This window comes from Vipera ursinii, assembly GCF_947247035.1.
Source record: "Vipera ursinii genome assembly, chromosome: 1".
NCBI classification, from domain to species: domain Eukaryota; kingdom Metazoa; phylum Chordata; class Lepidosauria; order Squamata; family Viperidae; genus Vipera; species Vipera ursinii.
In genome coordinates, this window is record NC_139512.1 from 153,415,854 (window position 1) to 153,487,942 (window position 72,089).

The window sequence follows — 72,089 nt, forward strand, 5'->3', positions numbered from 1 at the left end:
CTTGAGTTTTATAAGAGAGAAATAAAAATTTCTGTCTGCTTTATCCACCTAGTCCATCATTCTGAAAAGATCTTTTAATTCCCTCCTCAGTTGTTTTGTTTCCAGCTCTAAGATTCCTCAGATCTAGGAGAGCTGGTCTTAGGGGGTTTCAGGAGATGGGTCAATGGAGACAAATGGTCTCTGACATGTCCCCTTTCCATTGGCAGGAACCTGAGGAGAACTGTACTCAGAAGATGCTACTGGTAGAAAATGCTAGATCCCCTTGTCTGACTTTCACGTTTTTGTTTTGTATTTGCCCATTTGGAATTATCTTTTAGAACAGGGGTCCCCAACCCCTGGTCCATGGTTCAGTACTGGGCCGTGGCATGCCAGCAACTGGTCCACACAAACAAGCAAAAGCCCCATCCACGGGATGCAGTTAGCACACAAAACCATGCACCCTCCAGTCTGTGGAAAAATCTTTCTCCACAGAACCTGTCCTTGGTGCCCCAAAGGTTGGGGACCTCTGGTTTAGAATGGAGTTTCTCAACCTTGGGACAGCTGGCTGGAGAATTCTGGGAGCTGAAGTCCACACATCTTAAAGTTGTCAAGGTTGAGAAACACTGCTTTAAGATTAGAATGTCTTCACATTCCTCTTCATATTCTTCTTGTTTGTACATGTCGGTTGTTGTTGTTTTAATGTACCTATTTTTTTGCTTATCCTTGACTGTGGATCGCCTAGTAATTTGCCTATGGTACTCCCAAAATGGACTCATAAAGGAATTCCACTTACTTTCCCCCATTATAAAATCTATTTTTATGCATATTGTCTCTCACTTCTTTTTAGCCAATTTCTGACTCAAGGCACATAACTTATCATTGTTTAGTTTATCTTCAATGAGTTTGTATCAGCCTTTCCAAACAGAGCAGTCTAAGAAACCAATGTCATGTAGATCAATACTATTTGTATCAGAAAGCTTCTTTGGTGTAGTGCAGGGGTAGGCAATCTTAGCTCTTTTATGACTCGTGGATTTCAACTCCCAGAATTCCTGAGCCAGCCATGCTGAGGGGAAAGGGAGAGGTTTTCAAGCTGAGCCATGCTGGCTCAGGAATTCTGGGAGTTGAAGTCCACAAGTCATAAAAGAGCCAGGGTTGCCTACCCCTGGTGTAGTGGTTAAGCTGTTGGCTTAGAAACAAGGAGATTGAGAGTTCTACTCCTGCTTTAGGCATAAAAGCCAGCTGGGTGACTTTCAGCAGGTCCCTCTCAGCCCAGCCCCCCTAACATGGTTGTTGTTGGGAGGAAAACAGGAGCAGGAAGGAGTATTATGTAAAGTCACTCCCTGGAGTTACTTATAAAGTAATAAGGGTTGGATGAGGGGAAAAAAATCAAATAAATGAATAAACAGGATCTTGCAAGTCTGCATGTACTTCCCCTATCTTTCCATTTATCTTCATGTGAACTAGGGAAGGCTTGTCTGACATGTTTACTTGGGTTACATTCTTGTCCCTTACTTAATCATCTTTAGGATTAGGTTTTCTTTTTCTGACTAATTCCAAAAGAGAATTTCTTGCCATTGGGAAAACACTGCAGTATCTTGAATTTAACTACAATTTGCAGTTCAAGACAATGATGACCTTGTGTAAGTTGGACCATAGTACTGTATACATTTTTCTTGGACCATATTTCACTGCTAGGTCATTTAGGTTTTCTTGATTTTATAAATAGAAGACATATTAGAAATTAAGTTTTATTAAGTTATTTGAGAGACCTATCCATCCACTCATCCAATACTCAATTCTTTTTACCCAGGATGCTGAGATGACATGTTTACTTCTTGTTCTCATTTTTAGCATCTTTCTACATTTGCTACACATTTGTTTTGCAGCTACTTCTGTATGTAGTATCCAATGACATCATCCATCTTTAAAAATATTAATGGCAGCTAAAGAAGCTCTTCATAAACAAGTTAAAATTTATCTTGGTTTTTCTCATTAACACAGAAAGCTTCATTAATCTCTGCCCTTATAGATACTCACCATGAACCAGCTGCTCAGAGTCATGGTATATATTCATCAGCAGGGTAGAAATTAAACCAATTAGTACCTAAAATAAAAGTATAAAATAAATGCTAATTAGAATTGGAATGTAGAGCAAATTTGTCAACAGATTGATTTACTTCTGTTGCTCAGAGAATTAAGGAACTCAGATATTTTCCAGATAAAATTTAGTCAGAGGTTTTGTGATATATAATTATTAAAAGGGAGAATCTTTTTAATGATAGCCTTTTAAATATTTTCCTTTATAATAGAAACATGAATATAATCCTTAGCATAAGTTTATTTATCTCATGGCAGGCCTACTCACATTATTCAGTTGTGCCATGATGGACTTCAAAACTGCATTTCCAATGGCCACCTTTACTAAAGTCCAATCTTGAATGAATTGAGGTCAGTAGTATGCTTTCTAGCAAGTACACTGGCAAACAATGATCTGTCAATTATTTATGCTAATAAGTTAACCATTGAAAGGTATAAGAAAAGTTTTTTTGCTGTTATTAAGTAAATGACTTAAGCCTAGGTCCTTTATCTGCTTTTAAAATTCAATTATTTTCAATTATTCTAAATACCTTAATGCAAACGAATCCAATTTTGCAGATAGGAAAATACATTTTGTTGGCAGCATGTTGACATTTATAATTCCTCCAAGTACTGTGAAGAATTAGGGGTTTCAGATTTTCTGTGAAAACATGATTTTTTTTTGCTTTTTCTCAAGATGATGTCATATTTCCAAATTTGTTCTGTCACATTTTCTTTTGAGGAGTGTTTGTCAGTTATGGTCCTCCAAACAAATAACAAATGTATCTATAACATAATTTTTAAAAACTTGAAACAACGTACTTCTTTACTTCTGAATCTTAAAAACAAAATTTACAGAAACTTCATTTCTATAATTCATATATACAATGGGAAAATACTTATTGATGTATGACTGCTAGATAAGCAAATTAAATTTTACTTTTAATATTTTTTGTAAAGTCAAGTACTGGGATTTAGTTCAGCCAAAGTATTACCATAACAACAAAAAATATGGGGAAACTGTGACTATTTTGAGTTAGGAAGTAAGGTTTCCCGTAATGTTTTTGTCTAATTATGTTTATGCAACCTTAAGTCCCTCTGATTACTTCTGAGAAAAGCCTGCTTCCTGAATCTTTCTCCAATATCTGCAATTTAAATGTGTACCCTAAGAAGTTCATTGGTGAGGATCTTTATTTTCTCTTCTTGAATAGCAAAAATAATTGGAGATTTCCTCCAGCATAAAGATAATATACTGTGATAGGGTCATTAGCCTTGACAAAGCAAGCATTAATCACATTCTCAAATCTCTAATGAATCTGTGCTTTTTAAGGGATGTTGCAAAGGTTTGTAATGGGCAGAGACAGTGGTTGGGAAAGAATTTCCCTAATTTGTGAGGCTTAAATGTCTTCAAGCAGCTGTATCATTTGTTGTTCTTTCCTCCTAGAAGATCTTAGCTGATTAGAAGGGGGGGGGGAGAGAAAACAGGGGATTCATTTGTATGCCCAGATTTATCAGGCAAAAGTCCCATGTGATCAAACCAGCAGCGTCAGAGAGGCTGAAGCCGAGAGGCGAGCACTAGGTAATGAGGCTTTGTGCAAAGCGGTGGCTCTTGTCGCTGAACAATAAAGCATATGGTACCAGCAATAAAACGCCAGACTGGGAAATTTAAGAAGATTCCTCTGGAAACAGGAGAGCAGGTAACACGTCACGCCCTTGCAACATGACAGCCCATTGGGGTGCATAATTATTAGCCAAAAAGTGCATGGATTGGGAACGCAACTACTTGAACAGGTCAGTCTTTAAAAATAATAATAATCTTGTTCCAATTATTTGGCAATGTGAATGTTTGGACTGTAATTCGATATTTGGGTTTGCAGCATTGTGAGCTATTAGCATTTTCTCAATTCAGCAAGGTGTGGCTTTTTGGAGTTGAATGGCTAGCCAAATAAATTGTGGTAAGTGTAGCAATGTCTTAATGGGGGAGAATATTAAAAACAAAACACTCCTGTGGCCAGGAGAATTACAGATCCAGAGTTATTCATTATAACAAATCTTTTAACTCATCTGTAGCCAATCTGAAACACCCAATTATTTTAACATAGGAAAAAAAAACCTAATATGCTGGTGTCTTGTCAGGCTCGTTATTTTGAGTAGGTGGCATGTGGTTTCCATGACTGGATGTTCTTTTTTTATTTTACATGAGAAATGGAATGCCCTGGAATGTTAATTAGGTTGCCCAGATTTTTTTCTGAAACACCCTCTTTTGTGAAATATTTCCCAAGGGGTGATGGAAAGGTTAGATATACCAGTTAATGAAACTATATTCAATACATCCCAGAGGCCTTTCAAAAGAACCTGTGCCTCTATTTCCTCCTTCATATTTTTCTTTTGCTTAAGCGCTCAATTCCTCTTAACTTTGAGAAAGGAAGACCCCCACAACATATTTTCAGTGAAACGATCCCTCTATTTTTTTTAAAAAAAAATATAAATAAATATTTCTTGTGGAAAGATTAGCCTTCTCAAAACAAAAGTTTAGCAGATTAGAGACTCTGGCAGCTGGCCTCTTCAGAATATCTTTTTCCCGATTTTAATAAGTAAAATGGTTCGTTTTTTTTAAACGTCTACTCGAGTAGGCGAGCAGAATCTTTGAACAGGGCTGATATTCCTCGCCGGAAGCAAAATGGGAGAGAAGGCAGGGAAATAAGCGACCTCCCTTACCGCTCCCCCACCCTCAGCCCCCAAGAAAGTACCCAGTTCCAGATGCCCCATTTTAAGACACACAATTAATCAGAAACATATTCGGTGCTTCTTCCTCTCCGGGGCATCCTGTTGCATCCATGCAGGAGGTTCACACGAGGTTTGCTGTCTTATTAATAGCCCGAATCTCTCTGAACGTGAAAATATAAAGGAGACACGCGTTTTCCTTTGCATCCCGACTGCTCCCGCTCCTTCCCCAACCCCCCCCCCCGCCACGCCAGCCGATGCCAGGGAGATCCTACCGAACGCAAAGGCGTTTGAAAGGAAACCATCCAAAGAGCTGCTTATTTGGCGGGGAGGGGGGGGGGAGAGAGGAAAAAAAGGGGAAAAAAGGAGGAGAAAAAAATAAAAGACTCCCGGGCTTAAGCTTAAGAGCGAGGGATCGTGGCTGGGTGCCCCATCTCTGCCCTCCCTGGAGGTGAATATAAAAGGTTTGGACTCTGCGGATGGGTCACCTTGGAAACCACTCAGGGGGGGGACCCGACTTGGCGTAGGTCAGGGGTAGGCAACCTCGGCTCTTTTATGACTCATGGACTTCAACTCCCAGAATTCCTGAGTCAGCAGAGCTGACTCAGGAATTCTGGGTGTTGAAGTCCATGAGTCATAAAAGAGCCGAGGTTGCCTACCCCTGCACCAAGACAAAAGGTGGTTCCAACAGCTGTGTTTCACAGCACGCCTGCCCACCATTTATTGAATTCATCGACACTAACCTCCTGGACTAGTTCATACGTGCTAGGTCTAGGACAGGGGTCGGCAACCTCGGCTCTTTTATGACTCGTGGACTTCAACTCCCAGAATTCCTGAGCCAGCTATGCTGAGGGAAAAGGGAAAGGTTTCCATGCTGAGCTATGCTGGCTCAGGAATTCTGGGAGTTGAAGTCCACGAGTCATAAAAGAGCCGAGGTTGCCGACCCCTGGCGTAGGTTGCTGCCCTGCCGGACGGTGGGGGAAGCCCGCGGGCCTTTCCCCCTTCTCCTGCGGGCCTGCGGCTCCTTCGCCTGGCGGGAGAGCCGCAAAATGCCAAGCCGGAACGGCAGCCCCTCGGCGCTTCCTCCCTCGGCGCGCCTGCCAGGCCTTTCGCCAGCCTTATGCAAATCAAGACGGGCAGAGCGGCTTCGCCTGCAGAGGGACGGCGAGGCGAGGAGAAACCAGTTCAAAGGTCGCCCAGCCAGTGGGAGGCTGGAACAGTTGAGGAGGGGGGGGAGAGAGGGAGAGGGAAGCGTGGAGGGGGGGGGAAATACACCCAGGCTACTGCAGTGAGAACGACGCGGTTTTGTTCCCTATTGTAGGAAGAGAGTGCAGCAAGCCGGCGCAGGACTTTCATAATAGGTACGGGGCCAGGGACCTTCTTCTGCTTTATTGCAAAAAAATAAAAATAAAAAAAAATGCTGGGTGATATAGGCATATGTGTTGTGTGTGTGTTTGTGCGTGTGTGTGTGTGTGGTGTGCCCTTTATTCCTTCTTCCAGTTGAGGTATGGCTGCTTCCCTCTGCAAATCGCAGCCGCGCCGTGAAGGGTGCTTTTGCAACGAGGGGGGCTGCTTCTGTCCCGCTGCTTCTAAGTGGGGGGTGGGGGTGGCTTTCTTGCCATTTTGCCAAATTTATTTATTTATTTTATTTTATTTTAATGCCATTTATATCCCGCCCTTCTCCGAAGACTCAGGGCGGCTTACAAGCTTAGCAGTAGCCTTCATTCTATGTATATGCCTGCTTATTAGGGCTTTCACACAACCCCCCCCCCCAAGCGGCATTATTACAAAGTCAGCTTAATTGCCCCCAACAATCTGGGTCCTCATTTTACCTACCTCGGAAGGATGGAAGGCTGAGTCAACCTTGAGCCTGGTGGGACTCGAACCTGCACTAATTGCAGGCAGCTGGTGTTACTTAAGGAGGCATTAGCCCACTGCTCCACCAAGGCTCTTAGGAAGATTTTTTCCCCAACGTCTTCGTGAAAGGGCTGGCGCTGCCTTCGGAGAGCAGCAGGGTGGAGGGGCTTATTGGAAGTGGTGGGTTTTTCCAAACGATCAACAGACGGGAAAAAAAAAATAGGGGAGTGCGTCGAGCTGACTCGGTACGGGATTTGTTGCCCGCAGCTGGCAAGGCTTCCTGTGAAGCGTTGGGGCTTGAGATGTAAACTTCATAATGGGCAGGTTTTGTTTTTTTTTACCGGAGCGATCACCTGTCCGCCTACATTGTCGAGGTAAAAAGGATGTATGCGTGAACGACAAGGCATTCAGATTCGTTTCTACTCTTGCAGGCTAGCTGGTAACCTTGTACCATCCACATTATCCTTTGAAAGGAAAAGCCAGGAGCATCCATCATCAATCGGGTTACTTTGTAAGCTATGTTCTAGCTTTACAAGGTTACAATCTTAAGTAATAATTGGGAGTAGTGAGTAAATCGGTCATGTATTGTTTACATTTCTATTTGGTTGGTATTGACACTTTCTAATAATCTCACAGAAGTTTTCAATAATGTTTAGGACATCACAGCTACAAGTGTTGGAGTAAAATTTTGTTCTCAGTGTGATATTGTATGTTACTCTTGATTAATTAGGGGTTTTTAAGGTACCATTACTGGAATTCACAAGAATAATTTAGAAGTCCATAGGTTATTTGTCTATTCAAAGTTTTTCCTTCCACAAAAGCCACTTTGCTGAGATTCAGAGTAAATCCCATATTCATCCCTCAAAATCAGAGATTGGAACGAGAAATCAAGAATATAATTGATATAGTAATACGTTAATGCAACCATTTATAGTAGGGGTCAATTATTTGTACTAAAACTGATCAGCTGTCAGTAGTCATCTACCAAATGTTTTGAACATATTTGGTGTTTTTTGGAATACTTAGCCTGTCATTCTGTAGAGTTACCACGATGTGCTGTAGATTAGAATACATTAATTATATTCCTTGGGACAAATTGTTTTGAGATAAAGAATAGAGATGTAAATAAATAACATTCATTTACATATTGCCTAGTCTTACTGGGTGATTACATTTGCCCCCTGAGCCTTTCCATGCCATGGAAAGTATTATTGTTATGCAATCAGTTATAACTTCAAAGAAATATTTCTTTGAAATCTGAATGGCATTTGCCTAAAATTTTGCAAATCGGTTGCTTGGGGAGTTATTCACATTATTTCCATTGGAACTTCTCTGGGGAAAGTGTGAACAAGGACTATGTCTCTAGAAAATTTATATTTTGAATGAAATGTGAAAATTATATAATAATTTTGCAAAGTACTGTTTAGGGAGTGAATGACATTCCATTACCCATTTCGATAACCAAGTTGTTGGAGAATGTAAAAGGAAAATTGAAAACCACAGGTGGATAAGAATGGTGGATAAGATTGTTAAAATATTGTAGGAGAATGTCCTTTCGTTATTATTCATTGTCTCAGAATTGGCTTCTCTTTATTTTAAAACTTGTAGTTACATTTACTGGTTTAAGACCATAAATAAAGACATCCAGTCTAGGGGAAAGGAAATTAGTATGACAAAAACTGATAACTGAGGAACATACAAATCCATTTTTAAAGTTTAGTAGCCATTGGGTGCAGATTTTCACCCTGTTATTCATTATAGGAGATTCAGGAACACCCATTCACACACACCCCACAAATATAATCAAAGCCTCTAAAGAGTATGTGATGAACCCCACTTAATATAGGTGAGCTGTACATTAGTGCTTCCATTTTAAACTGGAAAAAAAATCATTTCAAAAGTCAACAAAGCTAATTTCCCATTCACTAAATGGATCTTTTTTTTCTTTCTTTCCCCTGCCTGTCATCCAGGTGACAAAAACTGGCAGACTTCCTATACTTTCATCTAGTTTAGTTAATGTTTAGCTAATAATTAGAGTCTCAGAAAGATTTTAGCAGGGGTTGGACAAGTTTTCTGGCATCAAGTGCTCTTTGGTTGCTTGGTTATATGCCAAGGATGACACATATATGACACATATATATATATATGGTGCCGGAACTCACACATGTCATACAACCCGCCTTGCCTACCCTACAAGGTTCCATCCAAAAAAGGTGCCGGAACTCCATTCTGAGCGTTCTATGAGAAAAAAAGCTCTGTATATAGCTACCCTTGTGTGAATACACTATATACCTATTCGGACTCAAACATATTACACGCTATCCTTCCCTAGCAATTCTGCTCTATAGTGTTGAGTATCACTGGTTAATGGCAGTGAGAATCCAGCGATCTTGATTCGTGATCAGTGAGCCCATCCCTTCCTCCTAAGCCTGACGCAGATCATACAGATCACTGGTTTCATGGAGCCATTAGGAATGGGCAACGGACAGTGAGTAGACATTGAGAGTAAGAGGAAGCAAGGCAGCTTCCTTCTATTTCACAGGGACTCCTCTGCAGTTACTATTTTCGTGCACCCATTAGCAGCCAATAACTTATGTCTTTTTCCTGCAAGCGAATCACATTGATCCCTCAATCATTAAGGAGGTCGGCGAGTGACTCCGTGACTTTGAATTGCAGACAATCCACCATATTTCAGTAGTATTCCCAGCTCGCATCTCTCCTTAACAAAAGGATTAACAAATGTTTAATTCCAATAAAGCTTCACTGCAATTAGGAGCAGTAATCTCAGAATACACTTTTTCTGATTTGGCTTTTCATAATTTCTACCCTGAACCATCTTTTGTAAGGCGATCTGTCTACATCAGGAGGGAGGGAATATAGATGCACTTTACTCAATTCCAGAGGTTGAATTTTTGAAAACAAGGAAGGAGGATGGGAAGATGTTTCCAATATATCTTTTCTAGTTTGTTTTTTTTATTTAAATGACATTTTGGATTAACCCCAAATTGGTACTGATCTTGAACCACAGCCATCTTGGAAACTAAAATGATCTGAACAAGACGTTTGAGCAAATGGATCAATAAATCTGGTAAGTCCATCTTTGCACTACCACAGGGCAACACACACACACACACACACACACACACACACACACCGGTATCTGAAGGAATTTATTTTTCTTGTTACCTTTTCCATTGCGTATGATTTCTTACAAATACATATTTTTTTAATCTAGTGGAGTAAATTGCTTCTCAGTTTGAATTCTGAGTACACTACTATAAAAAATATGGTTTGGTTTTATCTGAGTAATTCAGGCAGCACTCATGCCTAAAGGGATAAAAGAAAGATATAGCCAGAGCCATTCCAGTGATGGTGATTGCGGTTCTTAATATTTCCAACTAGGGAAATTTTAGTTTATGTGAGGCTGGTAGAAACCTGTATTTCATCCAGACTTTTCTTCAGAAACATTTTCTCTGTACTTCACCTTCTTGTCTTTAACTGGCTCTAATCTCTGTAGTGAAACTCTGAGCGGCATCAGTGCTGCTATTTTTGTATGCAGGAGAATCAGCTGTGAAAGATAGATTTGATTTGCAAGATGCTTTGGGAATCAAGAAAGAGGTAGTAAAGTAGACGGGCCATTCATGCTAGACCAGGGGTGTCAAACTCAATTTCATTGAGGGCCGCATCAGCATTGCGGTTGCCCTCAGGGGGCCGGGTGGGTGTGGCCTGGGTGGGTGTGGCTTACTGGGTGGGCGTGGCTAGAGTGCGTATGGCCTACTGGGTGGGCGTGGCCAGCTCTACATCGTTCGCATCAAGGGTGCCTATGGGGGCCTGGGCAGGAGTGGGACAGATCTGAGGGTCTCTGGCAGAAGGAGGGTCTCTGGGCCAGGGCCAAGGCAGTGGGGGCTGTTCCCTCACTGTTTCCAGGATGGCTTCGCGGGCCACATGAAACCACTTCGTGGGCCAGATCCGGCCCCCGGGCCTTGTTTTGACATGTCTGTGCTAGAAGCTTTCTGTAAGCCAGCAGCCTGGTTTCTCTTCCTCCTCCCAATCTGCAACTTTCCTTCTCTCTAAAATTGGCTGATAGGATTATTGGACTTGTAGAGTGATCTAGTGCAATCTCCATTAACCTGTACTGGGTCCTTTAAAAGCTGTTACACCTTATATCCTGAACAGCTGTTGGTATTGTGTACAGAAGCTGATTCTAAAATGATGTACTGTATTTTGTAATTTTTTCAAGAAATCCATTATTTACATTTTTGGAATACAGGATCTAATAGTTGGCTAAATCAGTTGCATTTAAAACAGAAGTAAAAACTATCTATCTATTATATAATTTAGTATATGGATTTTGCTGTTTACATTTTATATTTCGTTAAACTTACCCTATTTGTAATGAAAAATCTGGAGCAATCTAGCCTAAATAATACAAATACCAAAGATTTCCCCAGGTTTGCTGCCATCTAGTGGTCATATGGAGTTTTGCAGCCTAGAAAGAATAGCTGTGATTTTTGCAGTAATTTGTAAGTCAGCAAATTATGAACTTTCATATTTGATCTGGGTAGAAGAAGGTGTTACCTCAATTTCCTGTTTTAGTAAAATTATATTCCCACTTTTGTCCAGGTGCTCAGAGTGATTATCATGAGCTCCCTTTTTCTGTTTATCTTAACAATGCTGTATGGTAGGTTGGCCTCAGAATGGACTTGAATTTGAGTATTCCCAGGCCTAATCCAATACTTTAATCTCTACATCACACTAGATCTTGAATGAAAGTCTTTAACAGCCATTGTCCTAGCAGTTCAAACAAGTTTTCTGAAACCTATTGTTAGAATCAACTCTAGTATCCAAAAATAGTTGCTGTGTCTTTTCAGTAAACATCCATATAAAATCAGTAAGATGTGTGAAGTTATCACTGCACCAATTTTGAATCTTCTGGTCTAGATGATGTGAAAAGAGTTTTAAAGGGGGAAAAGCTATACAGTTCCTTATTATTTTACAATTAGATCCAACTGCATTGTCTTCAGAAATTCTTTTTCACAGAACTAAAATCACAAGAGGCAACCCTCTGCATAGCTAGTACTTATTTAATTAGCATTTTTTGTAAAAGAAAGATTGTAGATTTCAGCCTAAAATATATATAAGCTTTAGTGGTCCTACTGTTAGAAGAGGGGCTACATGTTGCTATCACAGTGTAGCATATTAAGAGTTAAGACTCAAAAGCATAGGGTTTGTGGGAGCGAATGAAAAATGTGATAGAAAATTGACTCTTAGATATAAAGCTTATTTCGCCACAGATTGCTTTTAGAATTTGTAAGTGAAAAGTTGAATGATATTTGACAAAATGGGGAAGAATGGCTGATGCAAAACCATATTAATTCTGCCTTCTGTTTTATGTTCATCTAGTTGCAAAATGAATGGCGCCTCGTATGCTACCCAGCTAAAATAAAAAAGATTCATTCTGATTCAGGGACACATCTATTTGCTGACAATAACAACGTTCTGCTCTCAATAGATATGTAGAGGAGCCAGCTCTTTTGAAGGCCTCTCCCAAGGAAGGAGCAGATGGCTGCATGTAGTTCATGAGACAGGTGTAATCTGGAGATCAAGACAGGTCTTTGGAAAAAGAGATTTGTTTGCTGTTTGTTCACTTTTAGTCTTTGTCTTTGCTCAAACCCAATTATAGAGCAGAGACAAATTACATTATAAGGATGATACTAAATCAGGCTGAGGAAATACATACATTTCATGTAGATTGTTTAGTATTTCCCATATAGGTGGCTTAGTTTTTTTTTAAAGATATCTGGGAACCATGATTGGTTCCAAGATGTAGGCAAATTATCAACCAAATAATAATTTCCTTTTTTGTTAGCCATCATGTACTGTCTTTGCAATTTAATCTGACTGTGATATCCTGATATTTCTTTTGCTGACCCTAACTGAATATAGCTGCAGTCTACTAATTATGTTGATATTTTTTTATATTAAAACTTTTTAATCAACAGTTTTATTTTTGGCTTTTTATATACATTCCACGGGATATGTTTTTATATTCTTAACCCTTTTGTTTTTGTTTTGTTGATTTCCCCCATTTTTTTAAAAAATGGAACTCTACAAATAGTAAAATAGGAACAAAAAACGTAATAATATCCCTTCTTTTCCTTCTTGGTATATCCAGACATGAGAGCCAGTTTGGTCTAGTGGTTAAGGCATCAGGTTGAAAACTGGGAGGCAGTGAGTTCTAGTCTCAACTAGGGCACAAAGCCAGTTGGGTGACTTTGGACCAGGGGTAGGCAACCTTGGCTCTTTTATGACTCGTGGACTTCAACTCCCAGAATTCCTGAGACAGCATGGCTGGAGTTTACCATTGCCTGCTTTCTAGGGCTGAGAAAAAGGGATTGGTCCAAAGCAGGGGTAGGGAACCTTGGCTCTTTTATGACTCGTTGACTGCAGCTCAGGAATTCTGGGAGTTGAAGTCCACGAGTCATAAAAGAGCCAAGGTTCCATACCCCTGCTTTTGACCAATCCTTTTTTCTTAGCCCTAGAAAGCAGGCAATGGTAAACTACTCCTGAAAAACCTACAGCCCAACTCCTGAAACACTCTGCCAACAAAACTACATGGACTTGTCCCAGTACTTTCTGAAAATCAGACATGATTGAACAGAAGAAAAAAAATGGACACATAGTTTACTGCCTTGTCCCATATTTGCACAAAAATTGTCTGAATTGGCAAGTTAACTTAGGTGGCTCAGGTTATATTATGAAACAGCCTCTGGTTTGTTATCCACTACAAAGCCAGCTTAGGGGCAGGGGAATGGCTATTTATTATATGTGCTCTTTAGTTTCTGCCATCTGAGGCACCTGCTTTAGCAAATAATTAATACCAGGAAAAGCCCCTAAGTTTTCAGAGCTATCACTATAATTATCATAATCCATGGATCTGGATAAGGATCTGCACTACTGGGAATCAAAAGAGATCAAATTTTCAAATGAACATAGGGGCTCAGATTCAGAGAAGGTGGAGCTCTAATGTAATCAGATTGAAGAATTAGTTGTCAGTCATGAGGAAAAGATTAAATAAATCACTTGTATTCCATGATGGTTCTTGGTTGGATCCAGGTATAAATCCATTCCATAGAATTGCTATATCCAGGGGTCTTCAAACTTGGCCCTTTTCTGATTTGTGGACTTCAGCTCCCAGAATTCCTCAGGCACACTGGCTGAGGAATTCTGGGAGTTAAAATCCACAAGTCAGAAAAGGGCCATGTTTAAAGACACCTGGCTATAGCAATTGGCCATTGGAAAAAAATACCCTGTTTCAGATACTCCTCTGGAGAATTTGACATATCTTTAGCCTTAAAGGCATTTCCAGTTATGAAGGCACATTGAAGATGACCCTTGCAGCCATTCTTGGTGCTGCCTTAAGATTTTGGAGTGTATGGAGTTAATTCAATCTCAAATTGTCTTCCAGCAGTATTACAGATTTATCCTATTGGATTGGGGAACTGTAATAAAGTGTAAATAGAGAGGTTGGTAGGAAGTTGAGGAATTGTACATAAAATATTCATGTTCTACCAGAAACTTGCAATATATAGTTATTATATAAAATGTTTTCCTCGCTGCAATTAACTTTTCCATTGGGTAAATATTTAGAGCAGGGATCTTCAAATTTGGCCCTTTTATGACTTGTGGACTTCCAACTCCCAGAATTCCTCAACCAAGCATGCTGGCTGAGGAATTCTGGGAGTTGAAGTCCACAAGTCATAAAAGGGCCACGTTTGAAGAGCCCTGATTTAGAGAAAGATAGAGTTGAGCATAATGGGAAACTTGAGATAAACTGGAAGGAAAACAGAGAGTGTGAAGGCCAAATTCTCCAGCACTAATAAACTTTTACCTGAGATAATATTAATTCATGCTTTACCCTTGTCCTCCTTCTCTTTTGATTTTCTCTCTTGTTCCTACCCATATTTTCCTCACATTTTCAACTTTGAAATAAACCATCCTGAAAACTATTCAGTTCAACTTTATGGAAATACATCATGACGACTTTTCAGTCCTTTTAACTCACATAATTCAGTTCCTCTTGATAAACAACTTATGGTTTTGCTTTATTTGTCCCTCTGTTTTAATTTTACCACTGGTCAAATAACTTCCAATGATGGCTATAAGTTGCTGAGGTATAATACCTATTAAATACATCTTTATTTGTAAAGGTAAAGGTTCAGGTTCCCCTGCACATGCGTGCTAGTCGTTTCCAACTCTAGGGGCCGGTGCTCATCTCCGTTTCAAAGCCGAAGAGCCAGCGCTTGTCTGAGGACGTCTCCGTGGTCATGTGGCCAGCATGACTAGACACCAAAGGTGCACAGAATGCTGTTACCTTCCCACCGTAGTGCTCCCTATTTTTCTACTTGCATTTTTACGTGCTTTCGAACTGCTGGGTTGGCAGAAGCTGGGACGAGTAACAGGCACTCACTCTGTTACGCAGCACTCGGGATTCGACCCGCCAAACTGCCGACCATCTGATCAACAAGCTCAGCGTCCTAACCCACTGAGCCACCGCATCCCTTATCTTTATTTGAGAATCTGTTAAATATAAGTCTTCATTAAGTTGTTAGAGAGGTTTTGTTTCAACCTATTTAACATATATGATTGCAAATGTATTTTGGTTAAACTAAAATTATCGATATAAATGAACTGTAAATGAACCATATAGAAGTGTTAGAAATCAAACAGTATTTCTCAAAATATATAGTTGATTAGCTGGTGCTTGTAATATCCGTTTTGTAAATGAGTGCCATTCTGGTACTTAAAAAGGATACAGATGGTTGCTGGTCCACCAGGGTATACAATAGGGCAGAACCAGTCCTGTTGAATTAAGGTAGCCACCTCAGACAGCAAAGAACAATGGCCAGAACCCCAGCACTCGGTAGTTCGTCCTACCTAGCATCCCTTCCATCGTTGAAAGGGATGTCTGCCTTGTATCTCTTAAATGAATGGGTGGCTTTCAGGAATGTTGGAAGCCGCTACCAAAGGATAAGTAGAATCAGTTGGCAGTCCTGTCACGTTCTGAGGAGAGACCACATTTTGCTCTATCTTTCAAGCTGTAAAGTGTTCAGAGGCAGCCCTGAAAACAAGGAAGCTGAACATTTTGGAATGGTGTTCAGCTCCAGTGGTTGCCATTGTAAGTGCTTAACGCGAGCTGACTTGGAAGTTGCGTAATAGTACGAGTGCAAAATAGGGGGCAAAGGCCTGTATTTAAGCAGTCCTCCCTCCTCCTGAGTGTAACCTGAAGAGCAGCCCGTGTCTGAGCAGAGGATTTCTGAACCTGTCGTCCCTCACTGCCATCCTTTGTTGAATAATTTTACATAAATAATTTTACTGTCCCAGGGGATCTCCTGTCAGCATGCTTCCTTAAACTAATAAATGTTAATGTAGGTGATATATTAATAGTGATACTAATTGATTGGCAGGGCCTTGGAAAAGCAAAAGGAGAAAGCAATTCTTTAAAAAGTCTGAGCTTGGAAAAGCCAACAAAGTATGGAAATTTAATTCTTTCAGGGCAGTCTTGGCTTGTGAAGCCTTCCTTGTCACCTTCTTTGTCTTTTTTTCCCTGTGCTATGAATCACAGGGGTGCATGAAGGTTCAATGGTTAAAGACGCTGAGCTTGTCAGCTTGCCTGGGTGCAACATTTGAGCGCTGCATGATGGGTTGAGCTCCCGTTACTTGCCCCAGCTCCTGCCCACCTAGCAGTTCGAAAGCATGCAAAAACGAGTAGATAAATAGGTACTACTTTGGTAGGAAAGTAGCAGCATTCCATGCACCTTGATGTACAGACATAACCACAGAAAATGTCTTTGGACAACACTGACTCCCTTGGCTAAGAAACGGAGATGAGCACCGCCTCCCAGTTGGAAACAACTGGACAGGGGGGAAAATATTTTTTACCTTTATGAATCACAGTTTCTTCTCTCTCACACAATCTATTTCTCCTCATATACTACCTGTCCCACTGTATCCCACACCACCATTCTAGCAGGAGGATACATTTTTATATTTAGAGAAACTCGGAAAGAATATTAGGGTTCATGGCAAAAATAGTGTTTAATGCTTGACCATGGATTGAGATTTGTGGGTATTGATTTGCAAAGCCATCTTGACTTATGCACGAGGAATCTTGAGTATTGCTACAGAGAAGCATTGCATTGCCATCGTGATCTGCAGATGATGGTGATGGGAGGGTAAGGAAGACCAGTGATAAAATTTGCATTTTGAAATTGAAATGCAATTCTGTGCTCTTTTGTACTTAATAGTGCATGCACATATGGGAGGGAGCTTGTGTCATGATGTCACAATAGGTGTTTCATCATTTTGATGAGACGCTGGTCGCTGTGGGCACCCAATGGGTTGCTGTGTGTATTTAGAACAGTAAACAGCAAATGCTGTGAACAGAGTTAAAGGAAAGAGGTGCTGGAAAAGATGGAACCAGCAGATTTTAAATTTAAACATAGGTGTTTAAGTCACACTTCACAGTTTGTTACTGTTTTCCAAAGTAATCAGTGCTGATAATAAAAATAATGGTTTTAGATATTATCCATATATAATAATCCAAATATTATATATGTGTTGATAGTTTAATAGATCCCATATCCCCCCACCTCAATTCTACTCCCTCCCTCACCATCTTTTAATTGGGACCCAGTATTTGGACCCTTACAATATTTTATTTATGTCTTTTCACTTTTGCATAGTTTTTTTTAATCTTTTTAAGACTGTAAGCCACCCAGTTACCCTGTGGTAAGATGGGTGGCCAATTAATTTTACAAATAAATAAATCTATAATGTCAGAAGAAAAACACTGTTAAAACATTATTTTTCCTCTTACATATAATTTTAACCATATACACAGAATCATATATTTTAATACTTCCGTGCCATGTTTTGATTTGGAGCCACTGGGTTTTGATGTTCCTGGATGATATTGACAATTACATGGATGAATAAATTTTTGAGCTCTTATCTTTTAAATGTGAAATGGATTTTTAAATGACAGTGCTCATCTAGTGTTTATCATAGAGCATCCTGAGCTTACAATGTATTTTATACCTTCTGCAAAATACCAGAACAAAAGATGAACTATCTAACAAAATAACCTTTCTCTTTTTCCCATAGAATTTTAGCAGCTAATAATGCTAGTAGTAATATTGAATAAGCTGCAATAGGATAATGAAGAATTCTTTTAATTCTGTGAAATCCAGACACAAAGCAGCTAATGACTTTAAAATGTCCTCTCGTCTCTCATCCTTCTGTTTATAATTTACTACATAAAGATTTCCTCTCAATATTTGACTAGAAAGGATTAGATTATTCCAAATTCATTATTACAGAATGTTCATCATCAGAAATAAAGGGAAAATATTGCCTATAAGCAAATGCATTATATAAGGTTTAGGTTAGTTATTGTTATTGCATATTTATGGACAACTATTGGGGAAGGAGTAGCAGAAACGGGACAGAATTAAAAGAGGGAACAGCCTAGAATCTCTATGTAGCCACAAGCAAATTAAGTCCTCCACCACCCTTAAATTCCATTGACCCATATCTAACTCCTAACTGTTAGTTGAGATTACCGTATTTTCCGGTGTATAAGATGACTTTTTAACCCATGAAAATTTTCTCAAAAGTTGGGGGGTCGTCTTATACGCCCAGTCGTCTTATACGCCGGAAAAAAACCATAAATCAATCGAGTGTCCCCGTTCTTCCAAAGCAACTTCAAGCCTCCTTAGTCCAGTCCCCCCTCCAACGTGACTCTCCCTTCCCACCCCCAAGAGCCTCTAAGCCCCTTCCCCTCCCCCTTGCAAACGCCACACCCTGGGAGTGGCAGGAAGCCCCTCACCCTCACCCAAGCGGCATCTGAGCATAAGCAGAGCACGCCCTGCTACCCGCTATCTCTCCCGGCAGTCTGGACAGCGGTACTTGGCAGCCTGGCGCCCCTCTCGCCCGCAGACCACCCAGCGGCCCTCGCCAGCTGGCCTCGGCATGGCCGCCCCAAGCCCGGCTCTCCAGCACGTCTTCCAGGCCCGCCTGGCTGACCGCCTGCTGGGCGGGGCTTGGCTCCAGACACGCGGCTGCTCCGTCTGCAAATCGGTATTCCTCTGCCTAGCAATAAATCAGTTTAATTGGATTTTCACATGTGACCTGATCTTCCACACTTGACAAAACCCAGTATTATTAAAATTCAAAATTTCTTCCTTGATTGCCTGGACAATCATAAAGAAATAGGACTGGCCCATAGAAGACTTAGAATTTAGTCATGAACTTAAGATGAGAGAGCGAGAAAGAGAAATAAAAATGTACAATACTTATTTCATTCAGTCACAACAAAGTTCAATGCCACTTAGTGGATATGCAGTAAAATGTTGTTATCCACCCAGATTGTGCATTCATGTTGGTAATGTGGTTGGCCACTCATGATTTACACACAATGTATTAAAAGAGCTGCAATTCTGCCACAGTGCATTGTTTTCTTTAAATTTAGAAGCCTGACATCCCTTATCAAGCACAATAACTTTTATTCATGTGGAAACATGGCCCAACCATGGTCCAGACAATAATAACCTGGATTGGATTCAGTGTTATAATATATCAATTATATTCACATCTACTGACATATATGTTAAAGATAATATTTTTATAATGGCACAGTCATATCCATGTAGTTTTTTTTGGCAACAGAATGGAATTTTGCCTTCTGTGTATTTGATTAGATCATATGATGCAATTATACGAGTTGATAAGAGAAAGACAATAATTTGCCGATATCATGCCCTAACAGTTTTTTATCTTGCCAGCAATCCACCTGCTTATGTTTTATCTCTATGGAAATAAATACATATTTTTTTCTGAAGAAGCTGATCTAGTCATGGTCAAATATGCAATTTAAGGACAATGATCTATGACCATAATGCATTCTGGGTAAAATTACCTTCACAGAACCTCTGCATCAACTTTGAATGCAAAGTAATGCCAAGAATGTATTTGCTACCAGTTCATTTCCAGATACAATTTAAAATGCTTGAGGTTACCTTTAAAATCTATAAAAGACAACCTATCTTGGTCAGGGGAAGGCCTTTGGCCTGATCCACTAGCATTTTGAACCTGAAAAGAATGAGTGAAAAGAAGAGCCTAATATGTATAGTCCCAGAATTTGGAACTCTGGTTTCATCATCCAGTTTGTTTCTTTGTTACGGAGATTTTAGGGCTGGGATCCTTTAATTTTCAAGATATTTCACCCATTCTCTATAATTGATTGTTGTTGTTTTTGGCTGTTTGGGAAGGAAAGACTTGCTTATAATCATGGCAAAAGGAATCCTTTTTTCTGGGCTTGTCCATGGACTGGCTGAATATAGAGTGAAGGATATCTCTACAGTAGGCTGCCTGTCAAGATGATGGCCCAGATGGCTGACTTCTAAGGATGTTCTGCTGGGAACTCACTAGTCCTTTCACAACCTCAAGATTCACTACCTACATTGCAGGCTCTCTCTAGGTATCATTAAATCAAACTACTAGCAAGCAGCTGGCCTATAATAGACCTATTTGGCTTCCTGAGAGCTTGTTGGCTAGCTAGTTCACAATTTCTTTTCATTCCTAAGCAGTGCTTTTTTTGTAAAAGAAAAAGGTGCCGGAATTCACACATGTCATACAACCCGCCTTGCCTACCCTACAAGGTTCCATCCAAAAAAGGTGCCGGAACTCCGTTCTGAGCGTTCTATGAGAAAAAATGCCCTGTTCCTAAGTATAAAGAGGGGAGGGATCTAGTGAAAACTCACTTGGACATAGCATAGAATTTTCTTGCAAGTTCATTTCTCCCCTCTCTACCCATAACAAATATAAAGCAATTCCTGTATTGAACTCTGAAAATTAGGGAAATGCTACTATTTGCAGTTCTCACTTTTGGAGACATGACATCTCCGTGCATGCCCGTTTTAAGGCACTATCGTTTTATTTCGTTTTCAAACAACTAAAGAATTTAGAGATTACTTAGGCTGTCTGTTATCTGCATGCTTCCTGTGCATCATCCCTCATTTGCTTCTACTTTGCATGTTGCCCAGAACATTTTGATTATGAATTGTCGATGTGCAGAAACTCTCCTGCCCTAATAACAAGGGTGATCCAGTGAGCTCCAGTTTTTTTACTGTCTTTTCTGTGGTTTAACATCTTTCAAATATGTTTGGAACGTGGGGTTTGAGGACTGATCCTATCATATCAATTGTGGGGGAATGTAGACTTTATTCCCAGGAGGGAGGGGCTGTATTCCAGACAGCAAAGAGGTAGGAGGGTTGAGATAGTTTGGCTGGAAAAAAGAGAAATAAGAGGTTCCTCTCTAACAATTCCCGGAGTATATTTATAGTTGTACAAATAGTTGCGCAAATGGTTGCTTTAGCTTGGCAAGATTCTTTTCTACAGATAAGGAACAATAAAAGAAACTCATCAGAAGTAATTCCTGATGTCTTGCTTGGCCCTTGGGGAACGGGCTGATCAACTTTCTATGTGAGTAAATGAAGAAATATCTTAGTTTTATTAGCCATTATTGTTTGTTCAAAATTGCATTCCTCACCATATGGCAGAGACTTTTTTCAGGAAAAATTATTCAAAGACAAGTAAAATGAAATCCATGTGGCCAGTGCTTTTTTTTATAAAAGAAAAAGGTGCCAGAACTCACACATGTCATACAACCCACCTTGCCTTACCCTACAAGGTTCCATCCAAAAAAGGTGCCGGAACTCCGTTCTATGACAAATAAAGCCCTGCGTGTGGCAGTGTATTTTTATCTGGCACGTCACTGCTTGCTTAAGCAACGTTCAAGCCATTTTAGATGAAGTCAAATTGCCATTGATTAAACCTAAGTCGGGAAACAGACGCCTTAGCTTCCAAGTTCAGATGAGTCAAGGATTCTTCTCAGAAAAAATTACGATTGCTTTGCTTTCATACTCATATTGTTTATAAATGGTTGAATAGAAATGGATGTCAGAATGGAAAAGCTCCTGCTTGAGAATAAATATGCTCACCCAATTATGACCTGAGCCATCTTCTTGTGACATCATAATGTTGCCTGTATTGATGGGGCTCATTTTTCACTTTTGACTACAAACTTTGCCTGTGTACTGTATAGTATTGAGCATACAGGAGCATCATGGGTAAGGCTACAATTGGACAAGCGAGGTAAGGGAATAGGGCAAGGGATTCCAAAAGCTGCCTGCTGGAAGGAATAAAAAGGGATTCATAGCAATGAAAATAAATTAATAAAGCAGAAGAGATTTTTTTATATATATAAAATGTGTTTCTATCAAAATCATTAAGGGCTGAATAAGAGGCATCCCCTTGCCAAAAATATTCATTTAATCCTATCTCAATGTGTTTTTTATTCCTGCAAATGGCTTGCCTTTGTACTGTAGAATTCTCTGTAAGTCAAGTTTTTTTTTCCAAGAGGCTATTTGATTATCTGCATTAAAGGATGAGAGAGAGACAGAGAGAGAGAGAGAGAATGTGCACTAGCCTCTGTCCTGTTCAGCGTTTTGTTTTTATTGTTCCTTGCTCCCTCAGCAATTATTGAATTCAAATTCCTGCTCTGTCACTGATTTGATTTGACCTTGGAAAACCCTGCAGTTGCCTTTTGAGACATGTTCGGTGGCTATGGCATGAACAGATTGATTTGATTGTTTCTCACTGGATTGAAAAAAGAGACAGTTTAATGAATATTTATAACTTTTACTTCTAAACATAGAGGTATAACCCAACAACCCCCAGACCACAAGAGCTGTAGTTTAATTCATCACAAGTAAAAGGTCAACTTCCCACAATGAACACAGTAATGTGTAAGCACATAGAAATGTGGGCTGGGAAATGTAGACTAGGGGAGCAAATTTACTGCCATAATTTTCCGCAGAGAGAAAAAAAAAGGGGAGGAAGCCATAGATACAGCGCAGAAGGAGTGGGAAGGAAGAAGCATTAAAATTGCCTGCCCTTTCTGATAATACGTGTCTCTTCCAAAATTAAACACAAATGAAAACAAAGTCAAAACAGATGCTTAAGTGTCTTTAATTTCTCTTAAAGAATATGTGTGTGTGTGTGTGTGTGTACACACACATATATATATATATACACACATACACACACACACACACACACATATATATACACACATATACATGAATAATCAGAGAAGCCATTGAGATAGAAAAACGCCCCCACAGCATGAATACACGAGATGATACCTCTCGTCTACCAGCCATTTGGAAACCCGCCTTGATTGACAGACGAGGCCCAACCACCAAGAATGATACCAGACCCAAACTCATGATAACATCACATGACATCACCACCACACAACCATTCAAAAAGCAAATCCGAACCCACAACGATAAAGACACACAACCACAAAACAGAAACCTAACTACAGCTGCAACATCAGCCACTTTAAACCCCTCCAAACCACACAATAAGCAAACTGACACCCACTATAAAAACATGGCACCACCACAAACACGAAGCCGAACAAAAGCAGCACAACTCACCAGCTCAGTTCTGGAGCTGGCAGCTGAGACCAGCCCATCCACTCAGAACACCCCCCCACCCAATCAGAACACACCCACCATTCAAAACACACTCCCACCCAATCAGAACACACTTGGTCCCCTACCCAATCAGAGCACACCTCCACAGAACACACCCCCTCTGGCAGTTTAAAAAAGAGGAACAAACAGCCACATGCTTCTCCCAGAAGAAGGAAGCTAAAGCCTGATGATGACGGATGGGATTCCGTCGAAACGTTGCGCCTATACCTTTAGTTCTACGCGGGGAAAAACCCGAAAAACCAAGGATCCACATACATATATATATATATATATATATATATACACACATACATACACACACACATGCATGCATACATACATACATACAGTCTTTTAACCACATGAGAGAAACAATTGCATGGATCTGAAGCTGTATGGAGAGGATGATATTTTGATCCTCTGAAGTCTGAAAGAGATCTTGGAACTTAGTGAGAAATCTGACATGACTGTTAACTACCTGGTTGTGTTTCAGTTCCCAAAACTGAATCTTTCCAATATTGAGAATCTCTGAATATTTTAGAACCATTGTGACAAAAGGTTAATTTAGCTTAACTATTAAACAGAATTAAATTAATTACCTCCCATTGTGACAGAATGTGTCTTTTTCTTTTATGCAACCCCCCCCCCGAGTACAAGAAGAACGCAGCAGCTTTTTCTCTTCTAGGTTGCAATAGACTGTTCTGATAATTCAGAAGTATTTTATTCCAGAACTCTTTGAAACAATCAACACAGCCTGTTTTGAACATGAAAAAAGATTATCTGAATTCAAACCAGAGAATTTCAAATTTAAACTATTGGGACATACCCACAAACATCAACACTGACTCAAGGATTTGTTTTGTGTGAGGCTAAACCTTAGTGAGAAGGGACGCGGTGGCTCAGTGGGTTAGGATGCTGAGCTTGTCAATCAGAAGGTCGGCAGTTTGGAGGGTCGAATCCCAAGTGCCACGTAACAGAGTGAGCACCTGTTACTCATCCCAGCTTCTGCCAACCTAGCAGTTCGAAAGCACGTAAAAATGCAAGTAGAAAAATAGGGACCACTACGGTGGGAACAGCGTTCCGTGCGCCTTTGGTGTCTAGTCATGCCGGCCACATGACCACGGAGACGTCCTTGGACAAGCACTGGCTCTTCGGCTTTGAAACGGAGATGAGCACCGGCCCCTAGAGTTGCGTGCTAGTCTCTAGGAGCACCGGCCCCTAGAGACTAGCACGCAAGTGCAGGGGAACCTTTACCTTTACCTTAAACAGTGAACCACCATGTGAATGGCACTGGGTATTTTAATGCAGATATACATACAGTCTTTCTGCTTAAAATGTACCTTTTACAGCAATTATTTCAGCTGTCAGGGTTTACTTTTTTTAATTAAAAGGAGGGGAAATTACAGCTAGTTTTCTTGGTCCAAATATTAGCGCTTGAAGCTTAGGTGTTTTAAATTAAAATAAAAGGTGGGAGGAGGAAAGCGCAGTAAGTTTCCTTAGTCCACCTATTAATGCTATTTCTATTGACAATTAATTCACGGAGGATAAATCCAACAATCTTAATTGTTTAGTCTACAACCAGATGTTCCTTGGCTTCATTGTATCTGTTTCCCCTTGTAGGTACATGTGACAGTAGCGCAGCTATGAGTGGAATTTTAAAGAGGAAGTTTGAAGAAGTTGACGGCTCCTCACCTTGTTCCTCTGTGCGGGAATCTGATGATGACATCTCTAGCAGTGAAAGTGCTGAGAGTGGGGATAGTGTCAACCCTTCCACTTCAAATCATTTTACCCGTAAGTACTACAGTTACATTGCAAGGGGCCTTTCCTCATTATAGACAGTGAAAGTCCGTGCCTACGATTTCCTCCGTATGCACCAAATTTTCTGCTCAGTGGAAACAGTGTGAGTACCATCTCACCACTGGAGCAGTTGGAAGGTGTTCTCTGCGTGCTTCCCATCATATGGAGCAGATGGTTTGGAACTAAAAATATGAACTGGGTTTTAGGTTGGAATTTTTAGATTGCAAGAGTCAGAGCCGTACATGTGAAGACGTGAACTCGTCAGATCATCAAGGAGGTATGATCTCCAATGTCCATCAAATTTGTGGCAGGCAGACCTGAGCAACAGGTTTGTTTTATAATATTTACACTAATGCATGTACCGTGTTTCCCCAAAAATAAGACCCAGCCAGAAAATAAGCCCTAGCGTGATTTTTCAGGATGCTTGTAATATAAGCCCCATCCCAAAAATAAGCCCCAGTTAAGATCGTCAGCCAGATGGACGCATTTAGTACCATATTTCCCTGAAAATAAAATCTAACCAGAAAAGCAGCCTAATGCGCCTTTTGGAGCAAAAATTAATATAAGACCCGGTCTTATTTTTGGGGAAGCACCGTATTTGGAATTTTGAAACGATGCAATGGATGCTCTTTAAATGTTTGTCGTGGTGGACATAGTCAATCTCAAAACACCCATTCCCAGAAGGCAAACTGATAAGAGTGTTCCACACAATTCATCTAACATCCTAGCATGTTTCCAAGACTTCAGCTGACTTTGCCTTTTTTTTCCGGACAACTGGGTGCACCTTCAAATAAGATACAAGCCTCCATCCCTCCAACCATTTTTAGTTACGAAAAATGCTTCTAGGATCTGTGTTAGCGCCAAGAGACATTGGGAAATAAGGAAGAACATAATGCGCTGAGTTATACAAGGAGGAACAGAATTTATAAACATATTTAGCTATGTTCAGCTATAGATTATGACGTCAGTTGAATTGGGGCTGCAGTTGAGTCGAGTGGTTGAGCTGAGTTGAGTTGAGCTGCAGAAAAATCCTCAACTTGGCAACTACAGTAGGTAGCACTATTTGTAAGTTGCCACATAAGGTTCCATTGAGATTCGTACTGAAATTACAGTATATTATAAATGGTGCCATCCCTGGTGTACATTGACAGTTGCTTGTTATCTTGCCAACTTTCCTCCTTGTTTAGGTATTGAGGCTGTTGTTTTCATTTGCAACATGTTTACTTCCAATTTTTTTAAAAAATAATTTTGGTCAAGGATTCTGGCAGACAATAAGGAAAGTGATGGCAGGCATATTGATACCCACTGAGGTCAAAACTGGTGAAACAAGGTCTAGAATATAAAACACCCTCGAAGGGTGGTTTTTGTCAAGTTGTGTCAAAGCTGGCTTTTCGGATAATGGTTCAGCTGTTTCATTTGTCATTTGTCAGTTGTCTGATTCACAGAAAGCATGATCTGCAAAGAATATTGTGGGATGCTCTTCTTAAAGTGTTATGTACGCTTTAATGTTAATCTCACGGACATTATTAGTTTAAGTCATTTGTATTTTAGATTGTCCTGTCTCACTAGCTGATATGAATATTCCGTACAAAAAAACAGGGGCAGAATTCATGGAATTTTAAATAACTAAATAAGGTTAGTAGAAGACCTTGGAGCCAGATGCAGCAACCTAGCAATAATTTATATTAGTTATGGTAAAATGGTTAATTTGCTTATTCACTATTTTCATCAGTGTTTATAATTTAAACAATAACTTTTAATAATCCAAACCTATATTATTGTATAACAGTTTAATGGGAAGAGTGGGGGCGAGAGGTCTGTCCTTCTATAGCAGGGGTGTGAAACTCAAATTTCATTGAGGGCTGCATCAGCATTGCGGTTGCCCTCAGGGGGCCGGGTGGGTATGGCCAGGGTGGGCATGGCCTACTGGGTGGGCGTGGCTAGAGTGCGTGGCCAGCTCTACATTGTTCGTATCAAGGGTGCCTATGGGGGCCTGGGCAGGAGTGGGACAGATCTGAGGGTCTCTGGCAGAAGGAGGGTCTCTGGGCCAGGGCCAAGGCAGTGGGGGGCCGTTCCCTCACTGTTTCCAGGATGGCTTCACGGGCCACATGAAACCACTTCGTGGGCCGGATCCGGCCCCCGGGCCTTGTGTTTGACATGTCTGTTCTATAGCCTTTGCATTATAAATTGTAAGTAATCAAATGCTAAGCACAAAGTTTGTACAAATGAACTCGGCTCTGTAAAATCTAAGAAAGCCAACTTAGTCCAATCATCTGAATCCTATTCATGTGATCTCACCTCTGTAAATCATGTTTATGGTTTCTGCTTTTGAGACTAATCAAATAATTAAAGATTGATTGAACCAGATACACTTAAGTATGAAAGCACCGAAGACCAAATATCATTTCTGGTGGCTTCCTGGCAAGACAAAAAAAAAGACAAAATATTCTAGTATATGAATATAAACGAGAAAAGGATGAGAGGGAGACAGTGGTAGAGCAGCTGTTTTGTGCGGAATTTGCTCTTACTTCCTGGCAAGGCAGGAATAGAGCCCTGTGTGAAATCCTAGAGAGACACTACCAGCAGGGTAGAGTCTTTCTGGCCTTCCAGAGAGTGTTATAATTTACAATCCATTGTCCTCGGCCATCTAATATGTTGAGTAAGGTGCTTAGGTTTGAGAGACAGTGTGACTACCCCTTGCCTAAGCAGGACGGCAGAAGAGGAACCATATGATTGTTTCTTCTGTTCTTTTTATTGGGGGTAGAAAGGAATAACCATCCACATAAAGGTAGGGATAAGTGGGATATTTTTTTGGTAAGAAGTGAAATGTACCAGCAAAACCCACTGGGAAATAAGGAAGGAGACAATGCGCTGAGTTATACAAGGAGGAACAGAATTTATAAGCATATTTCGCTATGTTCAGCTATAGATTATGACGTCAGTTGAATTGGGGCTGCAGCTGAGTCGAGTGGTTGAGCTGAGTTGAGTTGAGCTGCAGAAAAATCCTCAACTTGGCAACTACAGTAGGTAGCACTATTTGTAAGTTGCCACATAAGGTTCCATTGAGATTTGTACTGAAATTACAGTATATTACAAATGGTGCCATCCCTGGTGTACATTGACAGTTGCTTGTTATCTTGCCAACTTTCCTCCTTGGGTCAGCGATAGTTCTCTTATTACAACGGTGATAAATTATGGCTGTAAAAGGCTGCATTCCAGTAGCATGAAGGGCAGGTTTAAAGTGATTAATTTAATCGGCTGAAGAGTCTGTTTTATATTTCACAGTTACATGCATTGAATCTAATTCTTTTGACTCATACATAAATTGGCATTTCTCTGCCTTTCTTTCTCACACAACACATGCACCCAGACCTATTTTCAAAACAAACCTTATATGGTGTTCTTCCCCCTTCCTCATGCCACAAGCATCTCATTAAGAGGCCACTGTGGTAACATTACTAAGTTAGTTCCTAACTAATCAGGTCTAGCTGTTCATTAGCCAGAAAAAAGAGACATTTTCCAAGTGGAAGTCATCTCTCTATTCCAGACTCTGCCTCATTTTCAGAAGTTAACCAGTAAAGTTCCTTCCAGTCCATGTGTATCCTCAGTTATAGTTTACATCTCATTGTAGATGTTTTTTTCTTTATTATTATTGTTTTTGTCTGTCTAACAAGTAAATAAATAAATAAGGTCGCTGACGCCCTTCAGAATTAAACTCCATCATAAGTAAACTCCACTGAGTGTGACAGTTATGTGAACGTATAATTTCAGCTCTAAAAGATAAGTCAGAAGGGAAGGAAGCCAAATACAGACATTTCTGCGTGCTAGTATATGTAGCTAACTGTGGCTGCTTTTCTAAATCTTTGTAAATATCACTTGGATTTGCGAACAGCAAAATTGATGGACATTGTGACACAGCAAATTTTTCCAGTCTGGTCCCTTCTAGTAAGTGTTGGACTGTAAGTGTTGTGATTCACGTGAGATACATGAAATGCTTTGTCCAAATTAATGTTGTATCAAAATCTGCTTTACAATTTCTCTGATAAAAGGAACTCTTTTTTTCTATCTTTGTTCGCCAGACAATTGGGAATTTCTTCTAATTTCTCTTGGTGATATTTTCAACATTATTGTTGGAGATGGTGGACATTGTGCCACTGGAATTTTGCTATTTTGTGACTCTGAAGCTTCCTTGGCTGTCCAAGCTTCCAACTCTGGGAGGAAAAACAAAACCCCAAACCAGGAGAGAATATCTTCCATTGATACTGAATTAAAATATGAGAATTTAAGAAGACAGCAGACCACTAACTACAGTGGAGGGGGACTGGGTGCAAATAAAGAAATGTACGTGTTGGTGTTAGCATACTAACGCTATGACATATGTACTTGGGTCAGGTATCAGGATGCAAGCACAGGTAGTCCTTGACTTACAACCACAATTGAACCCCAAATGTATGTTTATTAAGTGTGTTTTACCTCATTTTATGACTTTTCTTGCCACTGCTGTTAAGTGAATCACTGCAGTTGTTAAGGTAGTAACCTGGTAGTTAAGTGAATTTGGCTTCCCCATTGACTTTCCTTGTCAGAAGGTCACAAAAAGTGATCACGTGACCCTGGGACACCGCCACTGTCATAAATATGAATCAGTTGCCAAGCATCTGAATTTTGATCAGGTGAACTATGTCACATAACTATGAAAAACAGTCATAAGTCAAATTTTTCAGTGCTGTTGTAACTTTAAATGGTCACTAAACGAACTGTTTTACGTCGACCACCTGCAGTATGCATGCGATATAGTACCATATGCATTTTACCAGTTGAGAGTAACATGTGTAGAATGTATCACAGATCGCACTGCTTCTCTAGATTTTGTATTTCTACTCATCCAACATGCTGTCGTGAAGGCTTAAGCTAGGGAAAACACAGGGAGCCCAACATTTCTGTTGCTAAATTCTTAAGTGAATTTTGCCTCATTTCACAACCTTTCTTATCACAGTTGTTAAGTTAGTCACAGGGCTATTAAGTGAATCTGGCTTCCCCATTGACTCTCCTTGTCAGAAGGTTTGTTGTTGTTAGCTGCGAAGTCGTGTCCGACCCATCGCGACCCTATGGACAACATTCCTCCAGGCCTTCCTGTCCTCTACCATCTTCTGGAGTCCATTTAAGCTCACGCCTACTGCTTCAGTGACTCCATCCAGCCACCTCATTCTTTGTCGTCCCCTTCTTCTCTTGCCCTCAATCTTTCCCAGCATTAGTCTCTTCTCCAGTGAGTCCTTCCTTCTCATTAGGTGGCCAAAGTATTTGAGTTTCAACTTCGGGATCTGGACTTCTAAAGAGCAGTCAGGGTTGATCTCCTCTAGGACTGACCGGTTTGATCGCCTTGCAGTCCAAGGAACTCGCAGGAGTCTTCTCCAGCACCAGAGTTCAAAGGCCTCAATTCTTTGGTGCTCGGCCTTTCTTATGGTCCAGCTTTCACTGCCATACATTGCAACTGGGAAGACCATAGCCTTGACTATACGCACTTTTGTTGACAGGGTGATGTCTCTGCTTTTTAGTGTGCTGTCTAGATTTGCCATGGCTTTCCTCCCCAGGAGCAAGCGTCTTTTAATTTCTTGGCTACAGTCCCCATCTGCAGTGATCTTGGAGCCCAGGAAAATAAAATCTGTCACTACCTCCATTTCTTCCCCATCTATTTGCCAGGAATTGAGAGGGCCAGATGCCATGATCTTGGTTTTCTTAATGTTAAGTTTCAACCCAAGTTTTGCACTCTCCTTCTTCACCCGCAACAAGAGGCTCTGTCAGAAGGTTAAAAAAAGGTAATCACATGAGTCCAGGACACTGCAACCGTCATAAATATGAGTCAGTTGCCAAGCGTCTGAAATTTGATTACGTGACCATAGGGGTGCTGCAACGGTTGTTAAGAGTAAAAAAAGGTCATGTAAGCCATTTTTTCAGTGGTTTTGTAACTTCAAATGGCCGCTAAAGAAACCGTTGTAAGTCAAGGATTACCTGCACCTCCTGCTTGAAAATAATGCTGTATAAACTTGAGGCCAGGGATCTTTCTCACACCAAGTTATTGTTACATAGAGATGTGTGATGAACCCTTTTCGTCTGTCCACAGTTCTTACACAACTCTCCATCCGTGCGCGGGGATACAGAGGGTAGAAGGAGGGCCTGGCAGTGATATGTGCATCCAAATGGCATGACATGTTTGATGCGGCTTACATGCTTATATCAGATGCTGTGGTGCACATTGCCTAAACATGTCATTTGTGCAAAGATGTCAGTGTTTAGACGTTGTCATGATTTCCTATGGTTGCTTCTGAGCAGGGAGGTAATCATTTGTCATGATTATGCTGTTAAAAAAAATTGCAAGAAATTTTGTCTAGGTTGGGTACCAATTTAGATATTTTAAGGAACTGTCTAGGAGCCACAACATCATATGCACAGACCTGGAGTATTTCTGTACCTGCATAATTTCCCTCTTGCTGAGTTTCTCTTACATCTCATTTCACCACTTAAAAACCTCTGAATAAGAAAGAAAGAAAGAAAGAAAGAAAGAAAGAAAGAAAGAAAGAAAGAAAGAAAGAAAGAAAGAAAGAAAGAAAGGTAGTGGAATTGGGGTGAGAATGGTGCCAGCTGCGAGGCTTTGCAGAGCCCTGCCAATTAGGCAGGAAGATGGGGAGCTCCGGCAGCTGCCATGGGTCTGGGGGCAGGGCATGGCTCGGAGGGGGGAAGAAAAAGGAGGAGGAAGCTGATAGAAGGGAGGAAGAGAGAAGGCTTGGTGGAGCTTGCCATTCTGAGCCAGCTGATGGAAGAGAGAGTAAGAAGCTGGGGTTTTCGCGTTTGCTTTTTTTTACTTTGTTACAGGCAAGCTGGATGAAAGGGGGAGGGATAGAGAATGACAGTAGTTGCTGGAGCCATTTTCTGGAAGCAGGCAGAGAGAGAGAGAGAGAGAGAGAGAGAGGTAAGGAAAGGTGAAGTTTTATTGTTTCTTTCTCTTTTGTTGCAGGCAGGCCAGATGAAGAGAGGGAGCGAGAGAGGGTAGTTTGGGGAGTTTTAATTCCTTTCCCACCTTGGAGTAAGTTAGGCAGAGTTAGGGAAGAGTTTGACATATGTCTTTTAATGGGAGGTAAGGAGTTTTTTTCTTTATAGGATCAGCTGGGGAAGATAAAAAGGGATTACATGGAGTGAGATCAAAGAGAGGCAAGGAGAGCAGACAAGGGAGGCAGTGCCAGAGATTGTTGCCATCATTCTAGGCAAGTTGTTGTCATCAAAGATGGATTAATATCATCCTGGGCAAGTTGTTGCCACCAGAGACTGGCTGCCATTGTTTTAGGCAAGTTGCTGTCACCAGAGACTGACTGTCATCATTCTAGCAAAGTTGCCATCACCAGAGGCTGATTAACATCATTCTGGGCAACTTGTTGTAATTAAAGAATGACTACCACCTTCCCTGTAAGTTCTTATTGCCTGGGATCAACCACCATCATCCCACGTGAGTCACCGCAGAGAGAGAGCGACCATCACCACCCCATGTGCATGGCTGTCGATCGTGACTGAATACCACCATGTTACGTGCCCTGTTAGGTAGAGTGCCAGTGTGACAGACCTCTTTGGGTTGGTGGCCTCTTGGAGGGGAGGTCATGAGGGCCCGGACTTAAGTGGTCCCTACAGCAGGGGTGGCACTACAGAAGGAAGGATGGAAGGAAGGAAGGAAGGAAGGAAGGAAGGAAGGAAGGAAGGAAGGAAGGAAGGAAGGAAGGAAGGAAAGAAAGAAAAGAACTTGGGCAATTAGGTGGCAAAATGGCTACCTTAATCTGATTTTAAGTTTTAAATTTTCCTTCCAAACCTGATCCCTCCAAAAAAGGCTATGCTGATTCTTTGATATCATAATACCACCAGCTACATACCATGTTCCCCTGAAAATAAGACCGTGTCATATTATTTTTTGGTTCAAAAGATGCATTAGGTCTTATTTTCCAGTTAGGTCTTATTTTCAGGAAACATGGTGTCATGTAACTCTGAGGTTGAACTAATTAAAATGTAACCCATCGCTACAAGTTACAAACTACTGCTCTCTAATTTACTCTGGATTTTATACGAGCATGAATTTCTACTGTAACTTATTTATGACTAAAAATAGCTTCTTCACCAGCCTGGATGGATGAAATGCATTTGCTGCCATATTTACCATTTGAGCATCTAAAATAAGAGTTTAGTGTAATGGCAGTCTATCATGTTCGTTCAAAAGGAAACTAAATCATATTGAGATATCCCCAAACACTTAATTGCCAACTAATAAAAATTGTCCTTTCTCTGAATGAAATTTCCCTGCATTTCACTCAAGCCTCTTAGTGATTCCAGGCATCATTTTGGGATTTATTTATTTCTTTATTTGATTTTAAGGCTGCCCATTTGCTGTCGCAGGGAAAAAGCGCTGTCTGTCATCAGAATTCTGATGCCTCTGTAGTTCAGCATTCTGAATGGCAGCTAATAATTTCATGGAGATATATAATAAGATAAGGGACAAATGCCTTCCTGTTTGAATACATTTCCCTGCCCCATCAGCTGGAATCTGTCAACTAAGCAAGAATGTCACTGTTGTAAAAAAATGGTCTTATATCCCTTGTCTGGATAGACAAACCAGCAGAATCCTGTAATCAAGTGATATTAGATGCTGTTCAGAGAGTTGGACAGCCTTCTCCCCTTCTCTGCTTCTCCTTGATTTGCACTGCTTATTTACATAAAACCTGTACAATACGAATCTTATTTAAATCCAGTGTTGTTTATGAATCTCGTGTGTTAACCAAGTCCAAAATGCGCTTAATCTTAAGAAATGACCCTGTCTAGTATATGATATTAACAAATTCATGGTAAGGGAATATGAAATTGATTGAGACACAGATTATAAAGCTCAGCACGGAGAAAATAATGTCTATAGAATTAAAATCAATCCAGCTAGGATTACTTTTGGGAACAAGCCTCTACGATGCCAGTACAGTTTCTGAATAAAATGTTAATGCTTGGCCATCCTCAGAAGCATAGATAAAGGCTACAATTGTGAAACAACTAGAATTAACTATGAGTACCAAGGTACCACTGTAAATATCAGGAATATGTTTACAGTGGTATCTCAGTATTCATTGTTAATTAGTTCTGGGAGGCATGATGAGTACCAAAAATGATGAGTACCAAATAAATGTTTCCTGTAAGGAATAATGTAGTAAGTTGCAAACCAGCCAACACTCACAATTTCTAGCTTGTGTGTTGAATACGAAACAAATGATGAATACAAGGACAAAATTTTCGCATCAAAATACATTGAGTACCAAATTTGATGAGTTTCAAAGCAGTTGAGTACCAAGGTACCACCGTACCTGATGATAAAAATATTTAATTAAGGCTACCATATCTGGGCTACAAAAATTGGGAGGATCTGAGTGGCAACAATTACTTTGGTCATATGCACCCTTTTTTTTCTTAATCCAATCTGTTTTGTCCTGCTCTCCTGCAGATATTTTGGGATTATGACTCCAAAAATTCTTTGCTAATCTGTTGACTGGGAAATCTGGGAATTTATTATTTATTTGTGCACGTGTTTAACATTTTGCCCTGGAACACTCTGAGTGGCTTGCAGACTACAAAGCTGCATAGATTAAAGTATGAAAAATTAATAACAAACAACAGATAGATTTTGTTCCCAAAGGACTCTCCAGAGAACCATGTTTTTACAACATTTTGCAAATACAACATGGAATGTTCCAAATGCTGAAGCGGGTGTGGGGTGGAGGTCATAATTGAGAACACTCAGTCACAAGATCCCTGTGTGTGACATTCATACAGACTTGGGACTCTTGTGGTGTTTAGTGGATGGGCATATTCCCTAGTGGTGTCTCTGGATGGGCATATTCACCTTGGAGAAAGGCACCTTAGAGATATATCTAAGTCCTAAGGCATGCAGGTAGTCTTCAACTCAACTAACAAACATTTGTTTACTGACCATTTGAGATTGCAACAGCATTGAAAAAAGTGACTTACAGCCAGCCCTCACACTTATTGATGATCGCGCCATCCCTGGGATCATGTGATCAAAATTCAGTTGCTCGTATTTATATGGCAGTTGCAGCATCCTGGGGTTATTGCCATTTGAAACCTTCCCAGCTGGCTTCTGACTAGCAAAGTCAGTGGAGGAAGCCAGAATCACTTAATGAGCACAAGATTCACTTAACAACCACAGTGATTTGCTTAACAACCATGGCAAAAAAGTCATAAACATTCATTTAACAACTGCTAAGCTTGTAAGCCGCCCTGAGTCTTCGGAGAAGGGCGGGATATAAATGGGATTAAAATAAAATAAAAAAAATAAAATAAAACTGCTTTGCTTAGTAATGGAAATTCTGATCCCTACTGTAGTCATGAGTGTATATTTCCTGTATAAGGCTTTAAGCATAACCAGCACCTTGAATTGCACTGGAAGCTGACTGGCAGCCAATGCAGCATCTGCATTAATGGTGTTATATAGGCAGTTATAAGTACTCTGTAATAATTAAAAGTTAAGCCAGATGATGTATCCAAAAGATCTTCAAGGACTGACCCATGTAGAGTTATAGTAATGTATCCAAGGAGGATAAGAGCATGTGTGACTTAAAGCAAAGCTTCCTGTTCCAGAACTGGCATACACGAAGTAATGATGGAAAGCCCTTTATTGTTCAACTCTTCTGGAGTGCACCAAGTTGAGGAAGGCTTGATTAAACTGTGTCACATACCCTACTATTCCAGGAACCTGGGAGTCCCTTTCATGAAACTGAGTCAAAAGAGTTAATATTCATGGAATACAGGAACATATCTTTGCAAAAAGATAATGCTGCAGTCAAGAGTATTTAAAATCCATTCAGATTTGAGTTTGCAGATGTCAGCATAAAAGGTCTGCTGTCCACACACAGTTCAGTAATATTGCCCTTGTTATGCAACTATAAAAACACACATTCATCTCCTTGTGATTTTGAATTAGTGCTCTTGAGGGGGCTGGCTCCCCTTCCTGAGCTCTTACAGACTTCCCATCAATCAGAGTTGTCTAATTGTATTAAGGCATCTCTTACATAAAAAGAGCAAAACCATATTTGGAATAAGATTTAAGTCCAGGTCTGAATTTGATAGAAGTGTGCCATTGTTGCACGCACACACACACACACACACACACACACACACACACACACACATATACCTTTATTTGATGGTTTTGTTTCAACTTTTGCACAAGCTGTGCTACCTCCTCTATTGGCTTTCAAAAGCCAATAGGAATTGCTGCTGAGTGCGCCAAAAGACCTGGCTGGCAAACGTTGCACATGCAAGTTGTCTGCAACGAAGGTGAGTTGGCAGGAACTTTGCACCCCTCCCTACTGCCCAATTACACCATCTCCTAGTTGTAAGTAAGAGAGGACCAGGAGTGGGAGGTGAGGAGCAGCACTTAATTCTGCCCTGCCAGAAAAGCAGAGTCCATGTGCATTCCTGCCTCATGCTCACCCGTGTCAACCAGGCTCTCCATGCCATGCTACAGCATGGGGAGCCTGGCACCGAAGCACGGAAAACATGTGCGTGCTGCCTCGTGGTCACCTCGTGTCAGCCAGGCTGACCACAAGTCAGAAGGAAAAAACGCAGTGGCAAAGAAACCCCCTTCTCAAATAGCTTGCATTTGTCAAGTCCACCCTGCCCTCTGTGAGACCCTTGGCCCAATGGGGAGGCGAGGCCTGGCGGACATGATTTCCCTCTCCACCTCTTTTTAACGGTAGTCCTGAAGATACCTGGAGGAGACGGGAGCAGCAACACCACGGTGGTGTGGAAGCCGTGGGGCCTGCTCTACACAGCGGGGCTGCGTGGGGCAGGCGGCAGGGTGGAGGTGGCTGTGGGCGCTGGGTGCAGAGATGGGCCACCTGGGGCACAGCGGGCAGCTGATCTTCCATGGGCCGGGCCAGCTGGTGGCCTACCCGGTGCTGGACCTCCGCCGCCACCTCCTTGCCCTGTGTGCCTATGTGGCTACCCTGGAGCACCTGGCCCACAACGCCTGCCCGTCACCCTCCCGCCGCCCCGCCGTCTGGCTCGGCAACTGCAAGCTCTGCGCCATCGGTGTGCATTGCGGGAAACACATCACCTCGCATAGAGTGGCCCTGAACTGCTGCACTGACTTAACCTGGTTTGACCACATCATCCTGGGGGGGCTGGGGTCACCTCCCTCAACCAGGAACTTTGTCTCATGGCTACTATTTTAGTGGTTATCTGGATTGTTGCAGATTTTGTACGTCTATCTGAAGTGGTAATCTTAAGTATTTTTTTCATAAATTACTTAAGGATATGCAACTATATTTTCTCATATTTGTCTAATGTTACTTTTGCATCTACTTTTTTCAATCCATTTTCTTTCTATTATTAATTCCCCAAGAATAAGAAATGTAAATTGTAAGATCCTCATAGCACAGTTCTATATCATTGTTAAAATACACTGGCCAATTATGGACATGTTCATTCATATTCATAAATAGATTGAATTGTAACACTTTCCCTCTCACCTAAGCCTGTTCTCTTGTGTGTATAATTTGAACATAGTCATGCCATTTTTTATCAGCAGTTGTAAAGAAATAGAAACAAAATGTTTAACTTATGTATTAATAACAATTTCTTTGCAATTCATTAAAGTACAACACATCATTTTCCAAGTAGACAAAAAAATAATATTCCATCTTTACTATACCCATCTGCAGTATATAAACATGGGGGAGCTATCCCACAATTTTTCACCCCTATGGCAGCCTACTATGCTGTCTTCATGATAAATTTGATAAAACAGAACTTAGTGTTCTAAGTTCATCATGAACTAAGTCTGATGAAAATAACTATTTTGGCAGGGATGAATTAATAGCATGCATTTTGGGTTATAGGAGCATCGTGTGTGTGTGTGTGTGTGTGTGTGTGTGTGTGTGTGTGTTTAAGATGATAGAAATCTTTTATCCAGGTAAATGTCCCTGGGATTGTTATCACAAAGGCCCTTTTGAAAAGGTGAGATTCCCACTGAAAAGTTCCATCTCATTAAACTGGTTGTGACACTTTTATTGTGCCAGCTATTCTGTTTGCTGGATCATTTGCAACCAACTTTAAAACACTAGTTTTACTCTTTCAAAACTTATGCATCTTTGAGTTAAGTTACACGAAAGAAAAGATTCAACCAGTCTGGCCCTTTTTAATGGATGTATTTCTTCCTTGCTTGACTTGTAGGGCAGACAAATTAATGTGTGGAATAAAGGAGAAATTCTCTTATAGTAGCCTGAGAACACTTTCTTCAGCCCAACTCACCTCGCAGGATTGTTGGGGAAAATACGAATCCGTGGGAAAGCTCTCAAAATCTCTTTTTCCCAATGACCGTGGGTTTGAATTGTCTTTTATGAGATTGCAACTTTTTCCGACTTGAACTGAATGAAATGTCAGTTTTACGGTTTTGTTCTTGTTCTTGTCTTTTATTTAATTTTATTGTCCCAAAGGTGGACTTTCTTGGTTTTCTTTGAAGATGTTTTGCTCATCCATGGATGAGAAGCGAAATGTCTTCAAGGAAAAACAAAGAAAGTCCAGTTGCCTCCAGAAAAAGCAACCCATGACCTGGATGACCGAGAATCTCCATAGATATTAATTTTGTTATTTTTTTATGCTCTGTTTTTATTATTTTATTTGTGAATTACCTTCTTATGGGTTTGCACTTTGTAAAACAACCTACATTATTTTAAATAGATATAAAGTACAAAATTAGAAGGGACGCGGTGGCTCAGTGGGTTAGGACGCTGAACTTGTCGATTGGAAGGTCAGCAGTTTGGCGGGTGGAATCCCGAGTGCCGCGTAGCAGAGTGAGCGCCTGTTACTCGTCCCAGCTTCTGCCAACCTAGCAGTTCAAAAGCACGTAAAAATGCAAGTAGAAAAATAGGGACCACTACGGTGGGAAGGTAACAGCGTTCCATGCGCCTTTGGCGTCTAGTCATGCCGGCCACATGACCACGGAGACGTCCTCGGACAAGCGCTGGCTCTTCGGCTATGAAACGGAGATGAGCACCGGCCCCTAGAGTCGGAAACGACTAGCACGCATGTGCGGGGGAACCTTTACCTTTACCTAAAGTACAAAATACGGGTAGTCTTCAGCTTACAACAGTTCGTTTAGTGACTGAAGTTAGAACAGCTCAGGAAAAATGACTTGACTTTCTGTTCCTGCAAACATTCTTTCTTTAACCACATTCATAATTTGCTTTATGGTTGGTTATTTTTCTTTAGATTTGCCACTTCCCTCATTCTGAGAATTTCATCGAGCCATCTAAACACAATTTTCTTGGGTTTTCTCTTCACCTTACAATGTATTATAGTTAGTACCCGACTTAACAACCGTTCGTTCAGTGACTGTCCCAAGTTACAATGGCATTGGAAAAAATAGCCATTGTGGCAGCATCCCCCAAGGTCACATGATCAAAATTCGGCTGTTTGACAACTGGCTCATGTTTATGACGGTTGCAGTGTCCCGGGGGTCATGTGATCCCCTTTTGCGACCTTCTGACAAGCAAAGGCCAGATTCATTTAACAACCTTATTACTAACTTAACAACTGCAGCGATTAACAGCTGTGGCAAGAAAGATCATAAAATGGGGCAAAACTCACCTAACAATTATCTCACTCAGCAACAGAAATTTTCGGCTCAGTTGTGGTTGTAAGTCGAGGAGTACCTGTATTCTATGTTTTCAGTTTTCTTAGCCTCAAGATTATATTTCTTCTTAAATTGTTTTTGTGAGGGCAAATAAATGAGTTACATCGCCCTCAGGTTGAAAACCGGCCCTACTGTGTCGAGGAGCCATACGGTTTACATTTGTTATAATGTGCTTTTGACATAAAGAAAACAGCTGGAATTGTGGAGGGAAGTGTTCACATTTTGGATCTCAGCCAGACAAACCTCAATTTATTTATGTGTAGTAACTGAGTAACTTCTTTTTGCAGCTAAAAAAAGGTGCTTGAAAAAGCTCAAAAGGATTGACAGTCATTCACACTAAGATTTGCGCAAATGAGGCAATCCAGGCTTTCCCTTCCGACCACAGGTTTATTTTTAACTAGCCTCACGCACGCACACACACACAAACACACACACCACATTTATTGCACCCTCCTCCCCACCCACTTTCCAGCATCCTCTCCTGACTCTGGAATTCCTTGGGCTATTTTTGGAAATCTTGATAGAATTTACCTGAGTTGCTGAAAGTCTGGCTGATTCCTGAAATGTCGAATACAACACAAGAACTACCCCTTGTGATCTTCTGAAAAGCCTTTAAATTGGGGTTTTTCCCCCAGTAAGCCTAGGGATCCCCTGTTAATGGGAAGCCTGGTGGCTGGCAGTATTATAGGTAATCCTTGGCTTACAACAGTTCAAAGTTACAATGACACTGAAAAAAAGTGATTTATGACCATTTTTCACACTTTTGACCGTTGCAGCATCCCCCATGGTCACAATCAAAATTCAGGAGCTTGGCAACTGATTCATACTTATGACGGTTGCAGTGTCCTGTGGTCATGTGATCCCCTTCTGCAACCCTCTGACAAGCAAAGTCAGTGGGGAAGCCAGATTCACTTAACAACGTGTGTCACTAATTTAACAGCTGCAGTGATTTGCTGAACAACTCTGGCAAGAAAGATCGTAAAATGGGGCAAAATTCACTTAACAAATATCTCGCTTAGCAACATAAATTTTGGGCTCAGTTGAGGTTATAAATTGAGGACTGCCTGCATGAGATTCATTTATTTTGTGGTATTTTTCAAACTTGGGAATCATGAAATTGCCTATCATATGATGGGTACAGTCCTCTCTAAGCAGTTTACAGAGTCAGCCTATTGCCCCCCAGCAATGTGGGTCCTCATTTTACCGACCTCAGAAGGATGGAAGGCTGAGTCAACCTTGAGCCGGTGAGACTCGAACTGCCAAACTGTGGGCAGCCGGGAGTCAGCAGAAATAGCCTGCCGTGCTGCACTCTAACCTCTGCACCACCATATAAATTTGACGACTAAATAAATAACACAGTTGGATGCAGTGGACCTGCTAAAAATGCCAGGTGCTGAAACTAATCATGTATGAACCCACAAAGAAGTATTGATGGGAGACCACTGGGAGATCTCGATGAGTTCAAAATTAACATATCATGCATAAAACATATCCAGCCAACCTCTGACTGAGAACATGGATCAGCAATATTTTCTGAAGGGGCAAACTCGATTTTGCACCCCCTCATATTCATTCCCTCATAAATAAATAAAAAAGTGCTAAAGCCAAATCTATAAGAAAGGATAGATTTTTCATCACATTTATACATTTGGTGCAATCTCAAAAAAATATTCACAAATCTTGTAATTTGTAATTTGGGGGCATTCTTAAAGTTTGTTTTTTTCTTTTTCTTTAAAAACATTCAAAGTCAGTGGGCAGAGATCATCATCATAGGCAGAGGCGCCTCATTTTCAATAAAGTGTAGTTTCACACTTGCAAAGGGCACTTTTCACTAGCCTGTTCTTGATGCAAAGCTAGGTTGTTGGCTCATCTGTGACAAATATAAAGTATGCAATGACTTGGGAAGGAAATTTCATGAAGATCTTCATCTCTATTTTCTCCCAATATTTTTTACCATAAACATTAATTCACCTCCATTTGCAGTCTCCATTTTCAGACTGACTCCGACATACAATATCTGGTTCCTTAGCTTAATGAAGTGTTTCAGGGAAATTGAAAGCTGGCACACCTTTGGGGGGGGGTTTGTATATTTTGGCAAGTGTGGTCAGTGATGGATTTGGGTTCCATTGTCCAACTTTGCCAAGACAGAGAATGCTTCTTTTCAATATTGTGCTTTTATGACCAAGTTTGCAAAGAGTGTTGGAAAACAGGACAGAACATCTGGGATTTTGATAGCTGTGTGAAAGAGGTTACAGCTGATGTTGCTTCCGTGACAGGGAATACCTGTTACACTTCTTGCTGAGGCACAAATGTTAATGCTGCAGGAATTCCATTCTCTTTTGCATCTGGCTACCTGAAATTGGGACATTGTTGTGGTCCAACATGTGCTATATGTCACTACATGAACGTGTGAATCCTGCCCTTCCACCAGGTTTTGTAGTTTGCAAGAATTTCAAGCTGAATGTTTTTTAGTACAGGGGTCCCCAACTCCCGGTCTGTGGACCAGCACCAGTCTGTGGCGTGACAGAAACTGGCCCACGCAAACAAGCAAAGCACCATCCGCGGGATGCAGGCAGCATGCAAAACCACGTCTCCTCCGGTCCACGGAAAAACATCTCTCCATGGAACCGGTCCCTGGTGCCCAAAACAGCGGTCCCCGGGGGTCACTGTTTTAGTACATACAAAGCCTTTATATTATAAAAGTCAGGGCTTGCAAAAAAAATGTTTTTTTCATACTCTCATGTTTCAAAACAACGCAGATTGACATTGTATACACACAGAAGTCCACCTTTTCCCCATGACTGACCTTGCTGAGTTGGGGTGAAAATGCCACACAGTGTTCAAGGTTACAATTCAGAGCAGAAACATTGCAACAATAGTTATAAAAAAATAGAGAACTTCTGTGACATTGGGCTGAATGATTTATGAAGCTAATGGAACGTGCTATTTGGAGATATAAATGAAACCTATATATTGAAAAGAAAAATCTATTTCCTGGAGTAGGAAAAGATTGTATTGTAAGAATTGTATGGCTTAGGAAAGTATTTCAGTTCACAAAAGACCAGAGCTTTAGCTTCAATAAGATTAAAAAGTAATATGAGAGCTCCTTTTTCTTCACTGCTTTTCCTGTAGCAGGAAAAGATTATATTACATTAGGACGATGTCTCGGGAAAGTGTTTTGGGTTTCTTTAGAAAATTTCAGAGCTTTAGGTGCATTGAAAGTCTAAAAGTAATAGGACAACCTCTCCTTTTTGAAATTAATTTTCTAGAGAAGTAGTACTCTTCCTTATACTGTCAGCCTCTTTCTTCGATCGATTTTACTGATCAAATCACTTGAAACTACTTCATCTTGGAGTCTAAACTAAGAGTAGATTCCAGGAAAAAAAGTTTGCTTGGTTTTGATAGCTTAATTTCAACCTGATTAGCATGAACCTGTAGTCAAATGGATTGAAGAAGAAAAACGAATTTGTTATTTTTTTTCTGATTTGTAAAAAAAAAATGTTACAGATTTGTGTGCGTGATTTTGTCTCAATCTTGATCCATGGTGTTGCCTGGACTAGTCCCTGTAGTTTCCTTGGCATAGTTTTTAGAAGTGGTTTGCCACTGCTTTCTTCCTAAGCTTGAGAAAGAATAACTGGGCGATGATCATCCAGCTGTGTTTTATGCTCAAGGTAGGCCTAGAACGCACAGTCTCCTGATTTCAAGCTTGGTGCCTAAGAGGTCCACCACTGAATCTAAGAAATAGATTAGTCAGCTGGCTAGTAGAAATTATGAATGCTTCTTGGCGAATGAATCCTTCACTAGAGCACAATTTAAAAAGTAATATTGATGCATTGTTCTCTCTCATTTTTTAAAAAAATAGAATTGGTTTCATTCTGGTTATGAAACTGTTCCTCCATTGACAATAAAGATCTAATAAGCATCTGAAACCTAAGTTTAAAAGTCCTCTAGCATTCCTGATTGATGGAAGAACCGATTGCAAAGCTAAAGGGCTTAATTTCCTGAAGCTTTTTTAACTAGCTTCGTGCTTCTGGCTATGGCTGTTAAAATATATAGCTTCATACTAAAAAGGCTATTAGCATGTTTTACGATCCTTTTAGTTCCTCCCTCTTCACTATTACATTTCTCCCATCATACCTGTGCAACTGTCATGCCTGAATTACATAAATATGATTTATCATCTTACACCCCCAATGTTGTTTCGCCACCCCCACCCCCACCCGCATCAGGCAGAAGAGTCAAGCAACTTTTGCAACGGCAGTTCATATTTTTCATTATAGGCTAAATGCTGCTTATGTTTCTATGTAGATTTCTATAAGAGGCATAGCTAGGCACTGGTATAAACAGACAAACTTTATTTAAATAGAGATTTTTTTAAAAAGTAGGGGGCACTGTTTCAAAATTTATGCACATTACTGAGACTGCTTGTTAATTTCTTAAGGAAAGGAACACCCATTTGTAAGAGAAGTTTGGAAATATTGTAGCCCTAATTGATTCATTTATTTCTGATATAACAATTGCACTGAATCTTCTCTTTGCAGTCTAATGAGAATGCCAAACTCTGGTGCAGTAGAAAATCTAACAAGATGACTTAGTCATTCTCATATAAGATCTCTAAAGATCCAGAGATTAAATTGACAAAAACTTACAAGATTAAAGAATTTCTGAGATTTTTGGAGGAGGAGGAGGAGGAGGATATTAATGATTTATGCAGCCCTATCTTGAAAAGGTTGCCAAATCAACAACATTATTCTTATTTCACAAATAAGCATAAAAGAGCTGGATTTGATGGTAAACAAAAAAAGTTGTTTATCCATACCTCTATTATAGTAACTTTATATGAAACATTGAGCACGTGAAAATTTTATTGAGACATGAGGCAACTGTGACGCATTTGGTCATTCTTTTAGAGATAGTTGCTTACCTAAACGGAGAAGCAGAATGACCCCAGGCAGACGAAAGAATCAAGGAGAGCCGGAACAAGTTCCCACTTCCTGCAAACTTTCCCTTTGACAAGGCATGTGGGAAGGTGGCAGCGACTTTGGAAATCACTCCTCTTCCCTCAGCTGGACTGCAAAACTGTCTGCCATTTTTTTCTGAGAGAAGGGGGACAAAAGGAGCTGTGCACCAAGAGGAAAACTGCACCTCACCCCTCACTCCCCCTCCTGACACGTCTCCATTTCACTTGATTCACTTGGTTAAGTCTGCCGTAAGAATACAGCAACTACTTCATCACTGTTTTAATCCGCTAACCCAGGGGTAGGGAAGCTTGGCTTTTTTATGACTCATGGACTTCAACTCCCAGAATTCCTGAGCCAGCCATGCTGAGGAGAAAGGGAGAGGTTTCCATGCTGAGCCATACTAGCTCAGGAATTCTGGGAGTTGAAGTCCACGAGTCATAAAAAAGCCAAAGTTGCCTACCCCCTGCGCTAACCTAACTCGCTAATTGACTGACACTATCGGTAATGGTAGGTGGGAAAGATCTTGGAGAATGGGCCAAGAAACTCTTAAGGGACAATCAGGTAACACAGAGCATATCCCCCAGCTGGACTGCAGGCAGAGCAAGAGGTTCAGAAGGGACCCCTCCCAGTGGCCGATATGTACTTTCAGGCTTGCCAGATTCTGCTTATGTAGCTTTACAGTCAGGTAGAAATTAGATCATCTGGTTATGTTTCCTGTCTGGTCTACCTAGGAAGGCTGACATATTTTGACTCATAAAAATGAAGACGGCATGCTGAATTAAGCTTGTATGCTGCTTTTAGGAGGCACAGTAAGATAGCTGCAGCTCTGGAGAAGTGGTTAAAGAAGGTAACCAAACAAAGAGCTTCTCGGTCTGGCATTTTCCCTGAAACATTTAGACATGTTTCCAGAGGCTTCTGGAGCAAGCCAGAGTTTCTGTGTTGTGCTGTTACGACACAAGTTTCCACCTCTTAGGTACTTCACATGCATCTTTGCGTCACAAGGACAAAAGGGGCAGGGTTTTGTGTTGCAGTGTCACTGCCCTCTTCTGTTGCACCTCTTCCCACCCCCTCCACTTTAGCCTAGTGGATTGCAGCCTTAAGGGTTTTGCGGCCTGGGTAAGCGTGGCTTGATTCGAACTTGTCGTTTGTTTCCGTTCCAGCATCCTCAATTCTGAAGAGTGAGAAAAGGAAGAGGACAAAAAATGTTCATTTTAATTGTGTTACGGTATACTACTTTACCAGGAGGCAAGGTTTCACAAGTGTTCCCAGCCAAGGAGGCAGCACATTGGGCATGTCCACTCGTCACAACAGTGTACGCCAATACACTCTTGGGGAGTTTGCAATGGAGCAAGAACGGCTTCATCGAGAGATGCTAAGAGACCATCTCAGGGAGGAAAAGCTGAACTCCTTAAAACTCAAGGTAAAAAAAGAAAAAGAAAAGGGATCCTTTCCCCCCTCCCCCCCACACACATATGGACCCAAAACGTTTAACAGTGGGATTGGCAGTTAATATCCTTGGCAAGGTTGCATCTTCACTTCTAAGATGGCTGCAGTTCAGTTGCTTCCAACAAGCTGGCATTGACCCTGTCTTTCATATTAACTCATCAGGTTTTAATAGGCTTCACCTGGGGTCTTTAAGATGATCGTTTTCTTCCTGCTATGCAGATACGATGACAATTTGTTCCACACCATCAAAGTTCCAGCTTTGATCAGGATGCAAATACAGTTAAGCCAGCTGCTAGGTGTGGATTGTTCTGCACAAAAGAGATTCTGAACTGATATTCGGGAAGGTGGTGTTTTGTTTTTTGTTTTATATACCCCTCTTTGAATCATATCACGGGCTGCTGGGAAGATTGCGACAGCCAACCGTGCTTACTCTGTGTGATATCCAGTTGCACAAAATGCTGAAACCCACATCTTTCGATTTATACAGGAGCTGATTCTGCTTCTCTAGACAGTAATTCTCTCTACTGAACACATCTGCCAGTGATAGATCTGATATTGTTTACCTGGATATGTGTCGTTGATTGCTGCATACAAGCTACTTGATATATTCTCCCCACCCTTTTTTGTTTTAAAGGATGTCCTATGCAAATAGCAACCAGGGCTGTGTAAACTATTTGAAACAGGTGCTTTGTAAATATAACAAAACATATAACAAAACATTTCTCTTTAAAGTATTATAGCAGTGTTTCCTTGACCACGCCTTTATAGCTGCTTCCAAACTGTCCTTAGTCAGGGATGCACAAAGCTAGTTTCTCTTGGACTATGAACAAAGAGAAATGGCTGGGCATCCACTCCTGGGCAGAGGGACATATTTCAAAGCAGCTATGCAAGCTTTGCAAAAAGGACAACTGCAAAAAGTTGTGCTTTGCCCAGGCTAAGGGATTTTGCAGAGCCTCTTTCTGAACAGCTTCCCAATCCTGGAGAGTATTCCAGTGGTGCCTGCAAGGGATGGTCAAAATCAGCAAGGTGGCAGGTGGAGGGAGCTTCACAATGTAAGCCCTGAACCATTTGTACATGCACATTCAAAAGGTGCAGGAGAAAACATACTGGCATTCCCCAGAATAAGGTTGATGGGACACAGTAGTAGGAAGAGCATCATAAAAATAAAAGGTGATTATGTGTTATCCTAAGCCAGTGTTTCTCAAATGTGGCAACTTTCAGATACGTAGATTTCAATCCGCAGAATTCCCCAACCAACGTATTTGGCTGGAGAATTCTGGGAATTGAAGACCACATACCTTAGTAGTTGCCAGGCTTGAAAAACATTGTCCTAAAAACCTTTGATTCAAAAGACTACTGAGAGGAAAATGCATACTTTAAAACAGAGTACTCATTCAATCCTTGCCCACAGTCTTTTACACACTCTCTGCATATGAAACATAGGAATAGGATGCTACCCATATGTATTTTATGTATGTGCAATATGGCAAATAGGACTTTGCACAAACACAGGAACATACAGTTCACAGAAAGATGCTATTCGTTGCATCTGGGATCTGCTAAACAGAACTGTTACAATGAGGATTTCTTTTGGTTACCAAAGCTTGGTCTGTGGTATAAGCTTATAAATGCTTCAAAGCAACTTCAGTTGTTCACTTAATAATAAGAGCCATGAAAACAAGCAGAGATATTTAAAGACGGTGTGGTCCTCATAAATCAATTTCACACTCTTGCACAAGGAAGCTTACACTACTTAAATTGTTTCCTTTGAACGTTCTGCTCAGTGGAGCTGTGATGCATCTTTTAATGTTACTATAGATGACTAATAATGGCACTGTGGAATCCGAGGAAGCGAACACTTTAACGCTGGATGACATTTCTGATGATGATATAGATCTGGACAACACTGAAGTCGACGAGTACTTCTTTCTACAACCTCTGCCGACAAAGAAACGAAGGGCACTCCTACGAGCCTCCGGAGTCAAGAAGATTGATGTGGAAGAAAAACACGAGCTGCGAGCCATCCGTCTTTCAAGGGAGGACTGTGGTTGCGATTGTCGAATCTTCTGTGACCCGGAAACTTGCACTTGCTGCCTTGCAGGCATAAAATGCCAGGTGAGAGGTATTCTATACCAAAGGGAGGTTCCAAGTGTTTGTTATTTATTTATTTATTTATTTATTTATTTATTTATTTATTTATTTATTTATTTATTTATTTAAAGGAAGGACATTCTGGCCACTCACGCTCATCTAAGTGTTCTAAAGAGAGGCACTGCTCTCTTTCTCAGCTGCAGGAAGTTTCATCAGTAGTTGAAATATAAGGAGACAGGCGAGTCATTTGTCCCTCCACATTTTGCTGTAACACAGATCCCGACAGTTTCCAAGCAAGCATATCTGCTATTGAGGGATCCGAAGAGTAATTCAGCATAAGCTGGAGAAATATGGATTCTGTGTGCAGCTATAAAATGCATTTCTTTAGAAGTACTTGGCAAAGTACAATAACGAAGATATAGCATAGCCATAAAAACAGGTAGCCCAGGTTTTGGGTTTTTGATCAGCCTCCCTAAGAGCTGTTTTCTTCAACTGGGTGATCTTCTGGTATATTATGTCTAAAACTCTCAGAATTCCCATCAGCACAGTAATGTACCATTGCAGCTTAAGGACAGCACGCTGGAGAAGGTTAACTTAAAAGGTTTAGAGCCCCTTTTCTGTTAGCATTAGGGCTAGGGTTCTCCTGTCATACTTTTCAGCTGTGCTGCATCCTGGATTACTAGCATGACTGGAAAGTGCTGTGATCACGTGGGCCAACCAGGAAGTGCTGATGGGATATAAGCTTTCTGGAGAAGAGTTCCATTCCATTTCCAGGTTTAAAAAAGATTAAAGAGACAGCTTCCTCCCTGCCTTTCTATTAATGCTACAAAAAAAGACAACCACTCATAACGAGATTTCCTATGAGGCTGTTTATACCGCTTCAGGATCTGTTTGGAGTGAAATATCAGTGGGTTAGGACGCTGAGCTTGTCGATCAGAAGATTGGCAGTTTGGCGGGTCGAAACCCGAGTGCTGCGTAGCAGAGTGAGCAACTGATACTCGTCCCAGCTTCTGCCAACCTAGCAGTTCGAAAGCACATAAAAATGCAAATAGAAAAATAGGGACCACTACGGTGGGAAGGTAACAGCGTTCCGTGCGCCTTTGGCGTCTAGTCATGCCGGCCACATGACCACGGAGACGTCCTCAGACAAGCGCTGGCTCTTCGGCTTTGAAACGGAGATGAGCACCAGCCCCTAGAGTCGGAAACGACTAGCACGCATGTGCGGGGGAACCTTTACCTTTTTAATCAAATGTAAGAAAAGTAGAGAGCAGCAAAAGTGGGATTCCCACTTCTCTTAACTTCTGGAGCATAACCTCATCCCATCCGTGAATGTATATTTTATTTTACAGTTAACTGAAATGGCCCCATCAGCCTGAATATCTGAAGAAAGAACCTTCGTCTGCAATTTAGCAGTCACCTGGATTAATCCTAAATGTTGTTAGAAGTCATTAAACCAGCAGAGTGAGGAGGGGGGTAGTGATGCTAGAGCAAAACAAAGGGACAGGAGGTCCCACGGCCCATTTGTCATTCCTTAACCAGAGCAAGCTGTAATTTGTTTCACAGCCACCTTGTCTTCAGTAACCGGATTCACTGTCTGGAGGGAGCCATAATGTGGTTTGTGTGTTTTTGCCTTAGTGTGATGCGTGCAAGCCCTTCTCATTTATAAATCATAATTTCTAATGGAAGTGTGTGAAATGTAGCTCCATTTAAAAACAAGCAAACAAACCAGGGCTTAGTGCAGCTTGTAAAGCCAGACAGGTCCCCCTTTCCAACATCTCTTAGCTGGATTTCTTTCTGCCCGAAAGAAATTTTGTAAAAGCAGTTTTTATTTCAGGTAATTAATTTATTTCCTATATCAATCCTCAATCAGACTTCCGGGGCAATTCTCTTTGGTGAAGGTTTTTTTTTTTTTTGGTTAGAACAGTTTCTAGCATGTTAGCATTGATAGCGCCCAACCAAACAGCTAATCCATCATTCTTTCCCCCCCCTCCTCCTGTAAGGTGGATCGTATGTCTTTCCCGTGTGGTTGCACTAAAGAAGGATGCAGCAATACAGCTGGCAGAATTGAATTTAATCCCATCAGGGTTCGGACTCACTTTTTGCACACTATAATGAAACTTGAATTGGAGAAAAACAGAGAGCAGCAAGTCCCCGCACTGAACGGCTGCCACGCTGAGCTAAATGCTCACAGCAGTGCAATGGGTCCCACCTCCCACCCCCTGGAATTTTCAGTCCCAGAGAACTTTGAATTAGAGGCTGAGCCCAGGGCTGCAGTGATGCATTTGCAGTCGGGAGGTGACCTGGAATGCCCTGGAGAGGAGGAGGAAGAGGAAGAGGAGGAAGAGGAGGAGGAGGAGGAAGAAGACGCAAGTAGCTTTTGTAGTGGAGTTACAGATTCCAGCACACAGAGTTTAGCCCCCAGCGAAACAGATGAAGAGGAGGAGGAGGAGGACGATGAGGAGGAGGAGGAGGAGGAGGAGGAAGAAGAGGAGGAGGAGGAAGAAGAAGAAGAGAAACTAGATGAATGTCTGGAAGGCTTGGGTGCTCATGCTGATGCAGGTCAAGCCCTTCCTTCTGTGCTTTGCTATTCAGACAGCACTGCCATGCATGAAAACCAGCCAAAGGCACTTTCCTACTACCCAAGCTCCACATCCTTGTATTACCAAATAGAGAATCACGGCCCTGGCACTCCTAACCAGATTCGGGAGACTTACTCAGAAAGAGAGACTGTTAAGAACGGGAATCTTTCTCTGGTGCCTTATAACCCAACATCAGAACAGTTTGTGGACTATGCGCGGCCCTCAGAGGAAAATTATAGCAGCTCCCTGTATCCTCCTTCAAACCCATCGGTCATCGTTTGCTGCTCTTCATCAGAAAGCGATAACGTCGTTCCATGTAGCAGTTTATATGCGGAACATCGGCCAAGGCATTCCCAAGTGGATTTTCCTTCATACTTGAAAAGTCCTTCGCAAGATGGATTTGTATCTACTTTGAATGGTGGCACTCACCTCCCGGAGCGCCCCGCCGAGAATTCACTCGGCCTTTCCGAAAAAAGCAGACTACACGAAGAGTGTATCAAATCTCCCGTCATGGAAACAGTACCTGTTTAAATTTATTTTAGGACTGGATCGTTCTTGATTTCAAATGCATTCTATTTTAATTGGATTCCCTGGAAGCATTCTTATTTTTTTTCTCTCGGCAGTGGAGGTAAGGGGGAAAACTGTGGTTAATGTTTTGATTTTTTCCCCATTGGTGTTTTTCTGTAAAGCTCTCTTGGCTGTGGCCATTGCACAAAAACAGTTTGTGTAAAAAAAGTAAACTTTTATAAAAAAAGAAAAAATAGAATGTTTTCTGAGGTTTTCGCGGGTGTTTGTATGTAGATCTTTGGTCATTCGGGTTTTTCCCCACGTAGAATTGAAGGTATAAGAGCAACGTTTCGACGAAATCTCATCCGTCATCCTCAGGCTGGAGGCTTTAGCTTCGTTCTTCTGGGAGAAGTGTGTGGTAGTGGCTGTTTGTTCCTCTTTTTTAAACTGCCAGAGGGGGTGTGTTCTGTGGGTGGAGGTGTGCTCTGATTGGGTGGGGGGTTAGCTGTGTTCTGATTGGGTGGGAGTGTGTTTTAAATGGGGGCTGTGTTCTGATTGGGTGGGGATGTGTTTTGAGTGGATGGGCTGGTCTTAGCTGCCAGCCTTAGACCTGAACTGGTGAGTTGTGCTGCTTTTGTTCGGCTCCGTGTTTGTGGTGGTGCCATGTTTATATAGTGGGTGTCAGTTTGCTTATTGTGTGGTTTGGAGGGGTTTTAACCCCCCACCCAATCAGAGCACACCTCCACCCACAGAACACACCCCCTCTGGCAGTTTAAAAAAAGAGGAACAAACAGCCACTACCACACACTTCTCCCAGAAGAACGAAGCTGAAGCCACCAGCCTGAGGATGACAGATGAGATTTCGTCGAAACGTTGCTCTTATACCTTCAATTCTAGGTGGGAAAAAATCCAGAATGACCAAAGATCTACATATATATATATATATATATATATATATATTTCCACATCCACATGAATAAAATACAAAGTACAAGCCCATGTCTTGATTTATGCTGGGCTCTCTAACTTACAACTTCTTATTTTATTGTCGGGCTTGTGCAAGATAATAAAAATGTTATTTTGGGTTCTTTAGGGTATTAAAATATCGCTCCTATTTGAGGGTGATGACTTTTTAAATATAAATGTGACTGCAAACAAAAAAAACCTGAATTATTCGGTAATGTATTTGTTTATTTATTGTAGCTTAGTACTCATAACTTGATAAAAATGAACCGCTTGCTCTTCGGAGCAGAACAGCACAATGAGATTTCATTAGGCAAATTGCTTTTGTGTGGGCAGAACATCTGACCACGAATCCTGTTCTCTGATCTGCACCAGGGACTACTCATATTTGCAATTTAAGAATGTAGGAAGGAGATACCACTTAGTCATTTTGGTGACACTGGTGTGGATTTTTTCTTGCGATTGCTGCCCTGTCCCCATTTCAAGGAGAGGACAACATATAAGACTTTTCTAAATTGCAGCTAGTGGCAGCTACATTTCTAAAAATGTGTAATGTCGGACAATCCTTAGATTTTCAGGGGTTGAGAGAAGCAGCATTGGCATTATAAGGAAGTTGGGTTGTGTTTGTTACTCAGTTGTCTCCGTTCTTTTCAATCCACAAACTATTCTGGATGAATGCATAATAGGGACAATATCCAGCCAGACTTCTTCAGATCTTGCCGTTATTTTTCTCACGTTCACTGGCCATTTTTCCTTCTACCAATATACTTTTTCCTTAATGGCAACCCTCACATTTGTGATGAACTTTGCTTGTCAGAAAGTAGAAAATGGTGGCTCTACAGGATGGCTTGGGCTCTCCATTAAATAAGAGCATTGCTGCAGTCTTTCCATGGTTATTTCTTCATGTAAAGTCGGAATGCTATATTTTTATATATTAAAATTATTGTGCCGATGTATAAAGTGCTCAGAATGATCTTCACAATAGCTTAAGAAATAATCCAGAGTGAATGTCTGAACCAAGGTTATCTCTAGAGCTCTGTGACCAATATGGGATTCGATATGGTTTTTCCTTGTGGTGTCTTCTTATCTCTTTCAAGCTCTAGAACTCACTGGCAATCTGTCTCTCCGCTATCCCTGGAACCACTTCCTTTCCCCCTGTATAGAATAATAGTGTGTGAAGTGTCACAAGGGAACATTAAGCACAGTGCTAACGGAAACAATCCTGAGATATCAAAAGGAATTCCTTCAGTGGAATGTGACATTCCACTGCTTTTGGTAGGACTTCCTTGTATTTAACTTTTAATGGGCCATGTGCTTTGTGCTCACAGCCCTGCAGCTTTTGTGTAAGTATCTTTTTGTTGTTCTAAAATTACCACACTTTCATGTAGCAGCTATGAGAAATCTTAAAAGACACCACAGACTGTCAGTTCTTAAACGTTGCATCTTTTTAAAAAAATAATAATAATCCATGAATGAACCATGCAAGAATTTTCAGTAACTCTCAAAAAGAACTTTACTCTGAATTTCTTTAGCCAAATAAAGTAATTAGGAAAAGAATGGCATTATGCTGTTTGTGGAGAAATTCCCTGAGCTCTAAAAAAAGAAGAAGAAGAAGAAGATACAGAACCCAGAATCTGTAGGGATGGAGTTTCTCATTTGAGTGTGATTTGACTCGCAATAATCTCCAAATAGGAAAGGATTTAGGGTTGACTGGAATCAGTGGGCATATTTCAGCCATTGTTCTCTCTTGTTTTAGCAAATGTCTTGAGATTTGAGTGTGTGTATTCCTCCAGAGCTTTTCTATCACTGGTGCAGGGCTAGGCAACCTTGGCTCTTTTATGACTCGTGGACTTCAACTCCCAGAATTCCTGAGTCATAAAAGAGCCAAGGTTGCCTACCCCTGCGCTAGTGTATGCAATTCACAAGTGTTTCTTCATTGTAGTGAATTAAGGAACATTGTAGGCATGGAGACTCTGTGGGAGCTATCAGAGCTCAGTGTTCCTGCCACCTTACCTCTTTAGACTTCTCTCAACCGGTTGTCCTAAATAGATCCAAATGGGGAATATCCACTTGTGGCTTTTTTGTAGATTTCACGAACAATATTTATGAATGTAACCTGGATCACAAAAGTTTTTACCTTCGACGTATTCAAAAGTGAATGAACTAGTTATTCTTGTACCTCTCCATTCTTTAAAAAGTGGCAAAGTATGAGGTTTTAAATTTAGGTTTGTCCTCTGAAAATGGCGGCTTCAACCAAGTAACAGCATTCCATTTCTTCTTTGGATAATTTTGTGAAAAATAAATAAATAACTGCGGAGGAAGTGCCTTTGCATGCTTAGCTCAAGAAGATACCAACCATATCAAAATACTTTTTTTAAAAAAAAAAATCTCACTGGAGTTTTCAATCAGACTTTACCATTGATCTCAGCAGAAGTATCCTCTGCTTTATTTTCTAGAAGTTTCCCGTTTCGAGGAATGTTCCTAGAAAGTGCCAGCTGATTCTTTATTTTCCTTGTAGCAAACTTGCTACATCCAAGCTGCTTTGATGGGGGGAGGGGGGAAATAATCCTTGGTTGTTTCATTATTCTTCTACTTCCTCACTTACTACAAAAATTAGGCTGCATTCCATATTCCTGACATGGGCTTACTGCAGATGGTCTTTGGGCTTGAATCTTGATTCCTACCTTCTGTGTTTTACTTTCTTGATCATATCTTTTCTCATTATTTTTAAACATACCAGCCTGGTCAGCACTGGCTGCATTGCAATGGACAGATGACACTTGGATGTCCAAAAAGGAGTAGTTTTGCCGACTTCTTATCCATGAATTCTTTCCTATTTGAATCTTACTTTTGTATTTTTCCTCTTTGGCCGTATAGATTATAGAACAAGGAAGGTGAAATAAACTACCAGTTTGGCACATTGCGCTTTAATTTTTGCAGTGGCTCTCTAAGTTGCCTCGCTACTGAAAATAATTCTGAAGAATTTGCATGAGGTAGTTGATGCTGGTCAGAAGCTTGTTGGAACACATCACTGCTGATGGAAATATGCCTTTTTTGTACTCAGCTAATTCCACGTCATTGTAAATTACTTCATGGAATAAGGCTTACAAGTCAGAAGGATGACAACTGAAAGCCCTTTTCTTAACTAGTTAAATCTCACCTAGATATCATGATGGGACCCAAACCAGATGATTATGATTCAGAAATAAAGCGTACTAGAATGTACTATTTTTCCAATTAATTCTCCCAATTCAGGCCTTCCATACCAAAAGCTGGAAATGTTCCAGCAAAAAGCATGCCTTCGTCACCCACTTCATGCTGCAAGACTGTTTGGGACTCCTACAAGACAATGCTTCAGTCCTTCTCCCACCCCACCAGTGATCCAGCCTCAGGTGTTTTTTCTTTTCAATCAGATAGTTCTCCAGGATAAGATCCCTACAAAATTGTGCCAGAATCCTACCAGATACGCTTCCACATTGTCTGGGCAAGGCCAGTCAGAGTGGCCCCAAGTTTTAGCAGTGACCCCACCTCTTCACGCTTAAGTCTGCAAAATGGGTAACCCCTTGATTTGCTTATGGCCGCTCAGTAGATGATAATCCACAGTCTGAGAAGCCTCACTGTATACTATCTTGTCATGTTTATTCAGCAGGATCAGAGTCAAAGTTGAGTCAGTTTGCACACCCTATATCAGACATGTCAAACACAAGGCCCGGGGGCCGGATCCGGCCCGCGAAGTGGTTTCATGCAGCCCACGAAGCCATCCTGGAAACAGTGAGGGAACGGCCCCCACTGCCTTGGCCCTGGCCCAGAGACCCTCCTTCTGCCAGAGACCCTCAGATCTGTCCCACTCCTGCCCAGGTCCCCATAGGCACCCTTGATGCGAACGATGTAGAGCTGGCCACGCCCACCCAGTAGGCCATACACACTCTAGCCACGCCCACCCAGTAGGCCACGCCCACCCTGGCCATACCCACCTGGCCCCCTGACGGCAACCGCAATGCTGATGCGGCCCTCAATGAAATTGAGTTTGACACCCCTGCCCTATATCATCTGCCAATTGTTTATATTTGTTTAAATGAGAAAATGCATAGACTTGTAAGTCACTGGGGTATAAGAGAGTGAGTTGGATAAATGATTAGTTTGGGATAAACTTTGCTTACCTCCAAAGCATAAGATCTATAAAACATCATAGGTGGGTTGCAGTAGTTATAAATACTATTTGTGGCTTTGTTTTTAGCAACTAGGCATATAATACAATGACTTTACTACCATAATAAATGATTGATATTTTCTGAACTCTGATCCAGTAGGACCCAGGAGACTTCCACATCAGGCCCATTTACAAATGGGTGAAGTGTAAGTGTGAAAACTGGGGATGGATTTGATTTTCCTCACAGTCATCCATCTGCCAGCAGGCCTCAAAATGAAAAGGAACTGTATGCAAATTGTTCTTTGTGGCTGAGACTGACTCAGTTCATCTGGAATCACACAAGCAAACTCTGCCTGTTTGGAAAGTCCCACTATTTCTATTATGGGGATAAACACATTTTGGCTGTATTCCATCACTGTGACTTTATCCACTGTTAATTTCCAAAGGAAACATTAGATGCTTAATGTGATGTAAAGAAATTACAACCTTATTTGTAATCCGAACAGTGCTAAGGCAAAGTCTGATGGTAGATAAACTTTGCTAGTGTTTTCTCGCATGATTACTGCCAACATCCATATTTCATGAAGCTAAACAATATAGCTTCACAAAGGTACATTGGTACATGTCCATTACCTATATATGAAGAATTAGACCAGAGTCAGGCAACATGATATACACAGAATCCACTCTACCCCCAAATACTTTCCTTAGTAAGTTTGAGGTTACCAAACTGTTTTTTTATTTTCCCTGTCCTAAAATAATTGATACATACACAGATAGCAAGATTGTATAGCACCTGTGCCTGACTTTGCAAAAATGTCTTTGTGTTTCATGGATGATGTAAGAGTTCTCTGGAAAACTTTCCTTTTTGATAAACAGGTTTTATGTGTCTAGTCAGGCCCACCCACCTTTGTGAGTTGCTTGCCATATGCTCTTAAACCTCCAGCCTAAAAAAGTTCCTATTTTTCAGATTGGATCACACTGTGTGGGGAAAAAATAAGTGATCTACTCAGTCTAGGGAATATTAGATTGAGGAAGGTTGCCCTTAAGGTTATAATGTTGTATAGAAACAGTTTGGCCTAATAGTTAGAGCCACGGGTTAGAAAGAGGGAGACTGCGATGAGTTCAGGTTCTGCCTTAGATATGAAAGCCAAATGGATGACTTTAACCTAGTCACTTTCTCTCAGCCCAACCCACCTCAAAGGGTTGTTGTTGGGAAAATAAGAGGAGGAAGGCGTGCTGGATATGTTCACTGCCTTGAGTTAATTGTAAAAATAATAAAGGCGGAATATAGCAATAGCACTTAGACTTATGTGCCATCCCATAGTGCTTTACAGACGCTCTGAGCGGTTTATAGAGTCAACATATTGCCCCCCAAAATCTGTGTCCTCTTTTTACCAACCTTGAAAGGATGGAAGGCTGAGTCAACCTTGGGCTGATCAGGATCAAACTCCCGGCAGAGGGCAGAGTTGGTCTGCAGTACTGCATTCTAACCACTGTACCACCAGGGTTAAAATATAAATATCAAGCAGAAAGTGCAAGGTGCCAAATACAGATGTGTCCACAAGGGACTTTTGAGAAAAGCCTTTGTTCCTGCAGCCATCTTTGAGCTAATATTTACATTTTTCTAAGATCTTTCCAAGCAGTCACAAACTTACATTGCCATCTGTGGAAATAAGACAAATGAAGTTTCAAGAAAGCGGCAAAATATTTTCAATTTGTTGTCACGTAAACTGCTGGAGGTGCCCCATGTAATTACCAAGAGTCAAGCGTGACTTAAGGGAGCCTGTTTTTTGTTTTTTTATATATATATATCCATAAAGCTTTCTATATAGCACAAGGCTGATGTCAGATAATAATTGAATAAAATAAAATAAAATTGAATAAAATAAAATGTATGAAAAAATTTAATTACAATAGTGAAAGCAAATAGAAACTAAACTCTGAGAGATAGAATAAAAAGTTGCAAAAAAGAAAAAAGTAAGATAATGAAAAAGGAAATTAAAGAAATGATTTCTGATCTTTATCACAAGCATAATCTTAAACAATCTTCACCCCTTAAAATTACAAATTCTCTTCTTCCCATAATGCTTCCATATGTAAATCCTAAATCATCAATTTTTCAGTCTTAGCAAAAAGTCTGTAAAGATAGCAGAGCTTTATAAAAATGTCTCATTTTAACCTTGGTCAAACAAACCAACTTTATATTCCTTCCTTTTGCTTCTAACAATATTGATTTTTAATTCATTCAGAGGTTATATAGGATTTGATTTCATACCATTTCTCCATCCAAAAGACTTCTTGAAGACTTTAACAAACATTTTGTAAATCTAATAAAAAGTCATTATCAAGATTGTTCTCTTGATTTATCAACTGTGTTTCTACTTTGATTTTCAAAGCTTTAATACCCTTTTTTCCTATATCCAGTAAACATCTGGACCACTTTCTTGGCTCATCTTTTGTGTTTTTGCTTTAGCTACCTTTTCGGTCTTATAATCCACACTTCTAAAATTATCTAATATTTCTGGTTCTGATATTTCTACATTAGGGAAAATTTGTTCCAGTCCATCATTTCTTCATTAATAAGTTTTCGACATAGTATATTCATAGAATCAGATATCATTGCTGATATTGTAGCTGCTAATTTCTGACCCCATTGTTCAAAAGTCTCATGGAGGTGTGTTATGTCATTTTGTAAATTCCCTTGCTAACAAAAATCAAAACAGGTTACCCTCCCTCCCCCGTTTGCTTTTCTGTCTGGATCTGTAGTCCCCACAGTTCTATTTTTGACATCATAAATTCTCAAAAATCTCATATGACTTAGGATAGCCAAAACATTTTCTTCCCATGAAAGTCTATTTATTTATATAATTATTTCCAAAACTTTTGGTAAACATTTTAACGTTCTAAATTCATCTGGATCCTTAACTCATTTATAACTTTCTTGGGTCAAAACCCTGTTTAGCATTTTGCCATTTATTTCTAGCTCTTCAAATTCTTAAGCTTGTAGTTAATTTTTCTTTTGTTTAGGAATGAAGACAAACTCACCAGGTGGCTTTCCGAAAGTTTAGTGAACCCAGTATCTTTTTAAAGGCTATGCCACAGTTGTGAGAATGATGGCTGTTCCCTTCATTTCCTGGCCCTCAAACCCATAGAAGTCAACTGTCCTGTGGTCTCCTCATGAGGAGCAGCCATCCGGAGCACATGTGGGCAATCTCCCCTCCCTTTCTTATCTGGAGAAGTTCTATAGAACCAGTGCACCCACCAGTTTTTCAGTCTTTTCCACAATAGCCTCTCCTCTCTTAGGGATGGCTAATTCACCATGCTTTTCCATAAGTCTCAACAAGAATATATCTCCATGTTCCTGCCAGAGGTTATATAATTTCAGCCTCATTTCCTGTAAGCTGCTATTATCATTATCATCAACCACCTTTCGGTCTCAAACGAAGACATGCAAGTAGATCCTGCATAGCTCTAATGGAAAAAAACAACAAGAAGAAACAGGTCCAGTTGAATCCTCCTCCTTCCATGTTTCATCTCCTGCAGTAAAAGCTTTTTACCTGGCTCTGAGCAGGCAAAGAATTGGAAAAGAAGGTCAGTGGATTTAATTTAAGAGGTTAAAACTGAACATTCTATTTGCTTGGGGTTTTTTGCAGTTCTTTCTGGAAAAAAATCTTTTTTCTCCCTGCAAATCCAGCATTCTCCGCACGTAGGTTTAATCAAGTGTTTTCAGCTTTTTCTCTAAAGGCAAGTTCCTAGGCAACACAGACTTCGCTTGTTCAAAGCCACAAGTCACAGTAACATAGGAACTTCAATTTAATTTTTTTATTATTTCAGACTATTTATTTCCCAGGACTGCCACATTAATTTACCTGTGCAGAGTAATTTCAGCTACATCTTAATTCATTAGCTTAAATCACACATGCCTGTACAGCCACGTACATGGCATGCAGCTTGCAAAAAATGCAAGTGAAGTATTTTACATTCTTTGCAAGAATTTTTATAATAATTGATGGGTTTTTTTTAAAAAAAAAAGTTTCGTTCAAGAGCCAGAGTTTACCATTGTGAAGTCAACCCGCTCCGCTTCTGCAATTTGTTTTTTTGGCATTATGTAACTAGCACTTTCCAAGAATGACAGCTGATGCTGAATCACTCTAGCAGTCCTCAACTTGTGACCATAATTGGGGCTAAAATTTCTGTTGCTAAGTGAGGCAATTAAATTACTTTTACCCCCATTTTATGACTTTTCTTGCCACAGTTAAGTGAATCGCTGCAGTTAAGTTAGTTACACAGTTGTTCAAGTGAATCTGGCTTCCCCACTGACTTGGCTTGACAGAAGGTTACAAAAAGTGATCACATGTCCCTAGTACACCGCAACCGTCATAAATATGAACTAACTGCCAAGCATCCGAATTTTGATCATGTGACATAGAGATGCTGCAGTGATTTTAAGTGTGGAAAACGGTACTAAATAACTTGCCGTTGTAACTTTGATCACTGAATGGTTGTAAGCCAAGGACTATCTGTATATATATATATATATTAGCTAAGTAAAATGTTCATCTAAATCATATTGGTAATAAAAAATAACTTGATCTATTATTGGCAACCAATGATATGGATTATTTGCTTTAGGACCTTTTTAACTCAGATGCATGGCAGATCCATATAATTCATCTCGTTTGAAATGCTTTCAGTGTACAGAAAGACAGTAGCAGGTCCAATGATACTGTGGATCTAACAGAAGTAGTTCTCATTTAGCAAGTGACTTGTTTAGCAATTGGTGGTTTGTTTGTTTTTTAAAAAAAGTAATTTTATGACCAGGCCTTACATTTCAGATCTTTGCAGGTCTGTAAAGCAAAGGAAAGCTGAAGTAAGATCGTAAGCTAGTTGCAGTTCCATTGAGTGACTGCTTTGTTTAATAACCAAATTGCGGGGCCCAGTTGTGGTTGCTGAGGTCTACCCGTAGAATTGGTTTGTTTTTTTTCAGGAAAGAGAAAGAATTGAAGTTTTAAGACAAGAGGTGCAACTTACTTGAAAATTGAAAATAAAGTTAGTAGTTTTCAATTAATAAATTTCACAGCAGATCAGAATGATTTTCAGAGCTTCACCTTCTTTCTGCCAAAGGTTCTAACAGTTATACTGTCCAAAATTCCTCCCCCTCCCAAAGACATGGATCGCATGACACTAAAACATGAACACAAAACATACATACAAGCTATAATTGACATTATAGTGCAACTCCCACAGGTCGATTTAATTTGCGTTATCATTTGCAACTTCACAGATACCAAAAGGGTTAGTGTAGGTGGCAAAACCCCTAAACTATACCTTATGCTACAAACTTTTTTTATGCTGTATTCCTTCTGTATTTATATTTTTGGTATTTATGATGAATGATCTGTAATTTGATGTATTTATTGTGGCTTATTCTGCAATGTATATACTAAAAATAAGCATTTATAAGTCTTAAATTAGGTTATTTTTTTTCTTGGTGGCATTCGTACTATGCTGTATTTTTATTATATATTGTACAATATATATATTTATTGTCCATTTGTTTGCAACAAAGTAAATCAGGTTTCTACGTTACATCAGCTATGTCTCTTTTGTACTAGAAGGGTGTTGTAAGCCGTATCTGAATTTAAATTATTAATGTGTTTGAGAATGTGGAAAACTAGTGTTCCTCTAGATATAGAAATCTAGAAAATGTTTTTATCCTGACCAAAGCAGCCTCCTTTGCAAAGCTGTAAAACCATGAAAGGGAAAGGGTAGTTGGGCATTGTGTGATGTTGTATTTTTGTTTTATTAGACTGCATATAGTCTACCAATTAGCTTTAACTTTGCAAGCATGCCTAGTCAGGATCCCTTACATCTACAACATAGGTTATTGTGGTTCTGGTAAGTATTTTGCTCTTAATTACATCTACACAAGATGTTCTTTGTTGGACAAATCAGTGGCCAAGTAGGCCATACTGTTAGGAAGAAAGTCACGACTATCACGGAATCATACAAGATAAGAATTGGAAGTGACCTTAGAGTACCTCTCCTCTGTCCTAACCTGCCCAGTGCAGACATCTGCTACTACAGTTTCCCTGACCTGAAAAATGACCATCTCCAACAAAGAAGTTCACAATCGACCTCAGCCATTCTGTTCCATTGCTGAATAGCTCTTAACTCTTCAGAAATGTTTCCTGAGGTCCACCCAAAATCAGTTTTCTTGTAATTTAATTCTATAATTTCATGCCCTCCTAGAACAATTCTGAACTAGCTGCTATGAAGAGAAATGGAAAAAAGCGGGCATATTTTGGCCTTCAGAAAAGTCACATGAAGCCTTGACATCTGCAGGGAATGGAAGACAGGCAAATGACAAAACTTGCAAGGTGATGTAATTCCGTCATCACACACGTGTCCCTTTCCCAGCCCTGTGGTTTGCTGTGGATGCTGCTGGATCAAGGAAAGATTGGATGGCAATCTCAAACACCTGGTCTCTTTTGCTCCAGGGGATAGGACATGGAATAACAGAGTTAAATTGCAGGAAGCAATCAAAAAGGGAAAAATAACTTTTTGAACTAGGATCAATTGAACAATGGAAAATTAAACATTGCTGAAAATGTTTAAGCCAAGGCTAGAGAGCCATTTGTCTAGAATGCTTTCATCTGGATTCTTGTCGTGAACAGGAATTTGGACTGAGTGGTCCAAATGCTCCTTTCCATCTGATTTTGGGACTCCTGCTTATCCTTAATGTGGGGGTGGCATGAATCCCTTCTTTACGATTAGCTAAATACAGCTAATTTCCCCCCCCCCCCGACATACTAAAACTTACAGTTCATTGACAACTGCTGGAATAATCAGGGAGCGGATTCCCAACCATATAAGAAGACAGTGACTTAAGAGATAATTTTAAAAAGCATGTGATTATAATAAGAAAACATCAAACTATATGACCTAAAAGGTACTATTTCTAAAATCTATTCCTCAAAGTGAGAAAAAATATCCAAGGCGGAAATAAGATGAAATCGAAGGACTATATAGATAAGTTTGGCAGTCCATGATTACTTTTGCCTCAAGAAGAATCAAACTGCTAAATGGGGCTGCAACAGGAGGCAAATCAAAATAAGCAAATTCCTTCTAAACCTCCTGAATCTGCAGGCACCAACTGTTGTGCTACGTTTTTTTTCCTCTGCCAGAAAATGCCTAGCTACGCCTACCTAGGCCTCTGAAGTGCTTTGGAAATTGCCATCGTGCCGCATAGAACCTCCAACTTCATGGTTTCTGAAGCAGCCTCCTGCTTTGATTTTTGAATCTTTGATGGGCGTGATGCATTCAAAACTCTGTTCAATCAAATCATCCCTTTGAAGTTTCACACATCAGCAGTTGCTTCTTCCCTCATCTCGTCTCCCTCTTTCCTTCCCGCTCCAAATTACTCACTCCTTCATTTTCTACCATCGTGCTCCAAAAGACTCCCCAGTACCTCAGTTGTTGAAGATGATACCAAAAAAATGGTACTTGGCATTGCTTAAACTAATAGATATGCCAGCACTCTCTGAGAGAAACTAAAAAAGGTTCCTTGCCTCTTTTCTTTCACAAACGTCTTTGGGGAGAAGAAGCTGGAAGGAGATAATGGAAATGGAATAAAGGACTGATGCTTTATCCCTGCAGAACTTTTTGGCGTAGAAGTCAATAGAAACCGGTTATATGTTTTATTGATTTTTTTTACCCCTTATTTTTTACACCTGCAATTTTAGGACTCAAAGAGCTTTATTATGAAGCCCTGTTAGAAACGGGAAACCTGAGTGCTTTCATTCAGGCTTCCCAGAAACATGCCTTGGAAACTGAGGCTAGAACGTATTCCAAAAATAAATTCGTTATTTTCCACTTTTGTCTTGTTCAAACTGTGGATCCACATTTCCATCAAGAAAGATAACTAGGGCCCATTTCACAAAAGGGGGAAACTGTTTTTGCATCAGTCTAAACATCAGATCCTCATCAGAATTTTATTATGCAACATGCATAGATTAGAAGCCGTGGACAGGCACTGCTGGAAATAATTCTGCAACAGCATCCTCTGCTGGCTCATTAATTGAATAAACATTTAGAATAACTTCTTTTTAGAAAAGTAAACAGTAATCTTGCTAAGCAGCTGCTTAATACTGAATACGGTAATTTGGAAACTTTGATGCTGTCTTCCAAGAACTAGTTTATAAATTATAAACTGTAATCACTGTTTTTCTTGCAAGTTGATTGAATATGAAACAGTACTAACTAAAATAAAAGTTTGTGGATGAGAAACTATAGGGAACAAAATGGTATATTTAATATTTAATCAGCTCATGTCTGATAGACTTTTCTCAGAATTATGCAAATGAAAGGAACATACAACTGCTAAGAGTTCTAAGTTTCCTTTAGTGAATTAGATATACTGTTCTATTTGAATTAAAGGAAATAATCTTTATTGAATACAGAATAACTTCCCATTTGTTCAGACCATGGGCTGGCGAACCTATGGCACGGGTGCCACAGGTGGCAGGCAGAGCCCTCTCTGTGGTCACGTGCGCCATCGCCCCAGTCCTAGGCCTTCAGCTGGGTTTTATAAAACCTTTTCGCTTTAGGCCTCTGCCGCCGTGTGCAAAAAAAAAAAAGTTCAATCCATCAATTTCAATTTCTCGCGGGAAAAAAAAAGATCTTGCAAAGTTGGAATTGATTGATTGAGCTTTTTAGTCCCACCCAGTCTGCTGTTACCACCACGGCCACGCCCACCCAATGGGCCATGCCCACATGGCACATGATGATACAGTGGGTTTTGAGTTGCAGTTTGGGCACTTGGTCTCTAAAAGGTTCGCCATCACTGATGTAGAAAGTCAACCCATTTCGCTTTCTGGATGCTAAAAAATATCTGTGTCATGTTCAGGATAATTTTAAGAACAGGGGCCCCCAATTTCTGCGCTGCAGACCGGGAACCCGGCCACACAAGCAGCTGGTGAGTGCTCGAAGCTTCATTTGCACAAGCGTGGGATCAAGATTGTGTGCATGAAACCATCCCCCCCCCGGTGCCGCTGTTGGTCCATGGAGCCATAAATGTTGGGGGGCTTCTGCTTAAAAAGGGTCTCCCCAATCGCCACTGAACCCGGAAAATCAAGGAACCCATCTACTTTTCAACAGGTAGGGGAAAACTCCTAGAACTTGGCATGCAACAATAAATTGCTGCATGGCAAATTTAGGTAATCAGAAACATTGGTTCATCCAAGGCCTCGTCTTGATCCATAAAACCTGACCAGTACCATCCTCTCTCTAACCGTCCCTTCCAGGGGAAGGTTATTGAGGAAGGGGTGTGGCTGCCAGTAGAGAAAATTCTGGAGGATACACATTATCTAGACCAGCCTATCTCATTTTTTCATCCTGCAGGTAAACCTAATCCTTGAAATAATTTCAGGTCTCAAGGAAGCCCTCCACATCCATCCATCCATCCATCTCACAATCCAATTCACTTCTTTCCTACACAATCCACTTACGTTTATTTTCCTCTTTTCAGTCATATCTGACTGTGGCAGACTTCCTTGACACGTCCCTGCAGTTTTACCTGGCAAGGTTTTCCAGAAGTGGTTTCCCATTGCCTCCTTCTGAAGCCCGAGATAAAAGTGATTGGTCCAAGATTACCCAGCCAGCTGGCTTTGCACCTAAGCCAAGGGTAGAACTCACAATCCCCTGGTTTCTAACCCGATGCTTTAATCACTGGGTATGGATCAGAAATTGCTCTAATAAATGACCTGTGATACGATTTGATTGGGGGAACCATACTTGTCTTCCAAAGATGGAAGGAACAGGCTTGCAACCTTGACGTCCACTTGGGCTTAATAGTTCCTGCTTGAACAGTGGATGGAGACATCAGCCAGGAGGGTCGGAACTGGGTGTACTGATAACGGTACCCATCACCTTGTCATCACTAGGTTAGACCACGGTACTTTAGTCTACCTGGCACTTGACTTGAAGACCCCCTGGAACATTCGGGTGGCATAGAATGCAGCATTCTTAATAATCCATTGTGATACTGCCTAGTTACATCTCTATTGCAGAAGCAGTACCACTGACCAGCAGGGTGGGTTCCAAGTGCAATTCAAAGAGGTTTACGGTACTTACGAAGCCCTATATAGTTCAGGGCTTGGCTACTTTAACCACTGCCCAATAACGTCTCCCTACCCTACCAAACAACTAAACTGCTCCTGTTAAGGCTCCCCAGGAGATACAAAAGGGAGTCCGACAGAAAGCGTATCCTCCTCCTCCTCCTCCTCTGGAAGAGCCTGCTGCTGGAGGCAAGGATGGTCTCCGCTCTAACTGGCCTTCTGGAAGCAGGTAATATTTTTTAAAGATCTCAACCTTTGAGAAGTAATTATAACAAGAGGGGCTGTGCTCAATAAAAGTTAGCTTATTACCTTTGGTCTAGGATTGGGAAAAATCTGACTTGGACTCATTGTATTAACATGTTTAGTACTGTTGTTTTAATTCCTATTCTATTCGCAGGAGCCTGCTTGCTCCTTTTCTAGGACAAGTAGTTAACGTTTGGCCATTTGACTCTGTCTTTTCACACACGCCTTGAGCGCTATATTTGGGGATGTTCTGGTTAAAGACACAAACGCAAGAAACCACGATTCCAAACTTAGCTGACAATAAAATTGTTTTTATTATTATTGTTATAAAACAGAATTAAAGAAGCACAATATATTACAAAGAAGTGAAAATTGTTAGGAATACAAAAAGAAAAAAGAAAAAGAAAAAAGAATTAACACCCTAACCTGGAAATAAGTTCACATTTAGACAGATACAAGACCACTCGGAAGGCAGGAGGGAAAGAATAAGCCTGGGCTGGTTCTTGTGATAAAAATGCCACAGTGAAATACTACGAAGGCTAAGGATAGCCTCAGTTTAGGGTTTTGGTTGGAAAGAATCTAGAACTTCAAATGTGGAAGAAGAGAAAGTAGTAGTTAACTTTCTGACTTAAACACTGCAACAAACTAGAAGGAAAGTTATATAAATAGAAAACCATAAAACACACTTTTAAATAAGAATAGCCCTCTCATTTACACATCTGGCAAACAGTAAAATTTATTTCTGCAAACTACATCTCAACAGTAAATTTCTTTACTGTACCTGCAGAGTTGTAATTGCCCCTTTTTGTTGAAATATACATGTATCTATCTATTTAAAAATATAGTTATTTTTCTTAAACTTTTCAAATTGCAAATATAACAGTGTTTTGGCTGAGATATAAACAAATTATCTGCTTACACACAAACACGGTTGGCAATGACCAACTATGAATTTGATTACAGGTAATTTTACGTCCATAGTGAGCATCTGTGACTCATCCTAAACAACTATTAGGACAATGAGAATGGCAGACATAAAGCTGCATTTCTTGGGAAAAACATTTCTTAAGGAACATTCCCGCTTTTATAATTGGGATAGGGGCAAACTTAAAGTTTATCCTTTTTTCAATACACTTTTGATATTCACAAACAAGTGGGTTTTTTTTTGTATAACTCATTTGAATGATACCTTTTCTCAGCAATTTGCCTCTAACAATATAGCAGAACAATGGAGCAGCTGTATGTGTTAGCTATAATTTAGCTATAATTTCTTGCATGTTGAAACAACTGTTCATTGTGCAGCTCAGATACGATAAAAAGTGCTCCATTCTTCTGAGGAAAGAAGCTATTTGTCCTGCAATGCTCTTATATTAAGCCCTTTATCATATCAAGTTAATATTTGATTCAGTATATGACAAGACAATTAAAGAGGTAGGAATAGAAACTACAAATACAGAAACCTAATTTGTACATAATACAAAAAGAATATATTTCAATATAATTATCAAACTGGTAGTGTATAATTTCAAAAGATATGACAGGCACTTTTTTTCAGCAATGCAAGCTTTTTATAATCGGTTTGAGAATCTTAAAGAGATGAAATTAACCCTTATAAACATAGTAAACAAAGACACAGTGACATGGCAACAGAGAAGTTCAGAACTCGTTTCATTCTCACACTCCAAAAATAACTTAATCCTTTCAGAAGAAGGATTATAGTTTATAGACATGCTAAATAGTTAAAGCAGCGAACGGGAAAAGGAAAAAGGAAATAATCACAGTTTAAAATTATGAACAACTTCTATCAGGCACTTTTTACTAACTATTACATAAAAAAATATTTTAACCTTCATTGACAATTATGTTTCATTACTAACAAAAAGGATCTGTGTGGCTTTTGCCATGTAAAATATATGACAGGCACACTGATAGTCAAAACGTAAGAAATTACATCTTGAAGACAGACATTTCATTAAAATGTATACTGAAAATGCAATTTCCAGTATTCTGTAAACATATTTTAACAGTTAAGAAACTAACACGTTGTTCAGTTTTATGCCAGTGAGGGGAAAAAAAACCTTAGTAATATTTTACAATTCAGTTGATTCAACAAAAGTTAAATTGGTTAAGTCTTGGAAGCACTACTGTAATTCTGATTTGTTGGTTTCATTAGCACTAGCAGTACCTAGTTGTTACGGCCAAAAATCCATTTCTGAAATAAGTCTGAGGGATTACATGATACCATACTTGGATGTTCTCTGTTTCCCGTAAGGCACATATTGAATGCTGCATTGTACAACGACTGGTCCTGGAATATAAAAACGTATCAATTTTAATCTGTTTTCTCTAAAGATATTAAAGAAGCACATATGGTTTTCACCACAATTCACTCTTATGTCAAGTAAACGTCTTGGGAAAATTAAACAGTTAAATAGAAATTTGAACTTTATTGCCATTCCTATACTGGTAGTCCTGGGCTTACGACCACTGGTTCAGCAGCTCTTTGAAGTTACAATGGAACTGAACGGGTCTCCAAAGTTACATCCGTTGCGCTGCCCTGCAGTCATGTGATCAAAATTCAGGCTGTTGGTGGCTCGCCTGCACTTACAACTGCAGGGGGGCTTCAACTCCCCCATCTATGCTCTTTGGGTCCCTCCACAGTCTGCAGCCCCTGCCACACCAGCTGACGTTTGTGGACTTCTTGCTCTGGCTGCTGACCAAGCATACTCCTGCTGCTGGTCACCTAAGGCTTTCTTCCTCCGATTCTGGACGGCAATTTCTTCACATGAAGATGGCCTCCTGTGCCCAGCACCTGCCTTGCAAAGTGTCGTGCCTCGTTGGAAGGAGGAGCAAGAAGACAGTGAATATCAGCTAGGGTAGTAGTAGTGCGTGGGGTAAGAGGGGGCTCGGAGCACAGGGTGATCAGGGCGACTGGGGCTGGACTGGGGCAGCGACAGCTTCCAAGGATGACATGAAGCTGCTGATCCAGACTGGGGCCGGCCTCGTGCTGTGGCTAAGGGGCTTCTTGCAGCCCCAGAGCCACAGCACACCAAGAAGCCCCAGAGAGCTGCACCCTATTCATTCCACAGTCTCCGTGGATGATTAGCAGACATGCGCGCCCTTTCCCTGGCTTCCTTGAACAAGTATCGCACTGCACCAACACCCAACTCATGTGCAGCCTGCACCAAATTCCCCAGGGCACCCGCTACCTCCCTTCCACATCTGGGAATCCCTCTGCTTCCCGCTCAATGACCTGGGCATCTGGAGTTATGACAGCAACCGGGACCATCGTCGCTGCGTAGCGCATGGCAGTCACATGACGTCAGGCTTACTATTTCTTTGCTGAGCAATGGACATTCACTTCCAGCAGGCATCGTAAGTTGAGGACTACCTGTAATGGGCTTCTCAGATTCTCCCTGCTCGAGATTTTGTAGCCTTTGTGCTTGTTTGAGTGCCGAAGGACCACCAAGATTGACAAAGACAACGCCTCTCAGACTCTGAGAGCCAGTCTAGCGTAGTGGTTAAGCCGGCGGGCTAGAAACCGGGAGACTGTGAATTCTAGTTCTGTCTTCGGCACAGAGACATTTGGGTGATCTTGGGCCAGTCAATCTCTCTCTGCTCTAGCAAAAAAAACCTCACAACCACTTCTGAAAATGCTACCAAGAAAACTGCAGATACCGGTCCAGGCAGTTGTCAAGAGTCAATACTCACTAAAAGGCACTCCCCCCCCACACACACTCTAATACTGAAAGCAACTTACTAAGAGCCTTGGTGGAGCAGTGGGCTAATGCCTCCTTAAGTAACACCAGCTGCCTGCAATTAGTGCAGGTTCGCATCCCACCAGGCTCAAGGTTGACTCAGCCTTCCATCCTTCTGAGGTAGGTAAAATGAGGACCCAGATTGTTGGGGGCAATTAAGCTGACTTTGTAATAATGCCGCTGGGGGGGGGCGAAAGCCCTAATAAGCAGGCATATACCGTAGATTCCGGCGTATAAGACTACTTTTTAACCCATGAAAATCTTCTCAAAAGTCAGGGGTCGTCTTATACGCCGGGTGCTGAAACTTTAGGGACAGGGCTGGCTGGAAAACCTGGAGTGGATCTTCCATTTAGTCTGCGCAGGGAAAGCGGGACCAATTGGAGTAGAAGCTGCAGTCTGTGATTTTTTACAGGCTGGGGTCTGGGCGTCTTTCCTTCTAAAGTTGAAGAGCAGCTGTAGGCAGGTGGGGAATGCAAGAGCAATTTGAAAGGCAGGTGGGGAATGCTAGCAGAGCAGCAGCTTAGCTCTAAGGACACATTTGACTCAGGAACTGGGCGGGCTGGCTGGAAAGCCTGGAGCGGATCTCCCATTTGGTCTTTTTTTTAAATCCCATTTATATCCCACCCTTCTCCGAAGACTCAGGGCGGCTTACAATATAAAGCACAAATCAATGTGCTTAGCAATAGCCTTCATTCTATGTATATGCCTGCCTATTAGAGCTTTCACCACCCCCCACACAAGCAGCATTATTACAAAGTCAGCTTATTGCTCCCAACAATCTGAGTCCTCATTTTACCTACCTCGGAAGGATGGAAGGCTGACTCCACCTTGAGCCTGGTGGGATGAGAACCTGCACTAATTGCAGGCAGCTGGGGTTACTTAAGGCTCTGCGCAGGGAAAGCTTTAGAGTGAATTAGGAAAAGTGAAAAAGTGAATTAGGAAAATAGGAAAAGGGTTGCTGGAATTGGGTACGTGTAGTTTAACGAAGAGAAGGGTGAGGGGTGACACGATAGCAGTGATCCAATATCTCAGGGGCTGCCACAAAGAAGAGGGAGTCAAGCTCCAAAGCACCTGAAAGCAGGACAAGAAGCAATGGATGGAAACTAGTCAAGGAGAGAAGCAACCTAGAACTAAGGAGAAACTTCCTGACAGTTAGAACAACTAACCAGTGGAACAACCTGCCTCCAGAAGTGGTGAATGCTCCAACACTGGAAGTTTTTAAGAAGAGACTGGACAGCCATTTGTCTGAAATGGTATAGGGTTTCCTGCCTTAGCAGGGGGTTGGACTAGATGACCTCCAAGGTCCCTTCCAACTTCTTCTTCTTCTTCTTCTTCTTCTTCTTCTTCTTCTTCTTCTTCTTCTTCTTCTTCTTCTTATTATTATTATTATTATTATTATTATTATTATTATTATTATTATTTTATTATATTATTATTATTATTATTTTAATCCACTTGCACTGTTTTATGTTTACATGTTTGATGACAAACAGCCTTATGTT

At 40.7% G+C, this 72,089-nt stretch overlaps 2 protein-coding genes across 2 annotated transcripts in view; one reads left to right on the plus strand and one right to left on the minus strand.

Annotated features, from left to right (window-relative positions):
- Window positions 1-24,871: 24,871 nt before the first annotated feature.
- Window positions 24,872-51,376, plus strand: CSRNP3 (cysteine and serine rich nuclear protein 3; the record flags this gene model as incomplete). The annotated part of the gene is made up of 4 exons (XM_083365563.1): window positions 24,872-25,034; window positions 45,890-46,149; window positions 47,994-48,290; window positions 50,267-51,376. The coding sequence occupies exons 1-4, from the start codon at window positions 24,887-24,889 to the stop codon at window positions 51,374-51,376; spliced, it is 1,815 nt and encodes a 604-aa protein (XP_083221689.1). The 5' UTR covers window positions 24,872-24,886.
- A 16,349-nt stretch (window positions 51,377-67,725) lies between these two features.
- The window catches only part of GALNT3 (polypeptide N-acetylgalactosaminyltransferase 3), a 25,694-nt gene continuing 21,330 nt past the window's right edge, over window positions 67,726-72,089 (minus strand). The window contains exon 10 of the mRNA XM_083365550.1: window positions 67,726-69,137. Coding sequence (XP_083221676.1) covers window positions 69,015-69,137 — 123 coding nt within the window. The 3' untranslated portion in view covers window positions 67,726-69,014. The remainder of the gene's footprint in view (window positions 69,138-72,089) is intronic.